The 53,144-nt window shown below is 32.4% G+C and overlaps 7 protein-coding genes across 7 annotated transcripts; all 7 read right to left on the bottom strand.

The window, feature by feature from the left end:
- Positions 1–19,368: 19,368 nt before the first annotated feature.
- LOC149498129 (uncharacterized) lies at positions 19,369–19,878 on the bottom strand. The gene has a single exon (XM_089718302.1). It carries the CDS (start codon positions 19,876–19,878, stop codon positions 19,369–19,371), a length of 510 nt encoding a protein of 169 aa, XP_089574428.1.
- A 71-nt stretch (positions 19,879–19,949) lies between these two features.
- On the bottom strand, positions 19,950–20,459 carry LOC149498130 (uncharacterized). Its single transcript, XM_089718306.1, has one exon. The coding sequence runs from the start codon at positions 20,457–20,459 to the stop codon at positions 19,950–19,952; it is 510 nt and encodes a 169-aa protein (XP_089574432.1).
- A 71-nt stretch (positions 20,460–20,530) lies between these two features.
- Positions 20,531–21,040, bottom strand: LOC149498131 (uncharacterized). The gene has a single exon (XM_089718308.1). The coding sequence runs from the start codon at positions 21,038–21,040 to the stop codon at positions 20,531–20,533; it is 510 nt and encodes a 169-aa protein (XP_089574434.1).
- A 71-nt stretch (positions 21,041–21,111) lies between these two features.
- Positions 21,112–21,621, bottom strand: LOC149498132 (uncharacterized). Its single transcript, XM_089718311.1, has one exon. It carries the CDS (start codon positions 21,619–21,621, stop codon positions 21,112–21,114), a length of 510 nt encoding a protein of 169 aa, XP_089574437.1.
- Positions 21,622–21,692: 71 nt separating this feature from the next.
- LOC149498133 (uncharacterized) lies at positions 21,693–22,202 on the bottom strand. The gene has a single exon (XM_089718312.1). The coding sequence runs from the start codon at positions 22,200–22,202 to the stop codon at positions 21,693–21,695; it is 510 nt and encodes a 169-aa protein (XP_089574438.1).
- Positions 22,203–22,273: 71 nt separating this feature from the next.
- LOC149498134 (uncharacterized) lies at positions 22,274–22,783 on the bottom strand. The gene has a single exon (XM_089718313.1). The coding sequence runs from the start codon at positions 22,781–22,783 to the stop codon at positions 22,274–22,276; it is 510 nt and encodes a 169-aa protein (XP_089574439.1).
- A 10,076-nt stretch (positions 22,784–32,859) lies between these two features.
- LOC105635862 (short chain aldehyde dehydrogenase 1) lies at positions 32,860–34,073 on the bottom strand. The gene is made up of 2 exons (XM_089718383.1): positions 33,937–34,073; positions 32,860–33,788 (listed from the first exon to the last, which is right to left on the bottom strand). The coding sequence occupies exons 1-2, from the start codon at positions 33,975–33,977 to the stop codon at positions 32,990–32,992; spliced, it is 840 nt and encodes a 279-aa protein (XP_089574509.1). The 5' UTR covers positions 33,978–34,073; the 3' UTR covers positions 32,860–32,989.
- Positions 34,074–53,144: the final 19,071 nt, after the last annotated feature.

Here is a 53,144-nt window from a genome sequence, read left to right on the forward strand (position 1 = left end):
CACTTGGCTTCCTTGAATATTATTGTATTTTTCAATACAATGGTGGTATGTTGTTCTCAACTCTATTTTATTCTTATACCTTGTTTTGATGAATTATGATAAATTTGGGGAATTGATCTTATTTTTGCACACATTGGGGACAATGTGCTAGATTAAGTTGGGGAAAGGAAAATTTTAGTTAAAATTTTATTTTTTTATTTTGTTTGTTTATTTCATTAGTTTAATATGGAAGGAATAATTATGAGCAAAATTTATGATTTATCTTAAAATCATTAACATTTGAATAAATTAATGATGTTTCCAAAGTTAATTGTTTTTAACCAAATTGATATTGTTAACATACTTCTTTGATTTAACCAATTGTTTAGAAAATTTTGAATCCTAACTTGAATATAAAACAAGGGACACTAAAGCCATATTACATGTATGTTTTAAATTAATAAAGGATGAAGGTTTTATTTTAAACAAAGTAGTGGGGAGCATAAAATGCAACTACTTATTACTTATATTCCTATAAATATATAAGTGGTATGGAGCATAAAATGCAACCACAAAAGAAGAAAAAGATGAGAAGTGGTATGGAGCATAAAATGCAACCAATTTCTTTAATAGAAGTAGGTTACCTAAAAATGCCTTGAGATGAGAAATATTACATGTATTGATATTGGTATTGCCAATCCCCGGCAACAGCGCCAAAAACTTGACAGCTTATTTCGCAAGTGTACGAATCGCTACAAGTAATATATGATGAGTAAGATATCGTTCCCACGAGGAATGTAAACCAAGTACCAAAATTGTGTTATCTTGTTATTATTTAAACGATAATTAAGAGATTTGTTGTATAAATGTAAAATAAACAAGAGTCAAGTAAACAAAAATTGATTAAAAGAAATCAAGGAAGTAAAGCTACTAGGGGTTTTGATTTCACTTAACTCTATCCAATTTATTTCATTAGTTCATTGATCAATTTAATTATTCAAGTAGGGGAAACAACCCAAAAATCACTAACAAGCTCTCCCGATGTATTGTTAGCTATTTTAACCCGGTCTAATTACCTATCTTCCAATAGCGCAATCAAACATGAATTAAATCATTAAGTTTTATGGTTTGTTTTGTGAATTCATAACCTAAGGTCATTAACTTATGAAAACCCCCCATGAGTCAAACCGTATAGCTTCCGCATCAAATTATTATTCTCATGTGTTTTATTAACCTTTTCATATCAAAGATCCTTCTTCCGATAGTGATAATTGAAATAAATCAATCTAGGGGAAAATTCTGCCTAGAAGCATTAAGTTCATTAATAAATCATAACTTGAATAAGGAAAAGTAAATCTAATTGCATAAATTGGAAAAGAGATTAAGCTACATCAAACCCCTAGTATAAGAATTTAGTTACACATAGTAATTAAATAAAATTTAATAATACTTGATAAATATTCCATAATCAATAAAGATAATGAAAGAAATAAACAAGATTAAGAGTTTAGAAATAAGAACTAGTGATAAATTGTTTGGATCCTTGAAAACCTTGCACAACTCTTGAATACTTAACTTCTAAAAACAAACTATATACAAAGCTATAAAATGAGAGATGGGAGAAGAGATGTAGAGTATGCCAATCCCTTTTACAATGCATCCTTCCTCTCTTTATATAGACTTCTTGGGAGAGAACTTCTACATTGTTTAGGGAATAAATTTCACCTTGTTTATGGAATAAAGTTCTCAATCAAGCCTTGAATTTCTCTCAATCATGTCTTCCATGTGCATAAATTAAGGCTTGATTTGTATGTGAAGAAAGTTGTCCAAGATTAGCTCCATAAATTGGTGGAAGTTGGTTGGCAACTTTTGACTAAGTTTAGGATTCCTTGCTTGGCACGGGCGTGCACTGTAGCACGGGCTGGGGCGTGCACTCCTCTGGAAGTCTGATGCAATAACAGCACGGGCGTGCTGATTAGCACGGCACTGTAGCATGGACACTGTAGCAGCACGGGGGTACTGTAGCAGTACGGGTACTGTAGCAGTACGGGTACTGTAGCATAGGCATGCTTAATGAATTTTTACCTTATTTTTGTCCTTTTTCTTACCAAACCCTACATTTTTCCTCAAAATCAAGTGAGTTGTGTTTCAAGGAAGCTTTTAAGTAAAAACATATCAATATTACATAAAAATTAATTTAAATAAATTAAAAGTAATAGAAATTTTAATCAAAATCACAATAAAAATACTATAAAAATAACACTTATCAGCGGTTCATTGAACCGGCCATGCCTAGGAATAAGGTCTGTCCCTTAAACACAAAGCGTTAACTTTTTATATAATTGTCAACTAATCTTTGGGCAAATGAAAAAAAAAAAACCATTCTGTAAAGGAAATATTAAAAAAAGGAACGGAATAATAATGTTTAATATTTTTACTTGATAAAAAGGTATTTAAAAATTTTGAAAATTTGGAAAGAAAAGAATGATTTAAAGTAAAAAAACAATTATAAAAAAGTTGTACAAGTGTCTCGTCTCTTTTATTGTTTGATTTAATTTTTAAAAAAATATTTATTCTTTTTCTATTTAATTACTTTTTTCAATTATGCTTAATAAAAAATTATCATTTTTGACCAAAAATTGGATTTTTTTTTTTTTATAGTATGTCATTCTAGATACTCCAAATTTTACGGGTTATTATAATTACACCCTAAAATAAATTTATCTCTTCAAACACTGCAATTTTAATCTATATATTGATAGCTTATTTCGCAAGTGTACGAATCGCTACAAGTAATATATGATGAGTAAGATATCGTTCTCACAAGTATTGTAATTCAAATACCAAAATTATGTTATCTTGTTATTATTTAAACGATAATTGAGAGAGTTGTTTTTATAAATGTAAAATAAACAAGAGTCAAGTAAACAAAAATTGATTAAAAGAAATCAAGGAATTGAAACTACAAGGAGTTTGATTTCACTTAATTCTATCCAATTTATTTCATTAGTTCATTAATCAATTTAATTATTCAAGTAGGGGAAACAACTCTGAATTCACTAACAAGCTCTTCCGACGTATTGCTAGCTATTTTAATTCCATTTAATTACCTATCTTCCAACAGTGCAATTAAATATGAATTAAATCATTAAGTTATGTAGTTGTTTATGAATTTACAATTTAAGGTTGATAAATCATAAAAACCCCCCATGAGTCAAACCATATAGCTTCCGCATCAAGTTATTATTCTCATGTGTTTTATTAACCTTTTCTTATCAAAGATCCTTCTTCTGATAGTGATAATTGAAATAAATCAATCTAGGAGAAAATTCTGCTTAGAAGCATTAAGTTCATTAATAAATCATAACTTGAATAAGGAAAAATAAATCTAATTGCATAAATTGGAAAAGAGATTAAGCTACATCAAACCCCTAGTATAAGATTTTAGTTACACATAGTACTTAAATAAAACTCAATAATACATGATAAATATTCCATAATCAATAAGAATAATGAAAGAAATAAACAAGATTAAAAGTTTAGAAATAAGAACTAGTGATAAATTGCTTGGATGGCTTCCTTGAAACTTTGCACAACTCTTGAATACTTAACTTCTAAAGAAAATAAAACTATGTACAAGACTAAGGGAAAGAGAGATATATGAGATGGAAGATGAGATGATGGGATGAATTGAGATCCTTCCTCTCTTTATATAGACTTATTGGGAGAGAAATTCTACATTATTTAGGGAATAAATTCCACCTTGTTTAGGGAATAAAGTTCTCATTAGGCTTTAAATTTCTCTCAATCTTGTCTCTTCCATGTGCATAGATTAGAACTTGATTTGCATGTCAAGAAAGTATCTAAGGTGAGCTCATGAAAATGATAAGGAATGGTTGGAAATTTTGACTTAAATCAGCACTTGGTATTTAGCACGGGTGTGCTTGGACGCACGGTCTGGGGCGTGCCAGGGTCTGACTCTTTGCTTGATTTTCCTTGGTTTTAGCACGATCGCGCTGATTGGCATGGGCTGGGTGTGCTAAAATATTTTTTGCTTCATTTTGTCCTTTTCTGTGCAAAAACCCTACAAATTCCTTAAGATCAAGTGAATTATGATTCAAGGAAGTTTTTATATGAAAACATAAATAAAATTAAGATAAAAACTAAATAAAGTAATTAAAAATACTAAAAACTTTAATAAAAATACATTAAAAATACTATAAAAATAACACTTGTCAAAATTCCCCAAACTTAAACCATTGCTTGTCCTCAAGCAACAAAATTAAAAACTAACAAAGCTAGCTTAATATAGTAGGAAATAATTATTCACAATTTCAATAAGTATCAAAGGTCATTAACATGAGAACAAATCATGTGTTTCCTATGCTAATTATATTCTAGCAAAAAAAATTCAATTTTCAATAAAACACATTCCTTAATTTAAACATAAGTTAACAAGATTTTTAACACTAATAATTATTCAATTTATGACAGATAGAGTATGAATTTTCACAAAATTCATTTAACCTTAAAATAAAAGGTTTAAATACAATTTCAACATTCCCATAGGCAAAATTAGTCATCCCTTCTCCACAATTATAATGCATACAATTTAAAAGATCAAAAAGTCTTTATTTAGGTTATAATGGGGTTTTAGGGGTATAATTTTAGCTAAACAAAGAAAAGAATAACATAGTAGACAAAAGTACCAAGAATGTTTAATATCAAGATTTTTATTTATATTAAAAATTTTTATTTGTAAAGGGAGATTAAATTGAAGTTTCTTACTAGCTCAAAATTAGAGGTAATTTTTGGCAAGGTCTCTTCATAGCACTTTTGATAATTTCTCACTTGCTAAAATTCCCCAAACTTGAATTCTTGATTAGTTGCTTCTCTTACGGGGCGTTTCTTCTTCTTTTTTATTTTTTTTATTTTTTATTTTCTTTTATTTTCTTAATTTTTTATTTCTTTTTTTTTTTTTTAGCTTTCCTCATTTGCTAGTATTAATGAAAATTTCTCCCTTTGTTGCTATGTTTTAATAAAAATTAAATCCTTCAATTATACATTATTGCACTTAAGGTAGAAAATTAATTTGGTTTAATGGCTAGGTTTAAATATGTGTGAACAATAAATTTTTGATATAGGCTTCAAATTGGTTGCAAGGGTCATACTTTAACTTAGGTGGTATAGGCTAAATATGAAGTTTTAACAAAGAATGCCTAAATCATCTCTTTATAAATGTAAGCATTAAAAATTTTTGTCTTGAAGGGAATTTTAATTTGTTCTAGAAATGCCAAGGTTAAATAAATTTTGATTAAAACACATCTATATGTCATAGAATTCACAAAAAATTAGTGTTTATAATCTTAAAAATAAATAGTTAAATCAAAAAATGATGTTAAGTTAAAAATTAAAATTTAAGCTGAAAAAATAATTAGTTTCGGAAAACAATTAATTTAATCAATGGTTAATGAATTATGATAATTTTTAAACTTGCTCACAATTATTCCAACCATATTAAACTAATAAAATAAATAAAATAAAATAAAATAAAATTTTAACTAAAATTTTCCTTTCTCCAACTTAATCTAGCGCATTGTCCCCAATGTGTGCAAAAATAAGACTAATTCCCCAAACTTATCATAAATCATTAATGCAAGGTAAGAAAATAAAAATAAAGTAGAAAACATCTTACCACCATTACATTGACAAATACAATAAAAGGCAAGGAAACAAAGAGCATGGTTTTAATGGTTAAATGCTGAAAATCGGAAAGAATAACATAACACAATAATAATAATAATAATAATAATAATAATAATAATAATAATATAGACCTAATTGTTAAGAAGAAAAAAATAAAAAAAATCATAATTAAAAGAAAATAATAAAAAAAAGAAATGAACGTAAGTCATTTTTTGTTTTTGTTTTTGTTTTTGTTTTTGTTTTTTTTTACTTTTTTTTCTAAAGAAAGAAAAGAAAAAAAAATTGAATCATTAAAAGCAAATGATTAAAGAAGAAGAAAGAAGAAAAAAAAAAATGTGAACCATAAGTCAAAAAGAAAGGAAGAAAAAATGCAAAAGTGGGTAGAGTAGGACCATAAAAAGAAAGAAAGGAAGTAAAAAAAAAAAAAATTAGAGTAAAACAAACAAAAAAGAAAGAAAGAAAAGTAGGTAGAGTAAAAAAAATAAATAATAATTAAAAGTAAAGTAAAGCTGACCGTGCTGACTGGGCGTGCTAGGTAGCACGGGGGTGCTGTGTAGCATGAGGGTACTGGATAGCACGGCCTGGAGGGTGCTGGAGTCTGACTATGAGTGTACTTTTCTATGGAGGCAGCACGGGGTGCTAGATAGCACGGCCTGAGGGGTGCTAGAGCCTGATTCTTGCAGTTTCAATCAGTTTTCAAGCCTTTTTAATTTTTTTTTTTGACCTGCAATATGAGTATAAAACACTAAAATAAAAGAAAATAATGGTTTAAAGATGGGAGAACAAAATGAAAAATATAAGTAATAGTAAAATAAAAATAAATAAAATAAAATAAAATAAAATAAAAATTTGCAAAGGAAGAGAACGAAAATGATGGGTTGCCTCCCATTACCGTTTTGTTTAAAGTCTTTAAACTCAACTTTTGAGAAGTTTATCAAATAACGGCATTCGCCCATAGTATGTATCATGTAGTATCACACATGGGTCTTGGTTGAAAATGCCCTCAAGATAGGCTAGTTTGAGAAAATTTATGCTCGTCATACCAACAACATCTTGCTTTGAAGGATGAACTTGGGAAAAAACCTGTATTAGATCATGGAGAACACAATTTATTAAATGTGGTATTATTGGAAAGAAAGGATCTTCTGGTGGTGTATATATAAAGATCATTGATGAGCTCAAATCAATAGTCTCAATTATTTCTTCATCCACCAATATTGCTTTCTGCTTACTCTCATCCAATGTCCCTTCCAGTTGTACCTCACAGTTTTCATGGTCATTAATAATCATATTTGAAAACAAGAAATTGAGATTTAATTCGTCTTCAAAGGAGTTGCATTTTTCACATGTAGGCTTTACTTCTTCTAAATATGCAATTTCCCATAAAGTTTTCTCAGAATTGCACTCCTCATTTCGATATCCATTAATTGCCATGGTTATCAATTTCGTTGCTTGTACCTCCAAATTATTTATTGCTGCATGTTGGATCTTAAAACTCTGGCGAGTTTCATTCATAAATGTGAGATTTCGTAAGGGCAGCAATCAAATCCTCTAAATTCTTTTGTTTTTCTTCTGCATACTCAAAATTTTGAGAATATTGGTGGTTCCAACCCTGCAGTGAATGATCCCACTGCAAACGGTAGTCAAAATCTGCCATATCATTTAATATGTAAAGTACATGTTCATAGCTACTTTCCAGAAGGTGAATATTCGTTGCTGAAAATCCATCATCTACCCAAATTCTAGTTTCTGCATCTAATCCACAATAGAATATATAAGGGAGATATTTATTAGTGAAATTATGATAAGGACATTTTTCCAATAATTCATTAAATCTTGCCCAAGCTGCATAAAATGGCTCTAAATGTTGTTGAATAAAACTTGCAACGACTTGTTGATGAAACATCTCAAAAATATTGTACAAGAAAATAATGAAAGTAAAGATCAATAAAAAAAAAAAAAAAAAAAAAAAAAAAAAAAAAAAACAAGATACTACAAATAATATAAACAAACATTTCAACTAAGAAATAAAACAAAATGTCTAAATTAATAACAAGATAATTCGTATTGATATTGGTATTGCCAATCCTCGGCAACGGCGCCAAAAACTTGATAGCTTATTTTGCAAGTGTACGAATCGCTACAAGTAATATATGATGAGTAAGATATCGTTCCCACGAGAATTGTAATCCAAATACCAAAATTATGTTATCTTGTTATTATTTAAACGATAATTGAGAGAATTGTTTTTATAAATGTAAAATAAACAAGAGTCAAGTTAACAAAAATTGATTAAAAGAAATCAAGGAATTGAGACTACTAAGGGTTTTGATTTCACTTAATTCTATCCAATTTATTTCATTAGTTCATTAATCAATTTAATTATTCAAGTAGGGGAAACAACTCTGAATTCACTAATAAATCATAACTTGAATAAGGAAAAATAAATCTAATTGCATAAATTAGAAAAGAGATTAAGCTACATCAAACCCCTAGTATAAGATTTTAGTTACACATAGTACTTAAATAAAACTCAATAATACTTGATAAATATTCCATAATCAATAAGAATAATGAAAGAAATGAACAAGATTAAGAGTTTAGAAATAAGAACTAGTGATAAATTGCTTGGATGGCTTCCTTGAAACTTTGCACAACTCTTGAATACTTAACTTCTAAAGAAAATAAAACTATGTACAAGACTAAGGGAAAGAGAGATATATGAGATGGAAGATGAGAAGATGGGATGAATTGGGATCCTTCCTCTCTTTATATAGACTTATTGGGAGAGAAATTCTACATTGTTTAGGGAATAAATTCCACCTTGTTTAGGGAATAAAGTTCTCATTAGGCCTTAAATTTCTCTCAATCTTGTCTCTTCCATGTGCATAGATTAGAACTTGATTTGCATGTCAAGAAAGTATCTAAGGTGAGCTCATGAAAATGATAAGGAATGGTTGGAAATTTTGACTTAAATCAGCACTTGGTATTTAGCACGGGCGTGCTTGGACGCACGGTCTGGGGCGTGCCAGGGTCTGACTCTTTGCTTGATTTTCCTTGGTTTTAGCACGGTCGTGCTGATTGCACGGGCTGGGTGTGCTAAAATATTTTTGTTCATTTTGTCCTTTTCTGTGCAAAAACCCTACAAATTCCTTAAGATCAAATGAATTATGATTCAAGGAAGCTTTTATATGAAAACATAAATAAAATTAAGATAAAAACTAAATAAAGTAATTAAAAATACTAAAAACTTTAATAAAAATTACATTAAAAATTGTCACGACCCATTTCCGTGGGCCGGACCGGCACTAGAACCTAGATGGGCTTAAGGCCCTCGAAGCCCGTAGTAAGCCTGTATTACTTAAACTCGCATTCTATTCACAATTGTGGATTCAGGCCTAATAATTTATTTCACAAATATTTCCAAAGTACAATCCAAATAATAAATGTCTATACTCTATTTATTCATTTACAACCCAGTTGGAATACAATTGCGGAACTCTACTCCATAATTCACTATCCCATGCATTTACATATTCGATACAATGATTATTGCTCCTATCGATCCGTATCTCGTTCGTTCGATTGGACTCTAGGATTCTTCTTTCCATCTATTACCTGGGAGGTTGGAGGGGGGGGGCGGTGAGTACTAGACTCAGTGAGTATGGTTAGATAACCTTCTCATCCCACACAATCACACAGATGCTAAAAATATTTTTATCTGGTCACCGATTAATTTTATGATCATGCAGTTTGTCACGCAAATGACAATATAACAGCAATCACAATTATTATCACCTTCATATAATCACACCACGTGGAAATTACTCAGTGGAGTCACCGAAGCCCGATGAGCCGTCCTCCCACATGGCCCATCCACTCACATGTGTACCAGGGAGCCAATCCCCCATTCTGGCTGGCCGGTATAGTCCTCACACGACCGGTCCTCTCATTATTTTGCCAATCTCTCTCTTTTATATATATATATATATATATATATACCAACAGGAGGCAACCCAGTCGTCTCCATCCAATCTAGATCTTCAGGCGTTCAAACAGGAGGCCACCCGGTGAGCTGCGATCAGATCTAAACTATCAGGTGCGCCCAAATAAAGAAGCCAACCTGTGGTTTCAGAATAGACAGAATTATCAGTGCACACGGGGGCGTCGATCTCCCATTTACCCGGTTAACAGAAATCAGAATCAGGATCCATATAGCAGTAACAGAATATAACAGAAATCAGAATCAGGATCCGTATAACAGAAACAGTCTCACAAACCCATGGTGACCCACTTCATCCCAATTCCACACAAACAAGGCACAGCAATATCACATCACAGGTAATCAAGCAATATGTAATATCAACAAATAGTGCATCATAATATGGCCATAATGCATGATAACATTTAGCCGTGAATGCATGAATGCAGGCGGATGATGCGAATTATCTAACATTGCTCACAGTTCTTTATTGTCCTTTATAGGACTATCTCTAGTACGGCACACTTCCAGCTTTTGTCTTCATATTCCGGAACCTTATGAGCATCGATCAAAAATCGGATTACGATTTCGGAACCCGCGCAAAGAGGGGATCATTCTGCCTTTTGAAGTCTTCGCCGGAGTCTCGCCGGCCGGTCGCCGGACCGCCGCAGTCGCCGCCGTGAACGGTGGCCGAAAAATCGGCCTTGCCCAGAAATTTAGCACGATGATACCATTCGACTCAATTTTTCATCAAGAATCCGATTTAAGCGTCAATTGAGCAAGATCAGTCCCCTAGCTGGCCGGATCGGATCTGACAGTCCTCTCTTCACCGCCGTTCATGGTGGTTTTCCCAATCGTCACGAAAATCTTGATTTTCTTAGGTAGAATTACTCACAACAGCATGAAGAATCGATCTGAGCTCTTCTTGGTGGCTGGAGTCGCCGGATTCAAGAGGAATCAACGGTAACCCAACTGCCACAGTGAGCGAGGCCTCCTCGCACCATTTTCTCTCTAACAAAGCCACCATAGCCGGACCTGAAGTCACGTTCGTGTTCATTTCATCGAGTAGATCGTGTTAGTGTGTTTGTTTGCTGGTTTTAATGGCAGGAATCGGAGGTTGAGCGGAGCAAGGAGAGGGAGGTGGTGCGAAGAAGAAGAAGAAGAGAAGGAAAGAAAAAGAAGAGAGGCGGGTCTAGAGGCTTCTAGGCCATTCCGGTTAGACTCGAACCGGTTTGGTCCAACTCAACGATTTAGCTCGATTTTTGTTTGATTATTTGGTTTTTCTCTTAATTTCAGGAAACTTCAAGCCGATTTACGGTTCCTGTTTATCAACAATTAAATATTTACTGTATAACCCCATTTTAATCTTTCTAATTTGATTTATTTAATTGATTTAATTAACTTTAGGATTACTAATTGGTAAATATGATTTTTTATTATTATTTTAAGTGGTCCAATATCAATTCTAAGAAGTTTAAATTATTTTCGACTAGAAGTTCCGATAACTTGTTTTGGGCTTGAGTCCAACTCGCAATTTAGGCCCAGATTAAAATTGCTTGGTACTTGAGCCCATAACATCACGAATTCAGATTTTTGATTTATTAAAAATTCAAAAGTTTTGAAAATAAAAATTCAGGGTATTACAATCTCCCCCCTTAAGACAATTCGTCCTCGAATTGAATCTAGTGGGAAAGAATAAGAATGGACGCATGGGGAATTTTAAAGTCATAAGAAATTGCTTCGAATACCAAGGAGACAGCTCAAGAGCGAAAATGCAGGTCAAGGAATCGAAGTGAGTGGCGTATTCTGATTGTGCTTCTACCGCCAATCATCATATTTAGAATAAAATTTCGTTCAAGTTATATAATACTACCTAACCGATGCTATAGAAAGCTTTATTACTTTAATCTCCAAATTATCATCAGACAGTTGCTAGAAAATCTTTCTTTAAATAAAAATCTTACAATTAACCGAGTTTGATAATAAAATGCTTAATACATATATTTTTCAAAAATTAAATTTTATTACACATTTCTTTATGAAAACCAAATATATAATTTACAAAAAGCAAAACAATTTGAAATTTAATTTATTTATAATCAAAATAGATTTATTTAACGTACATATATTATGACTAAATCTTTCTTACTCAGAGTTGAAAAACTATTACTAGAATCCCAAAATTTTAAGAAAAATTATCTTGTAATTTCCATTGTCTATAATATCGCAGGGTGATTCGAGCTCACTCTATCGGTTCTTTTTATACAAGTTCTATTCTTCTTCTAATATTTTTATCGTACACTAGTGCAATTATTTAAATAGCTCGTTTACTAAGGACATCCCTGCACTATTAATTATCTTAGTCTATAGGGATCTCAACACTTTCTATTTAATCGACATCCTTACGTCTATCACTTATTCCTTAAATTATCTGAACATTTATCATTAAAAGTTGACTTTCATAATATCCTCTCATTTCACTTATGTTGCTTATTAATTCATTTTAAGGACATTGAAGCATACTTATTAAGTATTCCTTTCACTTAAGCTTCTTTATGCTACGAATCATGATTTTCCACGGCTTATCTGATCACTATTGTTTCAATCTAATATTTTATTATTTCAATAACAGTTCTTAAGTCCCGACCTAACGCTGTCTTACAATTCCGATATCACACCATTTAAGTAGACATCGCTAACTCAATTTCGTTCTCCCAACTCTGCGTCAACTAACTAATTTATTCATTTCCATGTGAAAGTTCAGTTTATATCGTAATTATGACATACTAGTAAGGCCCTAATTCATATGTATAATACATAAGCTAGTTGTTTTATTTTCCATTAAAGTTTTAAAATATAATATCAATTTATCTATCTCACCTTTTCTTATTTATGTTTAGCAAGTTATTTTATGACTTCCTTAAATTTATCCATTCAACCTTATCATCTTTAGTTTCTCGGGTTAGCATAATGCCACCTAGTGTTATTATTTAGATCTCGACTTAGTTCAGATCTTTCCTCCTTTGACTAGCATGTCAAAATTTTTATCAATGTATCTTTAACTTCAAAACATCCCCTAGAGTTGAATAATTTTCTTATGATATGACAAACTACCCAAAAGCTTGAATTATCAAGTCTCTCTAGTTCTGATTTGTCACAATTCATTATAGTAAAAAAGGAATAGTACTAAAATTTTCAGTTCTTACTATATCAATCTCTAAGTTTTATTGATTTGTATCTCTTATTCTTGAGAAAATTTCTATCTCAATAGATTCAATTACACTAATAGTCTACAACACTATCTCATAATATAACTTCTTATCAAATGGGTTTATTAAGGACTTATGAGCAATTTAGGAGTCTTCATTTACTTAATATTTCCAATATACATTGTTTCACTGATATAACTTGTTAGACTAATCGTTTATTCAAAAATTCGACTAGTAAGTTAACGACTACAATCTAGGTTGACCATTCTATGGGTAATTGACTATATAAAAATTTTCAAAATAATTTTCCTTTTCCACTTTTAAAAATATCGGCATGTCACTCACACATAACTTTGAAATTCTTTTAATAGAAATTTGCATTTCACTTTCATTTCCTTCAAAAACCAATATCAATGGTAAAATATTTTCATAAAGTTTGAAAATCATTACTCAATGTCTTTTATAAAACCTTTTTGTATTTAACAAAAAATGAATTGTCTATCTCCACGAGGGCAATCCTCAAATCATCTAGTTCCAGTCTACTGTTACATACTTCATCTCTAATTGATCCCTTTAAACCAAGAACATTCTAAGCGCCGTCATTACTGTTCCTTTCGCTGTTACTAGTCTATCAAGTAAATTGGTTCACACTTTATTTTTTTTTTTTCCAAAAGTTATTTCTATTTTATGATTATCATTGATTTATTATTTATGTTTATATTTATATATATTTATTTAGTCATTTATTTTATTTTATTTTTATTATTATTTTCTTATTATTATTATTATTATTATTATTATTATTATTATTATTTTACGTATTCCTACGTCTGAACTTTACTTCTTTCCCGATTTGTCTCTAATTATTTATTCTAGTATTCCACAGTAGATAAATTAATTGACCAAGTTCTTTAGATTTCTGATTCGTTTTAATCGTTCTTTTGTCCTCCATATCTTCTTAGTGTACCCAACCTCATTTCAGTCTTATCCGTTAAAAAGTTTAATTATGCAGACATGAATCTATGGCGTAAAACCATCATTCTACTCAAAATTTAATTCCATCCTAAGGTCATTGCGTCTTAGATTTCCTTATTCTAATTTTTCAATCTTTACTTAATCATTATGAGTTATCTTTGATTTTTATCCCCTTCAAAATTTTATTAAATTTTTATTTTATCTTATTTAGCACCTCGATCTAATTTCGTACTTAATTCTTTAAAGAAGATTTTATATACGTTTCTTATCATTACCTTAGATTAATAAATGGTATTAGTCCTTTCACCTAGATACATCCAATTTCCTTAATTTATTAAGCTTTCCTGCAGCATCCACGTTCCTTTTCCCATTCATTCCCCATTTGTGATTGAAAGTTATTCATCATCTTCTACATTCATTTTATTATATTAGATTTATGAACTTGGTCTAGCCCTTTAAGTATCCTACATGTGCTAGGATCTTAATTATCTAATGTCTAATAAATTTATTACAAACGAGACTTTCACCTTATTAATTTTTTTGATTATACCAACTATCCCTTACATACACACTAGTTCCATAAGTTTGTTAACGATACAATTTAATTGCTCAACTTATCATTTCCTTTTCGTAGATTTCTCACACAGATTCATAATTATTCCACGGCTTGTATTTACTTATATTAACTATTAGTCAATCTTATCCATATTAATCAAAATTTAAATTCAAACTTTTGCCCAATTATTTACTAACCATTTTTAATTCCATATTAAAACACCAAAATTTCACCCTTCATATGCAAAGGAAGTTTTACCCGCTTCTTTATTATATTCACTTATTCTGCCTCACCTCAATATGACCTATCTAGTTAAAAATTATTTTCTTCATATTTAATCACATAATTAATTTACCTTCGTCTTTTATTTTACTTTAGTAACTCTATTTAAATACTATATGTCAAGAATTGGCCAATCAACTACCTTTCAACGACCTTTTGTTGTACTTAAACACAATTTACCGTTTCTACGTTTGACTTTATTTCATTATTCCAATAAATTTCTATTCTCCTTAATATTCTACTTGAGTAATTTACAAATTTCCTCTTTTTACATTCTTAAGATTCGCCTCGGTTAATTGAGGATTTCTTGTCTGGTATGATTATTTATCCTAAATCCTCCCTTTCTAATTTAAATTACAATTTCCACTTTTTATTCCCTAACCGTAACATTTCTAGAATTTAATCTATATCTTAATTGAAATTTTCATTCAAATTCATATTCTATGCCATTTATTATTAATTTATCACTATTATTTTCTGTAGGCCTAATTTAGTCCTCGTAATTTAGTCCTCGGGATAGACAATAAATCAAAATTGCAATCATTGTAGAGAATCGACAGAACAATAAAACTAAACAATTAATTGCAACTTCACAACAAAAACAATTTCCAATAAATACTAAAACATTTGTTTTTTTTTCCAATAATTATTCGAATAAACTCACTTTCTTATTGTCTTTAAAACTCTGAATTCTTTTCTAAACAGTTTCAAATAATTCACGAAGCAATGCCTCTTGTTGGATCAAGGTGTACTGGGTGATCAGGCCATTACACCAATTTCCAACTGATTTTTTGCTTCAAAATTTATGGAGGGGATTTAGCAAACTCAAAATATTTATTTTATAAACGTCAGTTACCCTGACCCGTTTATAATTCACTATTATTTATGTACTTTTAATTCTAATCCTAAGTTTCATATAGATTTCCTTCCATCCTCGTGCACGATGCGTCCACCGGCACTAAAATGGAATTCAATCCAGACTACACCTCCTTTGTTGGTTACGGCCGATCCCAACATAGGAGTCCTATATTCGATTTCCTAAGTTTCGCAATTGATCCCTAAGGCCCAACTTATGCTTTGATACCAACTTTGTCACGACCCATTTCCGTGGGCCGGACCGGCACTAGGACCTGGATGGGCTTAAGGCCCCCGAAGCCCGTAGTAAGCCTGTATTACTTAAACTCGCATTCTATTCACAATTGTGGATTCAAGCCCAATAATTTATTTCACAAATATTTCCAAAGTACAATCCAAATAATAAATGTCTATACTCTATTTATTCATTTACAACCCAGTCGGAATACAATTGCGGAACTCTACTCCATAATTCACTATCCCATGCATTTACATATTCGATACAATGATTATTGCTCCTATCGATCCGTATCTCGTTCGTTCGATTGGACTCCAGGATTCTTCTTTCCATCTATTACCTAGGAGGTTGGAGGGGGGGTGAGTAGGGTTAGATAACCTTCTCATCCCACACAATCACACAGATACTAAAAATATTTTTATCTGGTCACCGATTGATTTTATGATCATGCAGTTTGTCACACAAATGACAATACAACAGCAATCACAATTATTATCACATTCATATAATCACATCACGTGGAAATTAGTCAGTGGAGTCACCAAAACCTAATGAGCCGTCCTCCCACATGGCCCGTCCACTCACATGTGCACCAGGGAGCCAATCCACCATTTTGGCTGGCCGGTATAGTCCTCACACGATCGGTCCTCTCATTATTTTGCCAATCTCTCTCTTTTATATATATATATATATATACCAACAGGAGGCAACCCGGTCGTCTCCATCCAATCTAGATCTTCAGGCGCTCAAACAGGAGGCCACCCTGTGAGCTGCGATCAGATCTAAACTATTAGGTGCGCCCAAATAAAGAAGCCAACCTGTGGTTTCAGAGTAGACAGAATTATCATGTGCACACGGGGGCGTTGATCTTCCATTTACCCGGCTAACAGAAATCAGAATTAGGATCCATATAGCAGTAACAGAATATAACAGAAATCAGAATCAGGATCCGTATAACAGAAACAGTCTCACAAACCCATGGTGACCCACTTCATCCCAATTCCACACAAACAAGGCACAGCAATATCACATCACAGGTAATCAAGCAATATGTAATATCAACAAATAGTGCATCACAATATGGCCATAATGCATGATAACATTTAGCCGTGAATGCATGAATGCAGGCGGATGATGCGAATTATCTAACACTGCTCACAGTTCTTTATTATCCTTCATAGGACTATCTCTAGTACGGCACGCTCCCAGCTTTTGTCTTCATACTCCGGAACCTTATAAGCATCGATCGAAAATCGGATTACGATTCTGGAACCCACGCAAAGAGGGGATCATTCTGCCTTTTGAAGTTTCCGCCGGAGTCTCGCCGGCTGGTCGTCGGACCGCTGCAGTCGCCGCCGTGAACAGTGGCCGGAAAATCGGCCTTGCCCAAAAATTTAGCACGATGATACCATTCGACTCAATTTTTCATCAAGAATCCGATTTAAGCGTCAATTGAGCGAGATCAGTCCCCTAGCTGGCCGGATCGGATCTGACAGTCCTCTCTTCACCGCCGTTCATGGTGGTTTTCCCAATCGTCACGGAAATCTTGATTTTCTTAGGTAGAATTACTCACAACAGCATGAAGAATCGATCTGAGCTCTTCTTGGTGGCTGGAGTCGCCGGATTCAAGAGGAATCAACGGCAACCCAACTGCCACAGTGAGCGAGGCCTCCTCGCACCGTTTTCTCTCTAACAAAGCCACCATAGCCGGACCTGAAGTCACGTTCGTGTTCATTTTGTCGAGTAGATCGCGTTGGTGTGTTTGTTTGCTGGTTTTAATGGCAGGAATCGGAGGTTGAGCGGAGCAAGGAGAGGGAGGTGGTGCGAAGAAGAAGAAGAAGAGAAGGAAAGAAAAAGAAGAGAGGCGGGTCTAGAGGCTTCTAGGCCATTCCGGTTAGACTCGAACCGGTTTGGTCCAACTCAACGATTTAGCTCGATTTTTGTTTGATTATCTGGTTTTTCTCTTAATTTCAGGAAACTTCAAGCCGATTTACGGTTCCTGTTTATCAACAATTAAATATTTACTGTATAACCCCATTTTAATCTTTCTAATTTGATTTATTTAATTGATTTAATTAACTTTAGGATTACTAATTGGTAAATATGATTTTTTATTATTATTTTAAGTGGTCCAATATCAATTCTAAGAAGTTTAAATTATTTTTGACTAGAAGTTCCGATAACTTGTTTTGGGCTTGAGTCTAACTCGCAATTTAGGCCCAGATTAAAATTGCTCGGTATTTGAGCCCATAACGTCACAAATTCAGATTTTTGATTTATTAAAAATTCAAAAGTTTTGGAAATAAAAATTCAGGATATTACAAAAATACTATAAAAATAACACTTGTCATATATCAATAGAACCCTAAATGTAAAATTAATCAAATTGAAATTAAAAAAGTAATAAATATGGGACCCACCAAATGCAATTCAAGAATATAAACACAGTTTGTAATTTATCAGATGTCTAATTTACAATGGAAGTGGAGTTGGTCTTAAGCATTGTGTCTGTCCCAGCAGGATCTTCAAAGCCATAACCACCTGTTCTAAAAATATTAACAATATTTCTTTAATGAAAAAAAAAATTATGTGGCCTAAATCACTATCCCAAGATTTTTACGTCTTTTTAACAAAAGCATTACATGAATTATAGTTGCCTAGACCGAGTGATGGAGGCAGAAAATTCAGTAAGGAGTTCCACTTAAAATATATAGTATATAAAAATAGTATATGAAATAAATATAAATAATGAGTATTTTTTATAAAAAGCAAATGAACTGTTATTAATTAAATTTCAATGAATATCACCTATTTTCATTAATTAAAATCTATTTATATTAATTTTATTGTCAATATTTATAGTATACCTCTTTCAATATAAGTTTCCGAACAAGTTCATGTCTCATTTTATTATGAAGTAAATTTTTTTAATGATTTGTCATTGTAAAATTAAAAATTCATACTATCTCTTGTAAAATTAATTAATTTATTAAATACTACAATTAGATGAATACAATGTTTGATATCCAAAATTAATTTGTTAAACTCCCTAAATTACAATGTATTTTTCTTCAAAAAAAAATTGAAATGCATTAGATTGAATAATGTAATAGTTAGCCTCTAAAAGATATTCAAAAGCTTCATGTATATAATTAAGTACATATTTAATTATATATTTATGATTTTAAATAAAACCAATGAAAAAATTCAAAATTTAGCATTCTCCTTTTCTTTATATTAATTAAAAAATAATGCTATTTTCATTATTATTATCCACCAAAAAATTAATTCAATAATATTAATATCAAGGAATTTAATTCCAAAGAAAAAAAATAATGATAATGATAACAAATACAATGTATCAAAAATAATTTTAAACCTAAATTGGAGTTAAATAGCAAACAGTGATAAATTTATAGGCTAACTATATATAAATGTCTTAGAGAATTGAAAGTCTGGTGTAAAAAATTGGGGGCCCTTGCCCCCTGGCCCTATAGTGGCTTCGTCCATGTCTAGACCCAGTCTTTTGACCACACCCACTTATTTTTTTTTTTTTTTTTTTAAAGGGAAGACCCAAGAACTTTAATTAATTAAAATATGAAATGAGTACATCCGGAATAGACTCCCATTGAACGAAACGAGAGAAACGAATAGAGGCTCTTGCAAGACAATGGGCCACACTATTCGCCTGTCTACGGATCCAACGAACATTAATATTTGGACAAGAATTAAGCAAAGTCTTACAATCATAAACAACCAAACCAAAAGTGGAAATATCCACTCTATCCGAAGCCAATGCTCTAATCAAAAGCTGATTATCTGAAAAGATAAAACCATCCGCAACAAGCAGCTGAGAAGCATATTTAATTGCTGCCCTCAACGCTATTGCCTCAGCCACAGCAGGGTCAAAAATGCCATCACAATATCCAGACTCTGCTGTCATGAAACTACCCTCAGCGTCCTCAACAACAAAGCCATACCCAGTAGCACCTTCTCTTCGAAAAATAGCTGCATCTATAAATGTCTTAGAGAATTGAAAGTCTGGTGTAAAAAATTGGGGGCCTTTGCCCCCTGGCCCTATAGTGGCTTCGTCCATGTCTAGACCCAGTCTTTTGACCACACCCACTTATTTTTTTTTTTTTTAAAGGGAAGACCCAAGAACTTTAATTAATTAAAATATGAAATGAGTACATCCGGAATAGACTCCCATTGAACGAAACGAGAGAAACGAATAGAGGCTCTTGCAAGACAATGGGCCACACTATTCGCCTGTCTACGGATCCAACGAACATTAATATTTGGACAAGAATTAAGCAAAGTCTTACAATCATAAACAACCAAACCAAAAGTGGAAATATCCACTCTATCCGAAGCCAATGCTCTAATCAAAAGCTGATTATCTGAAAAGATAAAACCATCCGCAACAAGCAGCTGAGAAGCATATTTAATTGCTGCCCTCAACGCTATTGCCTCAGCCACAGCAGGGTCAAAAATGCCATCACAATATCCAGACTCTGCTGTCATGAAACTACCCTCAGCGTCCTCAACAACAAAGCCATACCCAGTAGCACCTTCTCTTCGAAAAATAGCTGCATCTATAAATGTCTTAGAGAATTGAAAGTCTGGTGTAAAAAATTGGGGGCCTTTGCCCCCTGGCCCTATAGTGGCTTCGTCCATGTCTAGACCCAGTCTTTTGACCACACCCACTTATTTTTTTTTTTTTTAAAGGGAAGACCCAAGAACTTTAATTAATTAAAATATGAAATGAGTACATCCGGAATAGACTCCCATTGAACGAAACGAGAGAAACGAATAGAGGCTCTTGCAAGACAATGGGCCACACTATTCGCCTGTCTACGGATCCAACGAACATTAATATTTGGACAAGAATTAAGCAAAGTCTTACAATCATAAACAACCAAACCAAAAGTGGAAATATCCACTCTATCCGAAGACAATGCTCTAATCAAAAGCTGATTATCTGAAAAGATAAAACCATCCGCAACAAGCAGCTGAGAAGCATATTTAATTGCTGCCCTCAACGCTATTGCCTCAGCCACAGCAGGGTCAAAAATGCCATCACAATATCCAGACTCTGCTGTCATGAAACTACCCTCAGCGTCCTCAACAACAAAGCCATACCCAGTAGCACCTTCTCTTCGAAAAATAGCTGCATCTATAAATGTCTTAGAGAATTGAAAGTCTGGTGTAAAAAATTGGGGGCCTTTGCCCCCTGGCCCTATAGTGGCTTCGTCCATGTCTAGACCCAGTCTTTTGACCACACCCACTTATTTTTTTTTTTTTTAAAGGGAAGACCCAAGAACTTTAATTAATTAAAATATGAAATGAGTACATCCGGAATAGACTCCCATTGAACGAAACGAGAGAAACGAATAGAGGCTCTTGCAAGACAATGGGCCACACTATTCGCCTGTCTACGGATCCAACGAACATTAATATTTGGACAAGAATTAAGCAAAGTCTTACAATCATAAACAACCAAACCAAAAGTGGAAATATCCACTCTATCCGAAGCCAATGCTCTAATCAAAAGCTGATTATCTGAAAAGATAAAACCATCCGCAACAAGCAGCTGAGAAGCATATTTAATTGCTGCCCTCAACGCTATTGCCTCAGCCACAGCAGGGTCAAAAATGCCATTACAATATCCAGACTCTGCTGTCATGAAACTACCCTCAGCGTCCTCAACAACAAAGCCATACCCAGTAGCACCTTCTCTTCGAAAAATAGCTGCATCTATAAATGTCTTAGAGAATTGAAAGTCTGGTGTAAAAAATTGGGGGCCCTTGCCCCCTGGCCCTATAGTGGCTTCGTCCATGTCTAGACCCAGTCTTTTGACCACACCCACTTATTTTTTTTTTTTTTAAAGGGAAGACCCAAGAACTTTAATTAATTAAAATATGAAATGAGTACATCCGGAATAGACTCCCATTGAACGAAACGAGAGAAACGAATAGAGGCTCTTGCAAGACAATGGGCCACACTATTCGCCTGTCTACGGATCCAACGAACATTAATATTTGGACAAGAATTAAGCAAAGTCTTACAATCATAAACAACCAAACCAAAAGTGGAAATATCCACTCTATCCGAAGCCAATGCTCTAATCAAAAGCTGATTATCTGAAAAGATAAAACCATCCGCAACAAGCAGCTGAGAAGCATATTTAATTGCTGCCCTCAACGCTATTGCCTCAGCCACAGCAGGGTCAAAAATGCCATCACAATATCCAGACTCTGCTGTCATGAAACTACCCTCAGCGTCCTCAACAACAAAGCCATACCCAGTAGCACCTTCTCTTCGAAAAATAGCTGCATCTATAAATGTCTTAGAGAATTGAAAGTCTGGTGTAAAAAATTGGGGGCCTTTGCCCCCTGGCCCTATAGTGGCTTCGTCCATGTCTAGACCCAGTCTTTTGACCACACCCACTTATTTTTTTTTTTTTTAAAGGGAAGACCCAAGAACTTTAATTAATTAAAATATGAAATGAGTACATCCGGAATAGACTCCCATTGAACGAAACGAGAGAAACGAATAGAGGCTCTTGCAAGACAATGGGCCACACTATTCGCCTGTCTACGGATCCAACGAACATTAATATTTGGACAAGAATTAAGCAAAGTCTTACAATCATAAACAACCAAACCAAAAGTGGAAATATCCACTCTATCCGAAGCCAATGCTCTAATCAAAAGCTGATTATCTGAAAAGATAAAACCATCCGCAACAAGCAGCTGAGAAGCATATTTAATTGCTGCCCTCAACGCTATTGCCTCAGCCACAGCAGGGTCAAAAATGCCATTACAATATCCAGACTCTGCTGTCATGAAACTACCCTCAGCGTCCTCAACAACAAAGCCATACCCAGTAGCACCTTCTCTTCGAAAAATAGCTGCATCTATAAATGTCTTAGAGAATTGAAAGTCTGGTGTAAAAAATTGGGGGCCCTTGCCCCCTGGCCCTATAGTGGCTTCGTCCATGTCTAGACCCAGTCTTTTGACCACACCCACTTATTTTTTTTTTTTTTAAAGGGAAGACCCAAGAACTTTAATTAATTAAAATATGAAATGAGTACATCCGGAATAGACTCCCATTGAACGAAACGAGAGAAACGAATAGAGGCTCTTGCAAGACAATGGGCCACACTATTCGCCTGTCTACGGATCCAACGAACATTAATATTTGGACAAGAATTAAGCAAAGGCTTACAATCATAAACAACCAAACCAAAAGTGGAAATATCCACTCTATCCGAAGCCAATGCTCTAATCAAAAGCTGATTATCTGAAAAGATAAAACCATCCGCAACAAGCAGCTGAGAAGCATATTTAATTGCTGCCCTCAACGCTATTGCCTTAGCCACAGCAGGGTCAAAAATGCCATCACAATATCCAGACTCTACTGTCATGAAACTACCCTCAGCGTCCTCAACAACAAAGCCATACCCAGTAGCACCTTCTCTTCGAAAAATAGCTCCATCTATAAACAAGTTCCAACTGCAATGCTCAATATTAGAATTAATATAAATAACAGGATCAAGTCTGCCAGGAGCTGGATTTTGTGCAGGTCGTAGTTGAGACAACGATCTCCAATCTGATAAATGAGCAACAACATTATAGACAAGCTGATTCGGGGATATATCCTTCTCCGACCAAACCCGATCATTACGACACTTCCAAATGTGCCATGCCACAAAAGCAAAAAGTGCAGCCACATCACACCCTTTTTCGCTCCAAACCTGCATGAATTTATCAATGAGAGTTTCTCACTGCAAAAGTGAGAAAATTAAGACCAAATTCCAGCAACCTCGAGCTTTAATACAGTGGAGCAGAACATGATCGCTTGTTTTTGGAAATGAGCAAAAAGGATAGGAAACATCAACATTAATACCTCTGCTCTGCAGGTTGCATTTTTTGGGCAACACATTTCTAGCTACCCTCCACATAAAATCATTAATTTTTGGAGGAATTTTCAAATTCCAAAGCCTCTTCCAGAGCTCTCCCTGACCAGCAGAATTTCCATCTCTTTCCATTTGACTGCTAAGATAATAACTCGATTTAACTGAGTAGTTGCCTCGCTTCTCATAGTGCCACAACAAAGTGTCTTGGACATCAAACAAACTGAGAGGAATGGTTAAAATTGCATTTACATCTCTAACCGCAAAACAGTTCATAAGTTTGTTAACATCCCATCCTCGACCGCCTTCAACAATAAAATCAGAAACTCTAAGATCAGGATGTACAAATATATTACCATCCTCCGCAACAAAAGACTCAACTTTTGGAATCCATGGGTCACTAGCCGCCAAAATACTCCCCCCATTCCCTACCCTCCATCTAACACCTTTCTTCAACAAATTAATTGTCGCAAAGATACTTGTCCATACAAAGCTCGGGTTAACACCTCTTGTAGCTTTTAAAAAGTCCCCCGATGGGAAATATTTAGCTTTAAACACATTATAGAACAAAGTATCCTTTTGCGTCAACAATCGCCACCCTTGTTTACCAAGCATGGCTACATTAAAATGATGAAGATCTCTGAACCCCATACCCCCCTCCTTCTTAGGCATAGTCATTCTACTCCAAGAAAGCCAGTTTATTCCTTTCCCCACCTCCTTCTTGCCATTCCACCAATATCTGTTCATAATGATCTGAAGCTCCTCGCATAACGAACTAGGAAGCAAGAAGACTGACATGCAATAGGAAGGAATAGCTTGCACCACAGACTTAATCAACACCTCACGGCCTGTAACATCCCTTCCCGGTCCACCCGTAAACCCGAATGAACCGAACTGAGACGCTACAAACTGGTTGACTGTATGGCCTGACATGCTAAAATCATAATGTATATTGAATATAATATCATGCTGATGTTGTTTACAAAAATAATGTAATTTATATTTACAAAACATGATACTAGTTTACAAAATGGAATGGGCCCAACTGTGTGCCCTGTACATGCCATAAAAAGGCTAGACAAAGATACACATTAAAATGAGTAGCTACCCTGAAGACTGAGTCTTCTACAGATGAACTGCAGCAGTTGTAAGCTGACTCTCTACGGTCCAATCTCAAAACCTACGAGTTAAACAGGTAACTCGCTGAGCAAATAAAGCTCAGTGGATATCTCAACATATAAGAAACAATTAAGCACATACATGTATAGAAAGAACCATGTAAACACATATGGCACATATAAGCACACACATCATGATACTTTCATGATACCTTGATTATCTTTTGTACTGTTTGTAATAATGTATGATTCATGGAATGTTATGTCAAGATATCTGTATGGCTCCATAAGGTTATAGTGAAACCGAAGTGATAAGAAAACTGTATGAAACTGGATGAATACTGTATGCTTGGCTGCTATGGCCCATATATAATCATATCCACTCAACGGCCTGTAGCCGGAGTATCAAACTGTATGGGGTGCAGATCTGCTATCCTATGTCGCGACATAGCCTTATCTACATGGTTTCTACCTAACCTCAATGGAGCATAATGTTGGTATGTCAATAGTATAACACAACATCATATTAATGGTTTCATAACTTCATAAATCATAATGTTTATTTGATTTCATATCATTTGCATGCTTGAATGTTGTTTTGATACATGTTCTCATGTTGTATTTTGGTGTTAAGATGATTGGAGGCATATAAGTAAAGCAAAGGAATACAATTGCATTGAAAATGAAGTCCAAAAGTGCAGGAAAACACAAGTCGCGAGCGCGCCTTGCCAAGTCGCGAGCGCGTAAAGCACCAAATGAGAGTCAGTGAGTTATCGGGCACAAGTCGCGAGCGCGCACTTGAAAGTCGCGAGCGCGTAGAGTGCAAAATGAGAGACAGTGAGTTCCTAGGCCAATTTCGCGAGCGCGCGATGAAGGTCGCGAGCGCTTACAGGCCAAGGGCCAAGTCGCAAGCGCGCACTTGAAAGTCGCGAGCGCGAGAAGTGCCAAATGAGAGTCATAGAGTTTCAGGTGAAAGTCACGAGCGCGTAGTTCAAATCCGCGAGCGCGAGAAGTGCAGCGCGAGCTTGTCATGCAATTCGCGCGCGCGCGTCGCGTTTTCCAGCCTGCACTGTCTGTACTCTTTTGGTCATATCTCTCAATATACAACTCCGATTTGGATGATTCAAAAACCCATGTAAAGCTAACACATAGAGGAACAAATAACTCTTCTATGACACTTCCTAATTCCATCATTAAATGGGGTCAAAATCAAGATGAAGTTACTGGTAAAATTTCCAGCAAGCCCTGTTTCAACATAAACTCAATATTCACTTCATTTATTCACTTCCTCCCCTGTTTTCTCGCCATTACCAGTCCTGCCACTCAACATGAAGCAATATTGTCTCAATAGCAACACACCACATAAATCTCATACAAAGAAAATGGTAAAGGAAAAGAGATATCAAACCTTTACTCCAAAAAGCTTGAGCTCTTCTTTAACTTCTTTTTTCTACACTCTTTGAACTCCCTTCACCTATAAATAAGAATTCTTATGAATTCTAAAATAATAGCACCAAATGATTCAATTATGAACTTCAAGAAGGTTTACTTACTTGGATAGAAGAGACGTTGAAGTTAGGGCTTAAAATTGAAAGGAAGGTGGAAGAGGAAAGGAAGAAAATGAAGAAAATGAAGATAAAGATGAAAATGGGAAAGTGTCATGGAGCTCACGGGTAGGTTCCCAAATTATCAATGAATTTTATGTAAAACTTACTAAATGGTACCTCAATTGTGAACAGGCTACAACTTAAGACTCAAGCTTGGTCTTTTAATGCAAATAAATCCTCACCCATATGCTTTGATCTTTTTCTCTCAATCAAGTAAGTCCACTTATAATCCCATTCTACCCCAACCGGGCTTGGTTCAACTCGACTCAACTCAACTACTCAACTCTATGCTAAGACTCGACTCGGTAGGATGTCACACGGCCAGCCCTAGAGAGAAACCTATTATTCCAGTTATTTATCCGCTTCCAAAGCTTATCTTTAATGAAGCTAAAAATTTGCTTTTTATTTTGACCAATAAGCGAAGGGAGGCCCAAATACATACCTTCAGAAATGGAAGCCGAAACTCCCAACACATTTGAAATAGCATTCCTCCGATCATTAGCAACACAAGGACTGTACAGAATACCCGATTTTTGAAAGTTCACAGATTGGCCCGAAGCCATCTCATACTCATGTAAAATATTCTTGACCACCATTGCTTCTCTCACCTTAGCTTCAAAGAAGAACAAAGAATCATCTGCAAATAATAAGTGAGAAATACGTGGACAGTCTCTTGCTACTCTACATCCATGCAGAGGACGGTTACTTTCAGCCTCTCTAAGCAAAGCAGATAGACCCTCAGCACAGATCAAAAAGAGATAAGGAGAAATAGGGTCCCCCTGCCTGAGACCACGTTCGGGAATCACTGGCCCAACTAATTCACCATTAAGGTTCACCATATAACTAACTTCAGAGTAACACATAGTCATCCATTTAATCCACCTATCCGGGAAACCCATAGAAATCAACATAGCATTTAAATAATTCCAATCCACTCTATCATAGGCCTTGCTAATGTCAATTTTAAGCGCACAATAACCCAAATCACCAGCTCTCCTATTTTTCAAATTATGGATAGTTTCAAAAGCCACACAAACATTATCACTAATGAGTCTATCCGAAACAAAAGCGGATTGATTCATGAATATCAAATGAGGCAACACCTTTTTAAGTCGATTTGCTAGGACCTTAGACACTATTTTGTAAATAACATTACACAACGCAATAGGTCTAAAATCCTTAACACACACTGGAGAGGCCAGCTTAGGAATAAGAACAATATTTGTTACAGTGAGAGAAGGTGGAAATGTACCTTGCTGAAGCCAATGTGAACCAGCCTGAAAAATAGCATCCCCCATAATATGCCAATATTTTTGAAAGAAAGCAGGATTCAACCCGTCAGGTCCCAGAGCTTTATCAGGGTGCATGCTAAAAAGAGCGGTCCTGAATTCTTCTTTTCTAAAAGATTCGGTCAGAAGACTCGCATCCTCCCGAGTCACCTTCCTCTCAATCAGCCCCATAACCCGATTAAACTCATTGCCTGCACTACCCTCAAATAACTTACTAGAATAATCTTTAAGCATTTCTGCCATCCCATTCGAATCAATGCAAACTTGCCCCCCATCCGACCTTAGAGACTTGATATGGTTCTGAGTCCTTCTTCCTTTAATCTGCCTGTGGAAGTATTTCGAATTTTTGTCCCCAAAGGAATACCAAAAAATTTTTGCTTGCTGCTTCCGTCGTAACTCCTCTGTAAGTAAAATCTGGTTCCATTCCTCTTTCAATCTAGCAATCTCGTTCCCATCTGCAATACCACGGTCAACCTCAAGTTGCCTAGAAATAATCCTTCGCCTCACCCAAAACTGGTGATTTCTTTTAGTTCCCCATTTTTTATTTTTGAGATAAGCAAAGCATGTTTAGCCATAAAATCCAAATCCACCTCCCAACTGTCTTTAACCAGAGTCTCCAGCTCATCTTCAAGAAGCCATGAATTATCAAAGCGGAAACGACGGCTCAGCATGCTTAAATTTGTCTCTGGAGTGACGTCAGTAAGGACAACATAGTGATCAGAAACTGGCGTGACCAACACAGTTGCAGTGGCATTGGGAAAAAGCTCTGCCCACTCATAATTTGCAAGGGCTCTATCAAGTTTTTGCTGAACTCTATCACCATTTGGGTTAGTCCCTTCCCAAGTAAAGAATGGGCCTGAAGTCTCTAAATCAGAAAGCCCAGAATCAAATAGAGCCTCCTTAAACCCATTTAACAAAAACTTGGCTTAGGTGGACCACCTAATTTTTCACAGTCAGAAGTAATATCATTGAAATCACCCATACAAAGCCATGGTAATGAGCAGCGATTAGACAAAGAGCGGATTAAATCCCAAGAAGCTCTGCGTCTATTGGATTCCGGGTAACCATAAAAGCCAGTGTACCTCCAACAACAATTATTATTAATTATTTTGCAATCAACAAAATTATTTGCATAGGACAATAAAGATAAGTCAACATGAGACTTCCAGTACATGCAAAGTCCCCCTCCCATACCAACTCTGTCAACACAAAAATAATGGGAAAAAGAAATAATATTTTTAACTTCCTCCAACCTACTAGCATGCATACGAGTTTCAATAAGAAAAATAACATCCGGCTTGTAAATATTAACTAACTCTATAAGCACTCTCACTGCTCGAGGGTTGCCAATTCCTCGGCAGTTCCAGCTAAGCAGCTTCATTGTTTCTGGCTATCCCGGGACCCGGGATCAGCCAGTGTCTTGGAACCTGAAGAATGACCTCCAGCTTGTGGCCCACCTATTAAATCCTTTTGTAAAGAAATGATGGATGGCTGTTTCAAAGTCTCATTTCTTGGCCTCTTTTTATTCTCATCATTAATTGAGGGCCCACCACTATCCTCCTCCATATCTCCAATGTTTATTTTACCCATGGACTCCGTTTCCATAAAGCCCAAATTATCTCCCTCCTCCTCAAAGTTTGAATTAAAGCCAAATAGTGAATTCCTAAAAAGTTGTGTCATTAGCTGTCTTGGATTATGAGTAGAATCATTAGCTTCCCTCATTTCACGCGTAAATCCCGGCAACATTGTCGGTTTCCCTATTTCACACAACCATTGACTTTGTGCTCGCCGGTTCCGGCGAGGTACCGCCCGAAGCCGCTCATCCCATTCAAATTTTAGCTCCTCCGGTTTCTTATGTAAACGAGTTTCACAAAAGGAATCAGTATGACCCAAGATTCCACAAAGGAAGCAAAAGACAAACACACGTTCATAAGAGAACATGGCATAGAATGCCTCACCTGAACCATCAACAAGCTTTTTCCTCCTCCTTAAAGGTTGCCTAACATCAATGGTGACTCTGATACGCATGGAGAAATCTTCCAATTCAGCCGACTCAGTTAGATATTTAGTATCATTCAATATAAACTTGCCAATGAAATTACCCAAAGATTTGGCCACCTCCTCACGCATATATCCAGGTTTCAACCCTTTAATAATCACCCAGACATCAGATTGAGTTAGCGGAATACGCAATGGATCTTCCCCTTTTTGAATCTTGCTCCACACTAACAGATGTTTATTAAAGAGCCAAGGTGCACCATCCAGTACCCGATCCAAGTCAACCTGATTGTAAAATCTGAAGAGGAACCTTCTTGCACCAATATCTATTATAGTGACTCCTCCAATAGGGTGCCACAAATCTGCAAGGACTGATTTCATGGACGAGAGATTGATATTGCTATATGTGATGAACATTCCAACCAAGCAGTAATCAAAAGTTTGAGTCGGTACTGCTGGTATAATGTCAAAGGACAAAACCTCCTCTTCCTCCTCTTCAAGAGAACGACCAATTCGATCAGAAGCCATGAATGGCAGACAAAACTAGAAAAACGAAAAACTAGAGACTCATGCTACGAGAGCATACAAAAAACTTTTTTACACACACTTATTGATACGTGAAAAAAAAATATTTCTTAAAAATTATTTTCACATTATCTTTTTTTTTTTTTTTACAAATGAATTATTAGAAATACATATACTCATTTCAACAAAAATTTATTTTTTATTAATTTATTTTCAACGATATATATATATATAGTTGGCTTTTGTTGAGGAAACTCTAAAATTTACTTTGAATTCAATTCGAGAAATATATAAGATTGTCTTTAACAAAAAAAAAAAAAAAAAAAAAAAAAAACGTTTTTGTTTTATACAAGTTGGATATTACATGTGACTACAGATAAACATTCCACTCCTTATATGCTAACTGAAGATAATAAGATATTAGAACCAATCGGCGCTGTATGTTGTTGACCATGTAGTTTGGCAACCCAAGAGACTAGCTGTCCAAATTTGATCGTCTTTCTTATTCTAATTTTTCCATCTACACTTGAAGAGTTTAAGAAAGCTCTTAACGCCCTGCAATATTTTCTTGTAACATATTGTAGGCAGGGTTGTACATTATTTAGATAATGAAAATATTAAGTTTTAGATTACGTTGACTTCTAGTAAATATACAATTTTAGTTTGAATTCATTCTTTCATAGAGATACGAGGAATTAATTTAATTTTCAGTGTGAAATAGGTAATGGCTGTGTTCCGCAATAAGTACCTTTTAACATTTTGACAATATTATTTTTTATGATTTTCAGTAATATAGCGTTTGAACTAATTTTTAGAGATTAATATAGTGTTTTATAGAAAGTTAACTAATGTAATGTTTAGCTTTTAGCGTTTTATGAAAAGTTATTTAAACAGTTAACAGCTAAATAGTACTAAAATAACAAACCACAAATCTCCATACTCTTGTATATAACAGCTTGTAGTGTTTTATAAAATTAAATTTTTTTAGTATTATCACAAATCTCCATACTCTTGTATATAAAAATATTATCATTTCGAGATTCGTAACTGTATCTCTTTAAAAGTATTTTTTTCTTATATTAAACCATGATTTTCTAGAATTCGTCAGCTGAAAAATAAAATAGAAAATGAATATGTAAATATAAAAGATAGATGAGACACACATAGACTGTAGACATTTGAGGAAGCATTTTTTGGCTTTCTCTCAAATAGCCACATTAGTGGTGTTATAACCTCCATCAACCGCTGTACTCGAATCATTCACACGCTTAGGTTTTGTTTGGCAATAACATTTGAGGAAGCTTTTAGAATTTTAATTACGTTAAAATATTGTTTTTGTAAATTACTTTCTCCATCACATTTTATTTACATAGTTTGACAAAATATCCATATTAAGAATTTAGTCAATAAAAATTATTTTACCCTTTTTTTACCCTCAACTCATTGGAGATATTAATAGAAGTCCCTCATTTAATGAACGATCATAAAAGTTATCATAGGAAAAATAATTATTTACAGGTCTAAATTTTGAAACCTTATAAATATTTTAAAACATCCAAAAAAGGAATAACAAGCAAACAAAATGAGTCAGAGAGAGTATATTGTTCGATAAGATAATATATAAAATAGCTGTTAGTGGATAAATAGCGTTTATCTAACGTTTAGTGTTTTTATTTTTTAATTGAATTTTTTTTTGATGATTCTCTACTTAATTAACTTATATTATGCTTAATTAATAGGGAAATATGTGAGGAAATTATATAATCATTTTAGAAATGATAATGATCGCAATTTATAAAATTGGACTGCACATTATAAATTGACATTCTTTTGATAGAAAAATAAGAGCATATTATATAAATTATCTCTTCTTTTTTTAAAATGAGTTCACTTTTATAGTCATAAATTAAAATTATAACTCAATATTTAAATGCCATTTTTTATCATTTAAAATTCAACAGTTATTTCTACTGAATATTTTTACTTTTACTCTAGACAGTTATATCAACATCTAATCAAACAGATAGTTTTATCAAACACTTTTTACTTTGAACACTTATATGGAAATTCCTTGCCTAGACTAGGCGACTTTATCCTTTTTTTTTCCGTGTATGATCAGAAATACCCTCGTTTCAATAAAAAAAAAAAACCTTATTTTTATTAATTTGGTCCATGAATGGGACCATGAACCTAATCTAAGTAAAATTTTCCCCACTTATATAAACAGCTACGACTAACAACTAATATCTAACAATTAACAACGGTTAAAACTATTAACAGCTCGTAAAACCATTAACAATTATTAAAACAGGTAGAATTGACGAAGAGTCCCTTACAATAATCACTCAACCTATATTATTTACCTACCCTTTGCATAAGACTATGTACACATCACACAAATAATTAACTACTACTATTTTTAATTTGTCCTTTTTAATGAGACTCTTGTTTGTCTTATTCAGTATTATTTAGTTATTTGACTGACTTTAATTGGTTTACTCTATGAATGATTCCATACATTAATGTAGATAAATCTAATCCCTCAAAATCAATGTAAATCTAATGGGTCACCTTCTATAACATATAAATGAGGAACATTTCCATCGGTGATTGACGAAACGCTTGAAGTTAAAATAATGCTTCGTTTTATTGATAAGAAAAACTCTTTTATTGAGAAAAGGGTACATAGAACAAGAACTGTAGAAATTTATTCATAACCGGTACATAATATCTCGAGCAAAATTTCTCGATCTTAAGAAAACAAGCTTTGCATTGCTATTGCAAATGAAGGATTGGTGAGACTGAAACCTCCATCAACCACTAAGTTAATTCCACTAACATACTTGGATTCATCACTTGCAAGGTACAAAGCTGCATTTGCGATATCTTCAGGTTCCAATATTGCTTCTTTCAGTGTAGCCGCTGATGCAATCACTTGCTCAACTTCTTTCTTCTCCTTATTTCCAACAGCATTTCTTAGCATCGGAGTTGCAACGCCAAATGGTGAAATACTATTAACCCTGATGCCATATTGCCCCAATTCTACACTCAAGTTCTTTGCAAGCCCAACCACTGCATGTTTTGATGCGGTGTATGCATGTGGAGAACCTGAAGAAGAAACAGAAGCTAAACTTGAAGTAAATAATATACAACCTTTCTTGTTTGGGATCATAACCTTAGCTGCATACTTGGCACCCAAGAAAGAACCAAACACATTTACATCAAAGACTTTCTTGAAATCTTCATTTTCAGTTGACAAGATTCTTGGGTCTGGATTACCTCCAATTCCAGCATTGTTGTACATTATATCGAGCTTTCCATACCTGGAGACCGCTAAATCCACAGCATTTTTTACATCAGAGTCGCTACTTACATCACAGTGAACATAAGAAATGGTTTCTGGAGAGCTGAATTCTTGGCAGAGCGATAGCCCAAGATCATCTTGTACATCTGCAATCAGAACTTTGGCTCCATGTTTTACAAATAGCCTGGCCGTACACTCTCCAATGCCGCTAGCTCCACCGGTTATCAATGCAACCTTCCCATCAAGTCTACAAATTTTCATAAATTATAATATTATTTCGACATAAAACTGTAGTAGAAATTGGATAGACAAATTTCACTTTCATAGTAAGAAAATACAAAAAAATTAAAATAAAATAGAAATAGAAATGAGGTTATAGGAGCTAGTCAATTTACCTTTTGGTGGTTGATGTTGCTGCCGAAATATCAGAACTCATGTTTTTGCAGAAATTGATGAAAGCAAAAGAACCTGTAAGAATGAAATCTATGGCTTAACTTTGATTGGCGCTTCCGATATGTAAATTAATTGCATCTTTATAGACAATTAGAATAAGTAGCTAGTTTGACTGAGTCGTGAATGGTGGGCGATCACAATAATATTTTATTTTAACATAAAATAATATAACTGATAAAATTAAAAGTACAGAATTCAAATGATATAATGATACCTTTCACAAAATTTTTTCAAATAACATTGTTTTTACCTTCACAAAAACATTGTTTTTTCTCCTGCTTTTTTTTTTTTTTTTTTTTTTTTTTTTGTCTTTTTCCACTTTCCTTCTTGACACTTTACATTATTATATTGTTTTAGTGTTGTTCTTTCATGCACATGTACATCAATGTGCCGTTTGAATCGATTTATCTATCTGTATGAATCATTTCAATTGTTTTGTTAACCTGCACGGGTGATGTTAATGCTATTAAAACAATCAACTCCTGTAGGAAATTAAAAAAAAAATATAATTAAAAGATTGTTACATGTAAAATACGTGACATTTTAGTCAATAATATACAGGTGAAGATCTTTTATTATTATATAAATTGAAAATTTAGTATTTCTAAGTTATAAATTAAAACCATATGTTTCTTTCAGGAAAGTTAATCCCATATATTTTTATATTGACATTAAAGGAGGTAATCGGATAAAGCTTTTCAATAGTGGTAATTTTAAATTTTAAACTTTGATTTTCCATGTAAAAATTCATTTGAACGGTCTATTTTTCCTCATTTAACCATTCGCCGGTAAACTACATTTTTTTTTTATTGCAAGAAAGAAAAAATTTGCATCGATTATAGGAAAAACAATAAACATAGCTGTCTTTTGTTGACAAAACTCTAAAATCTACCCTGAATCCAATTCCAGAGATATATAAAAAATTTTTTATTTGATAAATTCGAATTGCATGTGACTATAAAATGAGATTCCGGTACATAAACTAATAAATGAATATAGCAAGATATTACAACTAATCTGTATGTTGTTGACCATTTAGTTTAGCAGCCAAATCTTTCAACCCAACAGTCTAGCCGTCTAATTTTGATCATTTTATATCTATTTCTAATTTTAAAAGATCATATCTATCCAGTTAGACGGTATTTTGATTGGTCTTCTCATTTATGAGGAGTGAGAAATCTCGATTTTGAGTTCTCTTTAATCACAGTTGTTTTTACTAATTTGGAGGAACATCCCTTGTTGTGTAGTCTGTAATACTATTTCGACCTATAAAAACTTCCAATGAATTAAAAAAAAAAAAAACCAATATATACTTGTACTATGTGTAGAACATTATTGACATCCACATTTTCTAAATAAATAGAAAGACAATAAGGGGAAACATTATTATTATATATTTGCATTTTATCAAAATTAATTACTTTATTTCTTTATTTTAAAAAAAATTATAAACGTGCACCACTATATTATATCAAAATTAACTATTTTATCCCTGTATTTTTTAAATTACATTACTTTATTTTTTTTTACTATTATACACTGTTGTGTTCTTCCGTCAAACAATTCAACTTTTTCTATTAAATGGCTTGTGAAAGTATACAAATACCTTTAACTCCATTTTAAATTTTATTTTCTGTCATATATGTTGCTTGAACCAATCAAATGAAATCAAGACGAAAACAACAATCCCACTTGCAAAAAATCAAACTTTTAGAATATAATCTCGAGGATTGATTTTTTACTATGTGGATATAGAACTTTGATCTGTGACTTTTGCAACGTATAGATACATCAAAACCTGCATTTTTTTTTTTTTTTTTTTTTTTTTTTTTTGTCAATGGTGGGTTGTTGCCCATGCATTTGAGGAAGAAGGTCTAAACATGTTATTCAAGTTTTTCGATCTTCGTAAATTTATTACCGGGACAATCACAGATGATTATCAACTTGTTATTGGATTTGTTCAGAGGTGGAGAGGTTGGGTTTGAACGTTGAGAAAATGACGATGTTAGGATTTATTAGATAGTTAGATATCTATATATATACTTCGCAATTAGTTATATATAAATACTTTTATTCTTAATAAACAAATTGAGAGAGTTTGTTTTTTAACCAAACACTATAATCTCATTATGGTATTAGGTAGGGTGGCCACGGTTTTGGAACCGTCATAATCTCATTATGGTATTAGGTAGGGGTGGACACGGTTTCAAAATCGGTTCGGAACCACCGGTTTTGAAACCGACGATTTCGATTCCAAAAAATTTTAGAATCGGAATCGAATCGAAAATTGACAGTTCCGGTTACAGTTTGAAACTGAACGGTTACAGTTCTTGTTCCGGTTCTTTAATAGTTCCAAAATCGACGATTCCAGCCAGTTCTCTAACCAGTTTTTCAGCAAATCACATAATTGTAAAATAAAAAAGTAGATAATATTTTTTCTTCAAATTTAAAATTTAAAAATTTGTGAAATAATTTCTAAAAAAGATACCCTTAAAAAATTAAAAAATGATTGAATTTAATTTATTTAAAAAAAAAAGTCTTCAACTTAATTTTTTTTTTTAAAGTTGGAACTTTTTTCAAAATAAAAAAAAAAGAGGCCTTGAACTTTTTTTTTTTTTTTCAAAAATTAAGTTGCTTACGTATCCTTTTGGGCTTAGAAGAATTAAAGCCCACTTAGTTTTTACCGACCTTATATCAATTTCACCCCTTTTACCTCAGTCGCTATTTCAAAAAATAGAATGAGGTATTTATAATAAATCTAAAAAATTAATTTTTCATAAATACCCTTGAAATTATGGTTATATAACCATTTATAATTGTTAGGAAGAGTAATTCGGAGATTTTAAAAAAAATTTTGAAAAAAAAGCTGATAGAACCGGTTGGATCGGTAGAACCGCCGATTCTAGCCGTTTAACATAGATTCAAAATATGGTTGGAACTGCCAGTTCGAATTGTCGGTTCCAACCATCGGTACTAACCGCAGGAAAAATTGGTGGTTCCGTATAATTTTGGCCGATTCTTAGAACCACCAATTCACGGTTCAAAAAATTATGGAGACAAAACAGAACCGTAGACCACCGGTTCTAGTTGCCACTGGTTTCCGAGTCCGGAAACCGTAATATAGCTGGGTCTAGTACCAGGGCCCACTTCCTCTCTCCTCAAACAAAGAAAAAAAAAACAACGATTACTCATTTTTCGTTTGATATTTTCCTCTGCTTTCCATCGTTTTCTTCCTGTGTTGAATCAATAGTTCGTGGTTTCTTCATCGTTTTTCCAGATTTGTTCAGGTTCTTTTCTCAGTTTCGTTATCCTGTTTACTTTGTTTTCTCTTTTTCTGTTCTTTTCAATCGATTTGTCTTTTCTGTATATCATGTGAGAAAATAAATCAAAATCATCGTTATCCATCTAATTTTGAGGTTAGTTTCTTCATCGTTTTGTTCATTTGACTTGTTGATTTCATTGATACTATTTCAATTTATTGAATGTTGTCTTGGTTTCTGATTGATTTTGCCAGAAATTTCTACTTCGATTCTAGATTTGTTCTGGAATTTGATTGATTTGCCTTTGAGATTGTTCTCTTAAGTTTCTAATATTTGCCTCTATTTTGAGGTTTATTGGTCGATTAATATCGATTTTAGAATTTTAATCCTTCTTACCATTGATTCTAGGGTTTTATACCTCTTACCTTTGATCTATGCTTAGATTCTATTGAATCAAGCATTACCTTGATTGAGTTACTTGATTTGTGGAGTATTTTCACTTTGATTACCATATTTGGATTGATCCTTTGTAGTTGTTTACCTTAGATTGTTGATCATTGTCCATCTTTTAATACCTAGAAATCTTGTTCTTGCTTTTTCTACTCTCTTCTTTCACGCTCAAGCTCAAATCATCTCATTCACTCATCATTTTCTTCCTCTTTTATCAGTAATTCCGTTGTTCGTTTTTTGTTTGGCAACCTGAAAATTCCTCAGTAAGACCTAAAAAGACAGCGTTAATTTTTTATGATTTGGTGTCCCGGATATAAGCTTGGGATGTTATTGAGCTAATGACTTCGATTGAGGCATGTTGAGTGGTTGTACAGTCTATTTTAATTATCAATTTTATAGTGGCCATTGCTCTTCGCTTCTTTTGGGTATATTGAGTCTCCCTGATACTACATTTAGAAATGCAGAGGATATGGCTTTGGCTGATTCAGGTTGTGCTGCTCTAAAAAAAATCATGAATTGAGATTATCTTGTTTTGCTAAGAAGGCTTTGGTGAATGTTGGAGGTGATTTGGTGAAATTAGTACCTGGTCGAGTTTCAACAGAAGTGGATGCTCGGTTAGCTTATGACACTCGTGGCATTATTGGGAAGCTTTGCTCAAGCTGCAGCTGCATCACAAGCTGGTACTTCTGTTATTCAGATTTTTGTTGGACACCTCAGGGATTGGGCACGCGACCATTCTGGTGACCCTGAGATAAAAGCTACTCTAAAAAGAGGAGAGGACCGTGGTTTGGCTTTCGTGACAAAAGCATATAATTACATCCACAACTATGGACATAAATCAAAGTTCATGGCAGAAGCAGCTTGTAACAAACTGGATCTTATCTTGCTGCTAATCTTTTCTCTTTCCTCAATAACGCTAAAGAAATCTCCAGCTTTATGGGAGATTGCACATTTTGGAATTGGGCATCAACTATCCAAGCATACTGTTAACAGCATGGTGTCAGTGAAGTTCCTCATGTAACCTCTATTGCATTCTCCATACGAGGAAGACTCTTCTTTAGTGGACATTCAAATTGCAATTGCTATGTTTGAGATATTTTATTGGTAGCGGGTTGTTTAAAACTTGAAAATAGATATTGTACATATTTGCAGGTTTGATTTTTTCTCACTGTATATAAAGAAAGAACATTGAAAACTGAAAACTGAAAAAAAAAGGTTGTACATATATAGGATTTGTATATAAATGTTATTTTTTGTTGTATATTATAATTTTAGTTTTTAATTTAATTTATAATTTATAAGTTGTTTAGTATAAAATGATTATGGAAAATTTGATGGAGATTTAAAAGTGTAATATTATCTAAAATTTTATTAAATTATTTTATTCAACGTAAATTTAAAATTATTGAATTGAGTAATAAGAGCAAAAAATTTTTAACTTAGAATATTGAATGATATTATTATATATCCCTTAATTAGTTATAGGTCTTAAACTTATTTCTTAATAACACATTTAATTAAGAGTATGTTATGACTTCATATAAGAGTTCAAACTAATTTATTTAATTTAAATTTGGATAATTAATTGGTATAATTAGTTTTATATAAATTAAATGTTTAAAAAAATTAGACCACCAAAACGTAATAATACCTGCTGCTTGGTGCTTGACTAAACTGCCTCTTGCAGCACTACACGTTGCTCATGAAATATGACTCTTGTGACCATAAGAGAAGTGAGAAAAAAATGAGCTTTTATGGAGATAAAGATGAGTAGGTTTTAAGAAAAATCTCTTAAATATTGATCAGTTAGAGATCAAATATTGTAAGAGATATGATTAGGTTGTTAGAAACAAAGATTAAAATAAACTTTACAATTTAAATGATTTAATATAGATAACATATAATAGAATTTAAATTAAAAAAAAAAGATATTTATGCAAAGAAAAAAAAAACCTCAAAAATTTTCAAAAAAAAAATAAAAAATAAAAAATAGATAGAAAAGCTCAAAAATTTTTAAAACTAAGGAAAAATAGATTGCTAAAAAAGCAGATCGCCACATAGCATTTTAAAACTATTTTTTGCTTCAAGATTATATATAATTCTAAGGAAGAGGTTTTTGTGTCTTTTTCTACTCATTCAACGTATAAAATTGATTAAATTGGATAGAAGTACTGTAACAGGATTAAAATTGAGGGAGAAACTAGTGTATTTTAAAAAAAATTGGACATAATATTTAACTTTGGCATTCTACAGGACACATTTATAATTTTCTTCATAAAGAAAATAGACCTTAGAGATGATGGCTTTCATTCAACAGATTTGACGAACTGTATGAATGACTTTTCTCAATTCAGTTCAAGCATATATTCATAGAGCAAAATTATTTGCAAATGGTTTTGCTAAAAAGGGGTGAATGTGAATGCTGATTTCCTGGCTTGATTTAAATTTTTGTTTCTTGTTTTAGTTGATATAAGGGTTGTGTAACTTTATTGATCTTCTTATCTCAAGAGGGTCTATTATATTTATCTCAGGTTTTTCCAGGTTTTTTTTTCCTTGACATCTTGAAGTAGTTTTTGATAATGGGAAGCCTATTGGCGAGTTTAAAATTTTGAATTTGCTTTTTTTTTTTTTTTTGTTTTAATACATAAAATAAATTAATTTTGCTGATCAAGAAAATTGGAATTTAAGCAATTTCAGAAAAATAAATAAAATTCTCACTTCCTCCATTATTTGGGGTATTTTAATATTTGGAGAGATTTAAGATATAATACTATAAGGAGTACCTCCTTCAATATTTTTCTTCCCTTTCCTAAACAAAGGAAAACATCTTTATTTATGAGAAATATTCTCATAGTTATTTTTCCTTCCTTTTAAAATATACTCTCATCCAAACAAAGATTTATTTTTATTCTGTTATTGTAATAGCTTATTTGATATTTCGCGATTAAGGCATTGGTGGATTTTAAATTACAGAGGAAACTATAACTAAGTGGTGCTATATATATATATATATATATATATATATATATATTTAGCAAAAAATTATTTTTATTAAATAATATTATCCATAAAAAACTTATTTTATCCTAATACTATTGCAAGCCATTAAACATTATATCACCCATTTACACTCAACTAAAATTGGATAATTGAAGTAAAAAACCAGCTCGTCAAAACATCATAAACACCAAATTGGAAATACATCAGAGACAGAGACTATCCAAAAATCTTAACATAACTAATAACCAAAATGTCATAATTCAAAAAATCAAAAGACGGAACACAGATGCAGCAAGGCCAACAATATAAGAGAGGTTTCTTGAGAATAGAAATTCTAAATAAAGCTGACCTAGCTTCAAACCTCCAACAAACTGTTATATATTTATTTATTTTATCATTGAGAGAAAGATTTCAACCTGATTTATTGCGAAATTGTATATACATTTACAATTATGGTATATTTAAATGTGCTTAATTAATTGTTGTTACTTAATCACTATAGATGATCCTAATTTGTGAGAAAACGTTGAATCCTGACAGAAGAAGAAAAATAATAATTAAAAAATCATATTCAGACCGTAAAATTTTAATCCGTTCTTTTTCTATTTTTTTTCTTTTTTAATTTTTTCTTAAGTTTCTCCACTATCATTTACTTCCATTTAGATTTTGTAAATTAGTGAACTAACCTTCTTTTACTTGGTTTAACAAACAAATTACGTTTGGTTACGTGTCTTTGTTAAACATAGATATGGCGTACTGAAAATTAATCGATTAAATATTTTAAAATTAAATTAATTAATTAATTTTACTTAGTAGTTTATCAAGTTCAAGTTTCAATCGGTCTTAGTTAATTATCTAGGTTTGTGATCAATTTAATTAAATTAATTTGATCTTAATAATTAGAAATTTTACATTGACTAGGACTATGAATTTGTATGTTTGAATCAAGTAATCAATTAACCTAAAAAGCAAAGGAAAATTTAAAATGTAAATAAGATGTAATTTGATTAATCTTTCTACCTCTCTCTTAGAAGATTTAAGGAGTAAGAGATATCGAATTCGAGCTTTCTTTAACGTAAATGTTATCATTAATTTTATGAATGTTATTCAAAATGAAGGGCTACCCTCCGAAATATATTAGTAACCACTACATACTATCTTGATACTGCATAGAAATTAAGAAAATTTCAATGGGTGAGAATAATGCTTCCTTTTATTGATAATAATATTGAGAAAATAGTACATATATAGAGCAAGAACTATAAAAATTTATTCATAACCAGTGCATAATATCTTGAGCAATTATTTCTCCATCTTAAGAAAACAAGCTTTGCATTGCTATTGCAAATGAAGGATTAGTAAGACTAAAACCTCCATCAACCACTAAGTTAATTCCACTAACATACTTGGATTCATCACTTGCAAGAAACAAAGCTGCATTAGCAATATCTTCAGTTTCCAATACCACTCCTTTCAGTGTAGCTATTGATGAAATCACTTCCTCAGCTTCTTTCTTCTCCATCATTCCGAAAGCATTTCTTAGCATAGGAGTAGCAGCAGCAAAAGGTGAAATACTATTAACTCGAATCCCATATTGCCCTAATTCTACACATAAGTTACTTTGCAAGTTTCATTCTTGTAAATTTAAAACCTTTTTTTTTTCTTCCACGGATTTTCACCGATGGTTACCCTTTTTCATTTCTTATTTGTCTTTTTGCAGATAATTCTCATATTATTTGAATTATTGTCTTCAAATGTTGGAGATTATTGCTTATATCTTAGAATTTTGTTTTCAGATCTACTTCTGAGGTAATCAAATTGGATTTGAAGAAAGAATATGACTCAAACAGTAACTATGAATATTCGGACCAATCAGCATAGTTCAATCCATTGAACTTAATCAACCCAGTGCCCATAGCAAACATGTTAAAGGAAGCTTGCAACATTATACATATACTCATACGTTAATACTTTGAGTAAATATAAAATGGATTCAAACACATAACAACCTTAATTATGCATCTAGATTCACCTTTGGATAATATTTAAATGCATAGCTTTAATCAATAATGATGCCAAGAAGAAAAATACTTTAATAGACTTTCATTGATGTGGAGCAACTTGCGAACATTTATGCAAGTCAGAGAGAAGCAAGCCCGTGCTTCACTGCAGTATGCCCCGTGCTTCTCTCTGGAAGTCAGGGCACGCACGTGCTACATTACAGCATGCCCCGTGCTTCTCTCTGGAAGTCCATAGCATGCCCGTGCTCTTTTCTGGAATCCAGTTACATTTTTTTTTTCCTTTCAACTATTCAATAATGCTCCATACAATATGCATGTTATCTTTGGATATACATTTATATTAATTAGTACAATGATAAGTCTCTTTAATGCCATTGATTATAATTAATGGTCTACCTTTGGTAACCTAATAAATTATAATCAATGAACTAAATTGTTCAATTTTAACTTTCATGTCATTTAACGGCATCACACAAACATGAACAATTGAAAGCTGCATAATCAATGTCTAAAATAATCCAAACAAGGCCATTTTGGTGACTAACAAGTTTTCCATTCATTAAACATTGATTTATGCAAAACTTTTATGAGATCGAATTAAGATCTCAAAACTTTAACGACATAACACATAAGATGTCATAACCTTTCTTTATAAATAAGAGCAAATAATTTATAAATCATAAAGAAAACAAACAGTTTTCAATTTCGATAATTTTGGCTTTGTTTATACCAGATTAATCAACTTCACAATACGAAATTATTTTTCATTAATTAAGCCAAACATAACACTATCAAACAAATCTAGAACAGGTACAAGCTCTGATACCACATGTTGAATAAACTAATCTTTAATATAGCTCAGATCTATTATTCATGGAATTTGTTTGATAGGAATATACAATAATCGGAAGCGTACCTTAATCCATGACTATTGATTATCTCGTTGCGGCAATTCGATTCTCACCGTAATAGTAGATCTGCATTTCTTAACTCTGACCTTTTGTCCGTAAGTGCTCTCTTAATGGTCAAAGAATAATCAACAGCTACGAGAGTTTCTTTTCTCGCTCTCTCAAACAACCTATCACCGTACGTGTTTGAGATAGCCGTCACACACTATTTTCTTTTCTTTTCTGTGTTGTTAACCCTAAGCTGTTAATTCCTTTATCTTTTATAAGGCAGAGGAAGGGTATTAAAACCCTAACTGATCTTTATCTATTAAACCCAATAACCATCATCTTGGGTCACATTAATTAGAACCAGCCCTTTAATCACATGGGCCACATATAGATTATTAAATAATCTAACGAAGTTCACTTTCTATTATCGTTGTATTTTGTTAATTAATGAAAACAACAATGAGTGTAGTAAACCCTATTAGTAAGATTATTAATTATTGAAAAAAATCAGAAAATCTATTTTTATAGAATAAGAATAATCAAATAAAAATTAGTACTAATTTTAATTCATACTTCATTAATGTCAAAAATAATTAGTAACTAATACTATATTAAGTATTAACATCCAATTAAAATAAGAATGATCATATTAATGATATTACTAATTATATTTTGGTGTCTAAAATAATTCATATGAACTCAAAAAGATTTCCTTTAAAATAAATAAAAAAGTTTCACCCTAACTCATTAATTAGTATTTTAAAGTTATGTCAAGTAAGCAAATATACTTCAACTTTTATATATTAGTATATGGATTTAATTTGAGGATAGGCAGCAATATTTAAAAAGAAATAATAGCAAAAACGAAAAGATAGTCAGCATTGGATTACTCTAATCAAATCAGTCCATTAGACTTGAAATAAAATCAAGACTTTATAATTTTTTTATAATTTTATTTTTTACTTATAATTGAGAAATCACATGTATTAAAATAATATCTAACGTAAGAAATGAGATCATACACCACTTTCTTCTTTTTTTTTTTTTGTATCGGGAGGGAATTCGAACATAGAACAATTATTAGATCGTTTATTCACTGTGTTATGTTTGCTGTGAATTAAATAACACTTTAAGTAAAAGCAAGAAACGTGCGTAAGCACATCCTTTATTTGACTGGACAACAAACTATTAAATTGAAATGTTATAATAAACTTGGCGGTCAAGAAGAAAGAAAATAATATATAATACTATTATTTTTACATATAGAAAACTCTTTTCTTTGTACCATTCTTAGAGCATTTAATTTAAACTATACATAAGTAATTATTTGTATGACCTGATTGATTATGATGTAAATTATATTGGATACATTAAGAGTCCATTTGAAACAAATGAATTCCATAAAATTTTGTGGAATTTATTTGGAAATCCAAAATGTTGTGTTTGGAACGAAAAAAATACAGATTTGAATTCTATGAAATTAGATATGCCTAACTGAAATTTTACTAAAATTGATGAAATTTACCCTTCACTATAAACTCAACTATTTTTGCTTTTTCTTTTCCTTTTTGTTTATTTTCTTTGGAAAATCTCAAACTATAACAATTATTTTTTTTTAATTCAATAATGACGTTATTCTATATTTTTATTTTTTTTCCTTTTTTTTTAAAAAAATTTCAAACCAGTAATGCCATTTTTTTTATTTTTTGAAGTCTAGTAATAATGTTAGTTATTATTACTGTAAAACTATAAAAACTAAGTATCAACAATTGTTCTCAAATGCAAGTAACAACAATGATAATATTCTTCATATTTTTTTTAGTTTCCAAATTAATTACTTAAATCAACAAAATTTTTTACATCAATTAAAAATAATTATTATGATGAATGTTACTACTTATATAATTAATTAATTAATTAGCGTCGAATATTAGTGTACTTATTTATATGAAATTTATTATTTATATTTTAATAAAAAAAATGACAAGTTATTATATTTTACATAATAAATATATTTGGAGTTTGTTATTTATCTTTGTTAAATTATTATGTCAAGGGTGTTATGAGAAATAAAGACAAATGAATTTTCACTTAAGAATTTATTTCAAATATAATTTTATAGAATTCAATTGAATTTTTTATTTTAAATGGTAACATGGCAAACATAACAAATTCATTTGCAAATGAATTTTATTTGGAATTCATTTACAAATGAATTCTACGACCATGATTAGTGTTGACAAGTTTGGGGAATTGCGTTAAACAAGTTCTTACCCTCCTCCATATTAGTGTTAGCAACAACCTCAGCCTCATCATCATCAGAACTCTCTTCTCGAGTACCCACAATATGATACGAATCTCCTATTTTTTCTACCAACTTCATATGAATCATGACATCTAAGTCTAGCCCAGTGCCCTTTCCTCCTCCCACACTATCACAAACTGGCCTAGCGGGATTCCAAACTCTCAAATACGCTGCAATTCGGATTAAAAAACACCCCGTCATAATAGCCCTTTTATCTCTCCGTGCAACTCTAACCCATCTAAGGCATAGCCAATAACCAACATTCAACAAAATACCCTGATCGATCGCCCATATAAAACATAATTCATTTAGACTCAACACTCCATCACTCTCGCTTCGTCCAAAAACGGTGTTGGTTAAAAATTTATGAATATACCTCAAAGCTGGGTTCCTTAATTTCGATGCTTTTGAAAACCTAAGATTATAGTTGTCTTCTCCGGTCAGTATTGTCCATGTGGTTCGATCTCTAAAGTTCTTAGGTATTTGATTGAGGGCATTTTCAGTAGGGAAACCAAAGATGTGATTGACCTCGTTTATCGAAAGTTCAAAATTTCTCCCAAACAGCCTGAATTTAATTTTGCTTGGGAATTCAATAGGCAACAGACGAATAAGAGTAGAATATGAACTCAAAAACTCTAAAGTTATAGGTGCATAAACGAGGTCTTTCATGCCAATAAATTATTCCCACCCAATACGCCTAAGGGGTTCTAAAACAACATCCCTAAGCCTTGTTTGTGCTAAACTAATATTACAATAGCTCCTGTTACTAAATACAGCCTTAATGCAATCCAAATACGGTTCCACATAACTTGAATTTGGCGAACTGATTTATATATATATAAACAATTTTTTGAATTTTAAATTAATTCTTCATGTAAATAAGCAAAAATAATAAGTAATTGAATTTGAATCGACCTAATACCGTGAACTAATTAAATTTAAGTATGTTTTTACTCGACTTGGTTTGCAAAATATTTAACAAATTATAACTATTTGTAGTTGTCCATCCATTGGTTGCACGGATTATATTATAAAACCTTATTGAAATTAATAAATCTTTTATTATTAACTACGTCTAATAAAATTATACTCCTAAAATGAAATAATCTAATATATAAAATGATAAAACTCTTCTTTTACATTTATAATAAATGAGAAAGATAAAAATTTAAGATTTAAAACTTGAAATTGTCATAAAAATATTTTTCCTAATGTGTTTTTTTTTTTTTTGGTAAGAGTTGTTATCTGAAATGCTTGATTTGTAAATATATTTCTTTTTAGATTTATAGGAGTCTACTAAATATGTGGAAAGAACATTGTGAGCCACACAGTAAAGGCTAGCCCTCCCTATTGAATTACAACTAATGAAATTGCTTAGATAAATTATGAAATTAATTTTTTTTATTATAGTTATAATTTGTAGAAAGATATTATGAGTGATTAATTATCTGTTATTAGGTTTGACTGTTAAAATTTTGTTTAAAGGCTAAGAAAAGTTCACTTTCTATTATCGTTGTATTTTGTTAATTAATGAAAACAACAATGAGTGTAGTAAACCCTATTAATAAGATTATTAATTATTGAAAAAAAAATCAGAAAATCTATTTTTATATAATATGAATAATCAAATTAAAATTAGTACTAATTTTAATTCATACTTCATTAATGTCTAAAATAATTAGTAACTAATACTATATTAAGTATTAACATCCAATTAAAATAAGAATGATCATATTATTGATATTATTAATTATATTTTGGTGTCTAAAATAATTCATATAAACTCAAAAAGATTTCCTTTAAAATAAATAAAAAAGTTTCACGCTAACTCATTAATTAGTATTTTATAAGTTATGTCAAGTAAGCAAATATACTTCAACTTTTATATATTAGTATATAGATTTAATTTGAGGATAGGCAGCAATATTTAAAAAGAAATAACAGCAAAACGAAAAGATAGTCAGCATTGGATTACTCTAATCAAATCGGTCCATTAGATTTGAAATAAAATCAAGACTTTATAATGTTTTTATAATTTTATTTTTTACTTATAATTGAGAAATCAAATGTATTAAAATAATATCTAACATAAGAAATTAGATCATAAACCACTATAATTAGATCATATATCACTTTTTTTTTTTTTTTTTTAGCATCAGAAGGAAATTATAACATGGATCAATTACTAGATCATTTACACACTAAGTTATGCCTTGATGCATATCATATAACACTTTAACTTAGAGGAAGAAACGTGTGTATCCTTTATTTGACTAGGCAACAACTATTAAATTGAAATGTTATAATAAACTTGGTGGTCAAGAAGAAAGAAAATAATATATAATACTATTATTTTTACATGTAGAAAACTCTTTTCTTTTTACCATTGTTAGAGCATTTAATTTAAAATTTAGATAAGTAATTATTTGTATGACCTGATTGATTATGATGTAAATTATATTCAATACATTAAGAGTCCGTTTGGAATAAATGAATTCCATAAAATTTTGTGGAATTTATTTGGAAATCCAAAATGTTGTATTTGGAATGAAAAAATACAGATTTGAATTCTATAGAATTAGGTATGGCTAACTGAAATTCTATTAAATTGATGAAATTTGTAATAAAATTGATCATTAAAATATTTATTGACAAAATTACCCTCCACAATAAACTCAACTATTTTTACTTTTTGTTTATTTTCTTTGGAAAATTTCAAACTATAACAATTATTTTTTTTATTCAATAATGACGTTAGTCTATATTTTTATTTTTTTTCCTTTTTTTTTTAAAAAAAATTTCAAACCAGTAATGACGTTTTTTTTTTTTTTTTTTAAGTCTAGTAATAATGTTAGTTATTATTACTATGAAACTATAAAAACTGAGTATCAACAATTGTTCTCAAATGCAATTAAAAACAATAATAACATTCTTCATATTGTTTTTAGTTTCCAAATTAATTACTTAAATCAACAAAATTTTTTACATTAATTAAAAATAATTATTATGATGAATGTTACTACTTATATAATTAATTAATTAATTAGCGTGGAATATTAGTTTACTTATTTATTGTAATACCCCGAATTTTTATTTTCAAAACATTCAAATTTTTATTAAATCAAAAATCGCAAAATTTGGCCGTGTGGGCTGCAAGTGCAATACAGTCTCGATTTGAGCCCAAATTTTCAAATTAGGCCCAAGCCCAAAAGAGATTATGCAGAAATTTTCGATTTGAGAACAGTTAGAATTTTCAAGAAATAATATGAAACACCAGCGATTAATCTATTAAAAATATATATAAATTAATTATTCTAAAATCAAATATCACTATTATTACTATTTTTATTATTATTGAGTAAATGAGGGAAATGTTTTCTAACCTAACTAAATAATTACAATAAATCGAATTGAACCCGGGAATCAAATCGATCTTTTCGGAAACCACAGGAATAATCTGAAAATAAGTGAAAAACCTGCAAACCGAGCAAGAATTGAGCCAAATCATTGAATCAGACCAAACCGGTTCGAATCGAACCGGAATGATCTAAAAACCGACATACTTTCTTTCTTTTCTTTTCTTCTTCTTCTTCCCTCTCCAGGGCGCGACAACCCCTCCTCCTCCTCCCTCTCCTTTCCGTTCCCGGCCACCGTTCAGCAAGAAGAAGGTGGCGATCGGTTCCTCTGGCGAAGCTGGACACGTTTCCAACCTCCAATAGCTCCGATTGGACCTCCAGCGGCGCGAATCGAGGCCATCTCCTCCGACAGTCACGCTCTTCGATCTCCGACGACTTCTTGCCATTTCCGACGGGCTCAAGGTGAACCTAAGGTCTCGATCGACTCCTCTCCTCCCTATGAACATTTCCCCTTCATCAATTTGTGCTTTTGCTTGCGTTTGGATAAACCACCATGGACGGCGGCTTGAAGGTGACTGTGGAGGTTGATCCGGCCAAGCGAGCCACTGGCTCAACAAACTAATAGTAGATTTGGACTCCTCACGAAAATTGGAGTCGGGTGGTGGTAACCTTGCAATTTTTTGGGCATTCGCGACTTTCCGGCTACCGTGCACGGCGGTTGGCGGCGGCGGTCCGGTGACCGGCCGACGATACTCCGGTAAGGCCCTGAGAGACAGAAGTCTCTTCTCTCTGAGTTGATCATGGAATCGTCACCCGATTCTCAATTGGTAAGCTTTAAGACTCAATTCTCAATTTTTATCTATAAAGAATTAATTGATTAATGAATTTAATTGAGTAATTAAATAAACTAAGTTGAATAATGAGAAATTAGGTTATTGAAATAGCTTAAAAATATAAGGAATATTTATAGTCTTTTGTAAATAAATTAGATTGGTTAGTGTGAGGTAATTGCGATAGCGAATATGATTAGTTAACTGGTTTAGGATTTTAGAATAACGTAATTGCAAATTAGTTTAGAACATTGCCAAATAAATTAAATGAGCTATAATTATAATTAGGAAGTTTGATATTGAGATAAGAATTCCTAACTAATATTTATGTAAGTTAATTTAGGAATTTTAATAAATATTGTTAGGAGAAGTTATAATTTAAAGTAAATAGTTATAGGACACTTAATACTATTATTGAATCACGCTTGGAGGTTAATTAGTTGAAATTATTAAGTGTATATATGTAAGTGTGATGGATGATATATGTAGCTTGAATTTGATGGGCTGTCTGAATTGATTGATCTAATGATTGAAAAATAAGGTTATGGCGGACGGGTTGAGTTGTTGTGAATTGCCAGACAGATGGGCTGCGTGCATTGATTGATAAATATATAGTATTATTGTGATATTTATACAGGTAGATAGTCCTAATTTTAGGGAGGTGCTACCGAAATTTCGAAAGAACCTAGACTGGTTTTAATTAATACATAATAAATAGAGTACTCTAATTATTTTATGATTATCATCATTATTCATTCAATTATTCACTTACTTATTTATTTTCATTATTATTGTTTATTATTATTATTATTTATTTTATCATTGTCATTTATTGTTAATATTATTTATTTATTTATTTATTTATTTGCATTTGAGTATGGATGTCTAATTGTGCATTGCATTACGATGTTTAGCTGATCAATATATTTTCATTTAATTGCAATGTTTGATTAGTTGTGATGTGATAATGTTTTGCCATGTTTGTGTGGAATTGGGATGAAGTGGGTCACCATGGGATTGTGAGGACGGACTACCGTCGGCCATGTATGGGGAGATCGGCGCCCCCCGTGTGCACCTACCGTTACCGTTACCGTTAACCACAGGATGGCCGCTTATTGTTGCGCACCTAATAGTCTAGATTTGATTGTAGCCCACAGGGTGGCCTCCTGTTGTGAGCACATGATGATCTAGATTGGATGGAGACCACCGGTTTGCCTCCTATTAGTATGGAAAAGAAAAGAGAAAATGGAAAAACAATGAGAGGACTGGTCAAGTGAGGATTAGACCGGTCGGCCAGAATGGGGGATTGGCTCCCTGGTGCACACGTCGTGAGAGGATGAGTCATGTGGGAGGACGGCTCATCGGGGGTTTCGGTGACGCCACAGACCAATTTCTATGTGATGTGATTATATGAAGATATTTATGATTGTGAGTGCTGGTGATATGTCATTTGTGTGACTGGCAGCGTGAGCATAGAACTAGTCGGATGACTAGATTGATATGTTTACACATTTGTGTGACTGCGTGTGTTGTGCAATAATTATTACTCCTTAGAAAACTCACATGTCTTGTTTAAATTTTTCGGGAAGTAAGTTTCTCTTTAATTCGGTTTAAGCTATGTTTCTTCGCCGCAGGGCTGTTAAGAAGTTTTCCTAGTTCCATAATTATATTGCTATGTAACTATATGTATAAGAAGCTATGTATATCGAACAGTTAGTGACTCCGCAGTTGTAGGATTTACGTACATTTATTCGTGTATTAACATAAACGAAATAATTATGTGAGCCCATATTAAAAATGTGATGTATTGTTAATTGGGCCCGAACTGTGGAATGTTGTAGCTGATAAATTTGGGCCGAGATTTAATAAAATTTTGAGGTTTATTTTCCTATAGATATGGGCTGAATGTTTAAAATTATATTGAGATAATAAATTTTTAGTGTTTCAGGCTTACTACGGGCCTCGGGGGCCTTAAGCTTACCTGGGCCCAAGTGCCGGTCCGGCCCATGGAATCGGGTCGTGACATTTATATGAAATTTATTATTTATATTTTAATAAAAAAATCACAAGTTATTATATTTTATATAATAAATATAATTGGTATTTTTTATTTATTTTTGTTAAATTGTTATGTCAAGGGTGTTATAAGAAATGAAGACAAATGAATTTTCACTTAAAAATTTATTCCAAATATAATTTTGTAGAATTCAATTGAATTTTTTATTTTAAATGGTGGCATGCCAAACATAACAAATTCATTTGCAAATAAATTTTATTTGAAATTTATTTACAAATGAATTCTACGACCATGATTCATTTGTTCCAAACGGACTATAAAAGTAGTTGGTAGATTATGGAAAGTTGCCATTTCTGACCTTTACAATGTTTAATTTTCATGTAATTATAATTGCTTTCAAGTAAAGAACTAAAATATTTTATTAAATATGAGGATTATAAAAAAAGAAAAGAAGTTACTCATCCAATGAGAAAATATATACATAATAAAATATTTTTATTTTAACATAAAATAATATAACTGATAAAATTAAAAGTACAGAATTCAAATGATATAATGATACCTTTCACAAAATTTATTCAAATAAAATTCTTTTTTCCCCTGCTTTTTTTTTTTTTTTTCCACTTTCCTTCTTGACAGTTTACATTATTAAATCTAGGCCATCCACTATCACCGATGGACATGGTAGGATGCTCTCCTAAATCCTAATCCCCTAACTTCAACACAATATATCATTTGAAAACATTAAGCTAGATTAATGCTTATAACCCATGTCATTAAGGGTATGAGCATTCTTTTTCTTTTATTCTCTCTCCATAGACCACTTATTTTTAGTCTGACTATCGGCAAAAGTGCTAAAATATTGATAGTAAGGATTTCTTTATTGGACGGACCATAACCTTAGGGATAACTGAATCACTTTTTAAACATGCAGGGATTTATGTATTAATTTCGCTATAACTTGGAGACCCATTTTTATTTTTCTCTTATAATACGTGTGGCAAGAGCTACATGT

Source organism: Jatropha curcas, chromosome 2 (assembly GCF_041381405.1).
Source record: "Jatropha curcas cultivar XTBG-Jc1 chromosome 2, XTBG_Jcur_1.0, whole genome shotgun sequence".
NCBI classification, from domain to species: Eukaryota; Viridiplantae; Streptophyta; class Magnoliopsida; order Malpighiales; family Euphorbiaceae; genus Jatropha; species Jatropha curcas.

Excerpts from the sequence above, each read along its gene's own strand:
- LOC149498131 (XM_089718308.1), bottom strand. The coding sequence starts at position 21,040 with ATGGACGAAGCCACTATAGGGCCAGGGGGCAAAGGCCCCCAATTTTTT.
- LOC149498130 (XM_089718306.1), bottom strand. The coding sequence starts at position 20,459 with ATGGACGAAGCCACTATAGGGCCAGGGGGCAAAGGCCCCCAATTTTTT.
- LOC149498133 (XM_089718312.1), bottom strand. The coding sequence starts at position 22,202 with ATGGACGAAGCCACTATAGGGCCAGGGGGCAAAGGCCCCCAATTTTTT.
- LOC149498129 (XM_089718302.1), bottom strand. The coding sequence starts at position 19,878 with ATGGACGAAGCCACTATAGGGCCAGGGGGCAAAGGCCCCCAATTTTTT.
- LOC149498134 (XM_089718313.1), bottom strand. The coding sequence starts at position 22,783 with ATGGACGAAGCCACTATAGGGCCAGGGGGCAAGGGCCCCCAATTTTTT.
- LOC149498132 (XM_089718311.1), bottom strand. The coding sequence starts at position 21,621 with ATGGACGAAGCCACTATAGGGCCAGGGGGCAAGGGCCCCCAATTTTTT.
- LOC105635862 (XM_089718383.1), bottom strand. The coding sequence starts at position 33,977 with ATGAGTTCTGATATTTCGGCAGCAACATCAACCACCAAAAG. Across the intron at positions 33,789-33,936 it reads GCAACATCAACCACCAAAAG|ACTTGATGGGAAGGTTGCAT; the intron begins GTAAATTGACTA and ends GAAAATTTGTAG.